This window comes from Equus caballus, chromosome 1 (assembly GCF_041296265.1).
Source record: "Equus caballus isolate H_3958 breed thoroughbred chromosome 1, TB-T2T, whole genome shotgun sequence".
Classification (NCBI taxonomy): Eukaryota; Metazoa; Chordata; class Mammalia; order Perissodactyla; family Equidae; genus Equus; species Equus caballus.
This window is the reverse complement of record NC_091684.1, coordinates 196,789,323-196,861,411: the sequence shown is the minus strand read 5'-3', so window position 1 is coordinate 196,861,411 and position 72,089 is coordinate 196,789,323. Positions and strand designations below refer to the sequence as shown.

General features: G+C 40.7%; 1 long non-coding RNA gene across 1 annotated transcript; it reads left to right on the top strand.

Moving 5' to 3' along the window:
• Nucleotides 1-24,731: 24,731 nt before the first annotated feature.
• Nucleotides 24,732-70,309, top strand: LOC138925278 (uncharacterized). The gene is made up of 3 exons (XR_011441205.1): nucleotides 24,732-24,881; nucleotides 51,788-51,939; nucleotides 69,942-70,309. It is a non-coding gene; the product is annotated as an uncharacterized lncRNA (long non-coding RNA).
• Nucleotides 70,310-72,089: the final 1,780 nt, after the last annotated feature.

The window sequence follows — 72,089 nt, the reverse complement described above, 5'->3', positions numbered from 1 at the left end:
TGAAATCTACTACAGCTTACTCTATATAAAAGATGCATTCTCATTTTCAGTTTCTTTATGCTATTTAAGCTTTAAAGTTTCTAAAATCCACTTTAGGATGCAAAAGTCTACATGGACATCTTTATTTCTTTAAATTTTATTTCTAAATTAATTTTTTAATTATTTTTATCCTTGTGATTTCTAGAGAGTCATTAATTTTAAAGTGATGAAAAGCACCATATTTATTAGGATTATCCATTCTTGAAATAAACATTATTTAGAAAATTCTCTCATTTTTCAGTCGTAAGTCCTATTTGACATCATCCCCCTAGTCGGTTCGTGCAGCACACAAAAGTTGTCAGAGAAGATTGTGGAAAACTCCCTCGCTGAAAGGTAATCTTTGATTCCCCCCCACCAGCCTTCCCTTGTTCTCTGAAGCCATTCTTCATGTGGAGGGCTTTCATTTATAGATACTAAAGCCGCTCTTCAGGCTAATGACAATGGATCCTAAAGACTTAGAGTTGGACAACCTGATAAATCCACTGGCTCTTCCGAATGGGCACTCTTGCTGGTGTCGTCGGTACAGCAGTCACGTTCAGAGAACCACTGAAGTCACTCTTCCTGCGAGCATGTTGAAAATGGATGACATGGAGCCCTTTCTGAGGGCACTCGCTGTAACAAAATCTCAGAAGTTGTGTCATCTTTACAGCACAGTGCCAAAATCATGATGGCTGATCTCCATCACTGCAGAAAGAGTAACGCTCATGGGATATTCCTGAGTGCCGCCGTTTTGATCATATAAATGTGTTAAGCCCTCCTGTCTTTAAGTGATAAAGGACTGGGGGGTTGCATTTTCAAAGAAAAGTGCCCCCATGAAAATATGAGTGAGCATTCCAAATCCTCAAGAATTACAGAGCTAACAATTATGCTTGGAACACTCTCTGGGGGAGAGGGGATGGTTCGCTTTGTTCTGAGGTTCTCGTGTTCCTGTAGTGGAGCTGTGATCTGCCGTGTTTGAAAGTCTGTTGAAAGGCCTGACCTTCTCTTTCCTGTGATCCTTTGGTTAAAAGAAATAAAAGGACCTTTTCTTCCTAGTACGATTGTCTAACAGGCATTGGCAAGCTTTTTAATTCCTCTGTTGATCTAGGTGGGGCATGCTGGAGTAAGATATGTCCCTGCTGAGTAACCTTTACCTGTGACCTGACATTTTAAGCATCTCTTGTTCTATCCTCTGGGGCCCATCCCTATTTTCAGAGTAGAGGTGGAATCTGATAGAAGAAAATGGAGAACAGACGTGGATGGGAAGAGATACTAAGCCTGGATGGGTCAAGTGGCAGCTGGTGCCAGACCAGGGAGCCTTCCTATTACCTGCTAAGATACTTCCCCTGGATTGGACAAACCTGGGTGGAGAATCTGAGGTTCCTGCTTATTATTTGTATTTTTTAATTTATTTTTCTTAATCTGTTCTTCTGTGGCATATAAATCTCCTAGTTTATTTCCTTGATAATGGCATTCTGTGGTACGAAGAAAGTGGTGGTAATTCATCACCACCCCAAAGCTTTCTTATGTCATTTCATTGGTTAAAAACATTTGCTGTTTTCTATTTCCTGCCCTAGAGAGTAAGTTCAAGCTCTTTAGGTCCCTAACCCAAGACCTTTTACGATCAGGCCTTAACTTACCTTCTTAACTTCCTTCCTGCCCCATCTCTCCACCTACTCCGTGCTCCAGCCACAACGAGCCATAAGCAGACCTGGTTTAGAGTTAAGTTTTGTGCTAAATAAGTCAGAGCCAAAGTTCCTTTCCAGCATCACATGCTGGCAGTGGCTCATCATGCTCACGCTTATTTCAAATCTGCTTATCTCCTTGCCATAGCTCTGTCATCTCTTTCGCTGAGCGCTTTACAGTTGTTAGTGAATTGTTTCAGTTCTCAGTGTCGTCTGCTCCGACCTTCATATTCCTCATGACTTTTACCCTGTTTCCTTGGCCGTTTCCTTCAAGGTGCTTGGCTGCAGTCTCTGGCATTTCAAGGTCTGTGTCATCTTCCTTTGCTGTTCAGCTGCAAGTGTAGCAGTGTCATCTCTTGACAGTCAGGATGAGTCAAAGCGGTGTGTCAGAATACGTTAATGGAGACGCCACTGTAGCTGAAAGTAAACTATTGCCGTTGCAGATGCAGCCCAGGATTATCAACAGAGAGCTCCGTGGCCGAGTCGTCGCGTGGTGGTGAGCTGGCCCTCACTGGGAGTGTAAAGCAGATTGGTGGGTAGCTCTCGTTGGGAGAGGATATTGGAGGGGGCCCTGAAAGTGTGAAAAATTCATAAAGCAACAGCATGTAGCTGTCAATTTACGACCTTATGACCTGTATGACCTTCCCCTCATTTCAGGCAGAATGCCCAGGACAAACAGTTTTATGAAAAGTTAGTCCCGGGGGGACCATCACTAAACAGGATGTCTGTATTCTTGACACTCCCCCATATGCATTTTTGTTTCGGATCTTCGTGCTTTCTCCTGAGCTGTTTTCTTTATCTGGATACACCTTCTAATCGTCCTTTCGACTTGGTGAACTTGGTGACCACATTTCCATAGCTCTCTGAAACGTCATCTGTAAGCTTCTTGTTCTCCATGCCCCAGCCCCATTTCTCACACTTGCTTTTATGCTCCTATAACAGTGTGAAATAACTTTACTGTAAAAATTATCCTAATGGTTAGACTTCCAGTTTACCTGAGTGTAGTTATCAAGAGCATGCTTCTGTTCATAAGTTGCCATCATCTGATTGTCAGAAAGCCTGTCCAAGCCCAGTGAGAACTATTAAAACATCCACACACCCCTTCCAGGAGCTTTTCTTGAGCTGCTAACGACTAAGACTTGGTCAGTTTTTGGTTCAACTCCGACCTTGGTGAGTTTCCCTGTGCAGTTCGAGGGTCTTCGGTTGGGTGGGTGAGACAGCTTCCAATGTGCGTGGAATCTGGGAGGTTGCCCTGAGCCTAGGGGGAAGGGGAAAAGGGCGCATTTCAAAGGGACCCAGAATCTTCAGGAGTTTTAGGCTTGACTTCCATGGATTTTGGCAGATATCCAGCTTTGGAATCAAACTAAATAGAGTTAAACCACGAGGGAAAGAGCAGGGTGGTGAAGGCTTCTCACGACCCTCGGGATATGGTGACGGAGGCTTCCCGCTGTTCTTCCCTGGATGGATTCGCACTTAGAGTGTTATTCTATGTGTTGATCTCTCTCTCTGGGCCACAAAAACCCAGCAAGTTTCTAACTTTGGGAGGCGCTCGTATTGGGACATTCCAAGTATATTAACTTATAGTTTGATCCTGCAGGAAGACAGCTATAGTAGAGGAAGTTTTATTAGATAATTCGTTATCACAGGAGTGTTTTTGTTGGATTGCAGTCAAATGGGGAGAAAAATGAATGTCTACGAAGGAAGGATAACTAAAGTCACAAATTGGTGCTTCTAAGACTGGAAAATGTTCATTTGTTAGTGGGTGTGGATGAAACATGTTACCTAATCCCAAAACTTCCCACTTCAAGTTTGCTTGTTTATTTGTTTTGGTGAGGAAGATTGGCCCTGAGCTATCATCTGTTGCCAGTCTTCCTCTTTTTGCTTCAGGAAGATCGTCACTGAACTAACATCTGTGCCAATCTTCCTCTATTTTGTATGTGGGACACCTCCACAGCATGGCTTGATGAGTGGTGTGTAGGTCCATGCCTGGGATCTGAACCTGCCAAGCCAGGCTTGCTGAAGCAGAGCATGCAAACTTAACCACTATACCACCGTGCCAGCCCCATCAAGTTGGGTTTTACGAAGGGAACTAGTTTCTGATAAGTGCCTCCATGAGCCAGACATGCTTCCAAAAGCTATCCATACCATATTTCACGTAATTCTCCTGACAACACTCTTTGGCAGGTGAGGAAGTTGAGGCTCAGAGATATTAGGTAATTTATTGGGGTGACACAGCAAGGAAGGGGTGGCCCAACATTTGGCACCAAAGTTCTCAGGTTCCAAAATGCTATTTCATACCATCTTTCAATAAAAATGACAGCAACAACAAAAAGATTTTTAAATAATATTTACTTTTGATGGTGCCTTACTTCGGGCAATCTCAAAGACATATGTACTCGTAAATAATTATTACAAGTAATCATAAACATAAGTGGTTGTAACTAAAAAATATTAACAAAAAATTACGAGAGTCATTTAAAGAGTGTCCATCCTCTGTGTGGTTCTGGAGACGCAGAGGCATTGGTGACTTTGAAAGTGGTTAAGTTTTGGATGCTCACCTAAAGCAAACCTACAAACTTCTAAGCGAGATTTCCCATCACATGAGGTGACTGTGCCCAGGGCATCCTGCATTTGTGCCTATGGTGATTTTTAAGTACTTTTCTTCATCAGAAAGTATGTTTCAGAAGAAGCGTTGTTCTGAATGCTATATTTCAATGCAGCCTCTTGAAATAGGCAAAATTCAATATTTTAGGAGTTGATAGGCCTGAGTTTGGACATTAAAGTTTACCAGGGTATGATGAAAATTTTTTTACATTTGGTGGAATTTAAACTTTAATGGAATGATATGCCAGCTATAAATTGTCTAAAAGCCCTGACACTCAGACGTATACTAAAATACCAGTTTTCGTCTTAATCTTTAAAAAAATTATTGAGGTGGATGAAACAAATGCTGAAGGAAGGAAATGTATCCGGCACCATACGTTCGACCTTAGAATAATAAGGTTTCTATGGAGTTTTGACGTTTAACGAGGGATCTGGAGATGTCTCTGCCTCAAGGACAATTCTTCTACCAAAAAAAAAAATAAAAGCCCTAAAGGATAATATGATTATACCTTTCTGAAGGGGCAATATTTTAGTCACATCTTCAAATGCAAACCTAGGATCATGGTCCCTCTGAAATGAATGTGCGTTGCTTTTTGTCAATCCTAGTGTATATCGTAGTTATTTAAAATACATATAGTCATTTGTCCACATTTCTGTGAAGCTTCTCTGTAGAAAATTAAAAGTGAATGTAACTTTGTTTTAGGTGCCAAGGATTTCAAGGTTGGTAAGAGGGTTTATGGTTCTTAGAGGTTGTTTATTTTTCTTTCTTGAAAATGTTATATTTATTGAATGTTTTCTGTGGAGCTACCTACTGTTCTTAAAGGTTTGCAGAAATAAACTCTTTAATCGTCTCTACAACCTATGAGATAGGTACTGCTATTGCCTTCATTTTGCAATTGGGAAAATATGGAGGTCTCATAATCTGCCCAGTGTTCCCTAACTTGCACTTGGGGAGCTGCGATTTGAACCCCTCTGGTCTCCCAGGCACTGCTACCTCCCACTGAGGACGACTAATGCCCTATTTTTCTGACTCTGCTCTGTGATGTGCTGCTGAGATGATCATGGCTGCAGGCGACGTGAGGGGTCACTCCAAACTAGACATTTGTTGCTTGTTCTGCCGAGTTATTTGGTGGAATCTTCTATAAAATTGGATGGGACAGTGTGGGGGAAGGAGGGAGAGACAAAGAAAAGGAAGCTAATCTGTAAGACATCAGGAATCTAGAAACTACTGAGGACACACCCAAAGTGAAAAGCCTGCCCTGGCAGTAAGCAAAGAGAATCAGCTAAGAGGGAACCTTCATCTGGAGACAGCCGGATAAAGGGTAGAAAGAGAGGGCACACGTTTCTTTAAGGTGATGGAAGAGCTGATAGACACTTTCTTTAAAAGTTTGAGATCACTTTGCACATCAAACCAAACTGAAACAGATTCAGTGATTAAACGTTGAACAACTTCAAACAGTAAAACTGTAATGCTGTTCTTACTATTAGTACTGCTAGCCCCCATGTTAGACAGAAGAAAGAATGGTCTCCTGACCGGCTGAACTGGATGTGCTCCTGCCTTTATTTTTTTTAATTTGCGTTCATAACAGTTTACATCATTGTGAGATTTCACTTGTACATTATTGCTTGTCTGTCACCACCTAAGTGCTTCCCTTCACCCCCTGTGCCCACCCCCCAGCCCCCTTCCCCTGGTAACCACTGAACCGTTTTCTTTGTCCATGTGCTTGTTTATATTCCACATATGAGTGAAATCATATGGTGTTTGTCTTTTACAGTCTGGCTTATTTCACTTAGCATAATTCCCTCCAGGTCCTTCCATGTTATTGCAAGTAGGATGAATTTGGCTTTTTTTCTGGCTGAGTAGTATTCCATTGTATATATACTACATCTTCTTTATCCAATCATCAGTCGATGGGCACTTGGATTGTTTCCATGTCTTGGCCATTGTGAATAGTGCTGCAATGAACATAGGGGTACATATGTTACTTTGGATTGTTGATTTCAAGCAGTTTGGGTAGATACTCGGTAGTGGGGTAGCTGGGTCATATGGTAGTTCTGTTTTTAGTTTTTTAGGAATCCCCATACTGTTTTCCATAGTGGCTGCACCAGTTTGCATTCCTACCAGCAGTGTATGAGGGTTCCCTTCTCTCCACACCCTCTCTGACATTTGCTATTTTTAGTCTTAGTGATTATAGCCATTTTAACAGGCGTAAGGTGGTATCTTAGTGTAGTTTTGATTTGCATTTCCCTGATGATTAGTGATGTTGAACATCTTTTCATGTGTTTATTGGCCATCTGTGTATCTTCTTTGGAAAAATGTTCATATCCTCTGCCCATTTTTTGATCAGGCTGTTTGTCTTTTTTGTTGTTCAGTTGTGTGAGTTCCTTATATATTATGGAGATTAACCTCTTATCAGATATATGACTTGCAGAAATTTTCTCCCAATTGGAGGTTTGTCTTTTGGTTTTGGTCCTAGTTTCCCTTGCCTTGCAGAAGCTCTTTAGTCTGATGAACTCCCACTTGTTTATTTTTTCTTTTGTTCCCCTTGTCTGAGAAGACATGGTATTCAAAAAGATCCTTTTTAGTTTGATGTCAAAGATTGTACTACCTATATTATCCTCCAGGAGTTTTATGGTTTCAGGACTTCAAGTCTTTGATCCATTTTGAGTTTCTTTTTGTACATGGTGTAAGATAATGGTCTACTTTCATTCTTTTGCATGTGGCTGTCCAGTTTCCCCAACCCCTTTTATTGAAGAGATTGTCTTTTTCTCCGTTGTACATTCTTGGCACCTTTGTCAAAGATTAGCTGTCCATAGATGTGCGGTTTTCTTTCTGGGCTTTCAGTTCTGTTCCATTGATCTGTGTGCCTGTTTTTGTACCAGTACCATGGCGTTTTGATCACTATGGCTTTGCAGTACATTTTGAAGCCAGGGATTACGATGTTCTTTGTTTTCTTTTTTCTCAGGATTGCTTCAGCAATTTGGGGTCTTTGGTTGCCCCATGTGAATTTTAGGATTCTTTTCTCTATTTCTGTGAAGAATATCATTGGGATTCTGATTGGGATTACATCGAATCCGTAGATTGCTTTGGGTAGTGTGGACATTTTAGCTATGTTTATTCTTCTAATCTATGTGCATGGAATCTCTTTCCATCTCTTTATGTCATTATCTATTGCTTTCAATAGTCCTATAGTTTTCATTGTATAAGTCCTTCGCCTCATTGGTTAAATTTATTCCTAGGTGCTTTATTCTTCTTTTTGCGATTGTAATTGGAATTATATTCTTGAGTTTTCTTTCTGTAAGTTGGTTATTAGAGTACAGAAATGAGACTGATTTTTGTAAGTTGATTTTGTATGCTGCAACTTTGCTGTAGTTGTTAATTATTTCTGATAGTTTTCCGATGGATTCTTTAGGGTTTTCTATATACAAGATCATATTGTCTGCAAACAGTGAGAGTTTCACTTCTTCACTCCCTATTTGGACTCCTTTTATTCCTTTCTCTTGCCTAATTGCTCTGGCCAAAACCTCCAGTACTATGTTGAATAAGAGTGGTGAGAGTGGGCATCTTTGTCTTGTTCCTGTGCTCAGAGGAATGGTGCTTAGTTTTTGCCCATTGAGTATGACGTTGGCTGTGGGTTTGTTATATATGGCGTTCATTATGTTGAGGTAATTTCCTTCTATCCCCATTTTGTTAAGAGTTTTTATCATAAATGGCTGCCAGATCTCGTCAAATACTTTCTCTGCATCTTTTGAGATAATCATGTGGCTTTTATTCCTCATTTTGTTTATGTGGTGTATCACATTGATTTTCGGATGTTGAACCATCCCTGTGTCCCTGGAATCAATCCCACTTGATCATGATGTATGATCTTTTTGACATATTGCTGTATTCGGGGTGCCAATATTTTGTTGAGGATTTTTGCATCTATGTTTATCAGTGATATTGGCCTGTAATTTTCCTTTTTTGTGTTGTCTTGCCAGGCTTTGCTATCAGAGTGATGTTGGCCTCATAGAATGTGTTAGGAAGCATTCTATCTTCCCTAATTTTCTGGAATAGCTTGAGAAGGATAGGTATTAAATCCTCTCTGAAAGTTTCGTAGAATTCCCCAGGGAAGCCGTTGGGTCCTGTGCTTTTATTCTTTGAGATGATTTTGATTACTGTTTCAATCTGTTTACTTGTGATTGGTCTATTCAGATTCTCTATTTCTTCTTGATTCAGCTTTGGGAGGTTGTAAGAGTCTAAGAATTTATCCATTTCCTCTAGATTTTCCATTTGCTTGGCTTATAGTTTTTCATAGTATTCTCTTATAATCCCTTGTATTTCTGTTATCCATTGTTATTTCTTCTCTTTTATTTCTAATTTTATTTATCTGAGCTTTCTCTCTTTTTTTCTTTGTAAGTCTGGCTAGGAGTTTGTCAGTTTTATTTATCTTCTCAAGGAATCAGCTCTTTGTTTCGTTGATCCTTTCTACTGCTTTTTTTTTGTTTGTTTCAGTAGTATTTATTTCTGCTCTGATTTTTATTTTTTTTCTCCTCACTTTGGGCTTTGCTTGTTCTTCTTTTTCTAATTCAATTAGGTGTAGTTTGAGATTGCTTATTTGGGTTTTTGCTTGTTTGTTAAAGTGAGCCTGTATTGTAATGAATTTCCCTCTTAATACGGCTTTTGCTGCATCCCATATGAGTTGGTATGGTATGTTTTCATTTTCGTTTGTCTCCCGATATTTTTTGATTTCTCCTTTAATTTCTTCAATGATCCATTGCTTGTTCAATAGCTTGTTGTTTAGTCTCCACATCTTTGTCCTTTTCTCAGCTTTTTTCTTGTAATTAATTTCTAGCTTCATATCATTGTGATTGGAAAAGATGCTTGTTACTATTTAAATCTTCTTAAATTTATTGAGACTTGCCTTGTTTCCCAACATATGGTTTATTCTTGAGAACGTTCTGTGTGCACTTGAGGAGAATGTGTATTCTGCTGTTTTTGGATGGAGTGTTTATATATGTCTATTAAGTCCATCTGATCTAGCTTTTCATTTAATTCCACTGTTTCCTTGTTGATTTTCTGTCTGGATGATCTGTCCATTGATGTGAGTGGAGTGTTGAGGTCCCCTACTATTATTGTGTTATTATTAATGTCTTCCTTTAGGTTTGTTAATAGTTGCTTTATGTACTTTGGTGCTCCTGTGTTTGTGCATAGATATTTATAAGTGTTATTTCTTCTTGATGGAATGTCCCTTTGATCATTATATATTGCTCCTCTTCATCTCTCTTTTCCTATCTTATCTTGAAGTCTGATATAAGTATTGCAACACTTGCTTTCTTTTATTTGCCATTAGCTTTCAGTATCACCTTCCATCCCTTCTCTTTGAGCCTGTGTTTGTCTTTGGGGCTGAGATGTGTTTCCTGGAGGCAGCATATTGTTGGGTGTTGTTTTTTAATCCATCTCGCCACTCTGTGTCTTTTTATTGGAGAATTCAATCCATTTACATTTAGGGTGATTGTCGATATATGATGGCTTAATGCTGCCATTTTATACTCATTTTCCAGTTCTCTTGCATTTCCTCTGTTTCTCATCCTGTGTATTTTGGTCTACCAATTGAGTTACATAGTTTTTTATGTTGTGTTTCTTTGTTTTCTCCTCATTTATTATTATATCATTATTATTTGTGTCTCTGTTCTGCTTTTTTTGTGTAGTGGTTACCCTGAGCTTATTCAAGATTTTGTGGATAAGATAGTCTCTTTTCTGATGGCCTTTAATTTCCTTAAACTAAACTGATTCAGTATCTTTCCTCTTCCTCTCCTAAGTTGTTTTTCTCACATCTTATTCCATCTTGTGTTATGAGTTTGTGGTTGAAATGACAAGATTATCTTTGTTTCTGGTATTTGCCTTCTCTTTGTCTTTAATGCTATACTTGAGTATTTGCTCTCCTGCTCTGATTCTGTGTACCTTTTTAACTCCTTACTCCATGCTTTGTAACCTTTTTCTTTCTTTTCTTCTTTTTCAGGTATGAGGGCCTTCTTGAGGATTTATTGTAGGGGACTTGGTTCTTGTGGCTACAAACTCCTTTAGCTTATGTTTGTCTGGGAAAGCTTTTATTTCTCCATCATATCTGAAGGATATTTTTGCTGGATAGAGTATTCTTGGCTGAAAGTTTTTGTCCTTCAATGACTTGAAAATGTCATTCCAGTCACTCCTAGCCTGTAAGGTTTCTTCAGAGAAATCTGCTGAAAGCCTGATGGGGGCTCCTTTGTAGGTTATTTTCTTCTGCCTTGTTGCCCTTAGTAGTCTTTCTTTGTTGTTCAGTTTTGCTAGTTTGCAGTAGGTCTTTTTACATTGACATATTTAGGAGATCTGGCCGCTCTTCCACATGGATTTCCTTCCCTAGGTTTGGGAAGTTCTCTGCTATTATTTCTGTGAGCAATCTTTCTACTCCATTCTCTTTCTCAAATACCTATAATTCTTACGTTGCATTTCTTAATTGAGTCAGATATTTCCTGGAGAGTTTCTTCACTTCTTTTTAGTTTTAGTTCTCTCTCCACCTCTATTTGGAGCATTTCAACATGTCTATCTTCGATTATGCTTATATGCTCCTCTATGGTATCTGCTCAAGTGTTGAGGGAATCCATATTTTGTTTTATTTCTTCCCTTGTGTCTTTCATCTCTAATATTTTTGATTGATTCTTCTTTATAGTTTCAATCTCTTCTGTGAAGTAGGTCCTGAACTCATTGAATTGTTTCTCTACATTCTCTTTTACCTCATTGAGTTTTTTGATGATAACTGTTTTGAGTTCTTTGTTATTTAGATTATATATTTCTGTGTCCTCAGGACTGATTTCTGGATACTTATCATTTTCTCTCTGGTCTGGAGATCTAATATAATGTTTGATATTGCTAGAGGAAGTGGCTCTGCTCTTTTGCATCCTGGCATTATTTGGTCCCAGTTACTGCCTATCACCACTGGGTAGGAGTAAAGAGCCATGTATTCTGAGCCCTCTGCCTTCAGCTGAAATCCCAGGGGCTGGAGCCATGCTGAACAGTTGAGGGGAGGGGAGCTTTCTCCTGTGTACTCTTGGAGTTTTCTCCCTCTGTTCTCCTGGGGTGTTGGCTTGATGAGGTGACCCCCTGCAAAAGCTTTCATCCAGTAGAGGGCTTCTCTCTAGGCTGTAAGGGCCTTTGGGAGTCCTTGATGTTCCTACGAATGAAGGTCCCCTCCCCCATTCATTCCTTCTCAAGGCCACTCGTGGCCCAGGATTGCAGTCTTTAGGGGAGGGAGCGAAGTTCTCTCTTACCCCATTCCACTTCCTCTGAGGGGGGACTCCAGCCTCTCTTCCCTCCTTCATATGGTTGCATGGGTCTTTCCAATGTTTTTTGAGTTGTTTGGATATCCTGTGTTGGAGTACGGACTTTTTTGGTTGTATATTGGAGCGGAAAGTTTTCTGAGAGACCTCACTCTGCCATGATGCTGATGCCACCCATGCTCCTGCTTTTTTTATTATCTGTTGAAAAATACACAGAGTTGTTTGCATTAATATGGATGATTAACTTTCATGTTACTGTGTAAAACCATGTAAATATAATGCCATCATAATAAGTCCTACACAGTCAATTGCTGGGTTTTCTTGTGATAATAAACTTGATGAGATTGGCTTATCAGTTTGGGTTGACTTAGGGAAGCAGAAACTATGTAGACATTTCAACTACAGGGAATTTAATACTGGGTGGTTTAGACCTGATAAAGAAGAGTGGAGTAACTCAGAGGTTAGCAACAGCAGGAAGCTGCTAATTCCCCTAGGGCTGGAAGGACACTTGGTCATCTGGAGGGAGCTGAGACTGAGGCAGGCACTGACAAGCAGAGCTGTTTCTGTAGGATCTGAGGTTATGGAGATATGGCCAATGCAGGTGATGCTTTGAAGGCAGAAACAGAGAAATACCTGTCTTTCCCTTTCTTCTCACTTTCCAATCTAGCCCAAAGTCAATGACAAGAGGGCCTGAGAATGGAATTAGTAGGAGAAAGGCTGGAAACATATCTGAGAGCAAACAGACAATGATATTTGCACAGTTGTCAAAAATGTATTTCAGAGAATAAGGGAATCTTTTGACAGGAAATAGCAAGTAAGCATTTGTGAGATTAAGTTCCCATGTTTCTCCAGCCCAGCCTTGACTGGGGATAAAGCTATCGTAACACATAATGGTCTCTCTAGCACAACCCCATGTATGAGCATTGTGGGAATCCAAGTCCTAATTCTAGTTCCTCCAAGAAAGTGGGGTGTTTTAGATGCTTTAAACATAGTCCTCTTGCCTAAAAGTTTTCCTCCTTTCCCTCTGCTGCTCCTGTCACTGATTGAGTGGCACTAAGCTCAAGTGATTGGGGCACTTCATGCCTCTAACAATGACCTCTATTCTCAGCTTCTACTGAGACTGATTGTATAGTGAATTTCTCTTTATTGTGTTAGTGATACATGCTCCTTGAAAATAAATTGGAAAATGAAGGGAAACCAAATTAATAACCCTTACCGAGTCCTCTAATGCTGCCATTGTTGATATATTGACATACAGCGTCATGTCGCTAGATATACTTATGCCATTTCTTCTTCTTATTTTTTTTTGGTGAGGAAGATTATCCCTGAGCTAACATCTGTGCCAATCTTCCCCTATTTTTTGTATATGAGATGCTGCCACAGCATGGCTTGATGAGAAGTGTGTAGGACTGCACTTGGGATTTTGACTGGTAAACCCTGGGCTGCGAAAGTGGAGCATGCTGAACTTAACCACTATGCCACTGGGCTGGCCCCATGCCATATCTTTTTAATGACCATACACTAACTTGTTGCAATACCCCAATATTTTAATCTGATATTGTTGTATAGATAGATGTTCACTATTGCTATATGTATATGTTGTTTTCAATCCTTTTCTTTATAGCTAATGTCATTATGGACACCTATGGAGATACTGATTATGTAAAAATAATCTCTCACCTGTTCTGTCATTGTTATATTGAGGGTTTGGGTGTAAAAGTGTAGTCTGAGAGCGTTGAAGGCAAAGAGCCATCAACATGGATTAAATGATAATGTATCCCATAAAACCTCCATTCTGACAAGGACTCCCTTCTGGAAAAACTGTATGATGCCTTCTTTCAATAAATTGCTCCCAGGAAGATTAGGAAGGCTTCCTTTTAGGGTTAGTCCAGGTCCTCTGATAAGCTGATGACAAGACAGGATTAAACCTGTAATGAATTTATTAGAGAAACGCCTGTAAGAGAAATGGGGAGCAAGCTGGTTGAGATTAAGAGAGCTGCCAGACGGCAATGCGGGTCTGACCCTAAAATGAAGGAGAGAAGGAGGGAAGGAAGGCGGACTAGGGGTCAGCACATTAGACTGCAGAGCAGTCCTAAGAAGAGTCAGTAAGGCCATTGGGGCTCATCAAGCCAGTTGTCTTTCGGAGGAGCCTCACATCTCCTGAGAGCAGGCCAGCTTATTCAGATCACTGCCACGCTCCGTCATTGGCTGGGAGAAACCCCTGGCAAGAGTGGCCTTAGCGCAAACATGGTCATGGATTTCAGAGCTCAGCAGCTGGGCCCTTGCGCAGTTACGCTCCGGCACTTGGAATTTAAGAGGCTCCTTGTCATGGCTGCCAACACCGCCCACTGCCCCTGCTGTAACTCTGAGTCTGGGTCAGGTAGCTCTTCTCTGAACTCCTTCCCTGAACCACATTTAGCGTGGTATTAGGTCCACCCCTAAAGTTTGAGGCATCTGGGGCAAGAATACAGATGGTGGCCCATGTGGCATATTGGTAGCTGACAAAAGCATGTTCATAATAACCTGATAAGCCTGGTTCAAAGTTAGAATTCTCAGACCTCTCTGAGTTTCCAGCTGGAACATGGTAGCACAGGGAGAGAGCTGTCGGTTGTCCTGCCCCACTTCTCTTGCCATCCCCTCGCCACATCCCTCACCTCAAGGGGCCCCCTAGGAGTGCATGTGAACACTGCAGTCCACATCACTAAGCCTGTTCCTATCATCCTCCCCTCTGCCGGGTCTAAAGGTGAAGGTGATGCTCCCCACAACATGCCATAACCGAATGTCTCTGACTGCATCCCTCATGAGATCTTAGAGCCAATGAGGCCAGTGCTTGGACCCATGACCCACAGAAACTGTGAGATGATAAATGTGTGTTATTTTAAGCATCTAAGTTTGTGGTAGTATTTTTATGCAGCAACATGATAACTAATACACAAAGGGACTGTTAATTTGCTCATCTAGCACTTCGTTTGCAAATCAGTATTTCCTAAACCATAAGAATGAGTTCATCAAATGTTTTTTATGTCCCACTAAGTATAACAAATTCTTTTAACAGTGTCCAACATGAGCAAAGGCAAGAGACAAAAATCCTATTATACCAAGAAGTATAGGAGGTCCCCTGCGAAGCTGCTGTGGGGCATATGCAGCAAAGTATGGAGGCTGTGTTCCCAGGAGGGTAACACATTTCTCCTATTGGCAAGTGAGAGCTGGAGAAACAGAGAAAAGAAAACCCGACTAGACAGAGGTTCCAGGTCCAGTGAGCTGGCACCGAGGGTCTTCAGTTGTCAGAACAAGGAGGGGAAAGCTTCTCCTATTTTCCTGGGGTTTCGTCGGGGTTGTGGAACTGCTTTCGTGTGGCTCATCCTTGGTACCTATTTGCCAGGAGCATCCCTGCTAACAATACTTGAGAAAAATTGAGCCACAGAAAGCTGAAAGACCTCAGTTTTGAAGTTGGGGAGTTGTTCCCTCCAAAGGTCAGAAGGCTGGGTGAGGGTAATTGCTATACAGTGTATTTATTTAGTTGGCTAAGAATTTCCTAAGGATTAATCTGAGTGCCTTATATTGATATCTTTGACTTCATTTCTAGTCAGAGATATTTTTAAGCAATTATAAGGAATGTCTTGGTTTTACAGGCCAATTTGTGTGCTGATCTTTCACAATTTAAGATGTTGGGTTGAAGCCTTTGCAGCTGCAGCTGGGTCAGAAATATGAACTCTGAATGACTGAAGTCAGTGTTCTAACAGGAAGAGAAATAGAAATGCACTGTAGTCAATGAAAAGAGAGAGGAAGAAAGACCCATTGCTTCCTAACGGTGAGCTTGCTTTTTGTGGGGACGTCTGAAAATAACCTACTGGGCTCTGACTCCCATTTTAAGTTCAAACATGATGCTCGTGGTATAAATTACAAGGCTTTTATTGTGTCATTTTTATGAAGGAGAATGATACATATGATGCTTTAAATTATAGTAATGACCCACTTATTCAGAGGTGGAATTTCTGACAAGGCTACCCTTGGGAACTCAGCCCAAACTTAAGAAGGAAGAGAAAACAGCCTTGAGGGCTGACATAGTGGTTGCAAAGGGCTACACTTAGCTCCCGGGGTCAGGGCTTTATTGATTTCCCTTTAGCACGTAATTTTTAACAAGCTAGGTTATCTGGTTTCCCAGACAAGAAACCACAGACTGAAAAAGAGGCAGAGAAGAAACTGTTGGAGGCGCCATCACAACAGCAGTGACGGCTCACAGTCGGGCAGGAGCGGCAGAAACAGTGAAACTAAAAGGCAGACACCGGAGAAAACTACCCCCCACCCCCTGCCCCCCAACCTCCACCCCCCCGCCAATAAGGATCCTACATTATCCAGAAAATGCACCGTTAAGTCAGCATCTCTGTTTAAGAAGGGAAGGAGTCATGTGTAGTGGTGTAATACTTTGAAATTAGATGGTGTGTTTCTCAATTCCTTCTACCTCTTCACTTCTCCTTATCACGGAAACATGGCCAACGTTATCTCCATTGCTATGCTGGGCAGGATGGAGACCGCACAGACAGAGGAGAGTCAATGTCTTGGCTTTTGGGCTCCTGTGCCTACTTTTATACCTCTATGGCAGGGATGAAAGTCAGTGCCCCCTGCTGCCTAGGTGAACCTTGGGGAAGGGGGTACTGATTAAAGTCTCACATAGATTTGGGGTCTGAGAGCAGTGTCTTCTGCCTGAGGCCATAGAACAGGGAACAGTGAGAAACCATGGCTCGTGGGGTAAGGTCCACTCAGTTATTGAGAAGTAAAGAACATTACAATTTTTGCACATCCAAGTATGCAGGCTAAAAAATTTTAAAAGCTTTTCCTTTAAGATGGTTAAAATGAAAAACAAAAAGTCTTGGCATTTAAGGGACTAAACTTCATTTATAAGGACTCACTTTTATAGAACATCTTATCTCCTCAAAATACCGCTAAAAAAGCCCCCAAACAAACAAATCCTCCAAGTATAAAATAATAACAGCATTTTTATACAGCTCAGCCCTTTTTTTCTGTGGCAAAGTCCAAAGTACATTGCCCTTGTAGATGCTGTTTTTAGAAGAGAGAAAAGCTTCCAGGCCACGAGAGGTGGAAAGCGCCTGTGGCTCCATAATTTATGTGATGTGAGTAGTAAGAACACGGATTGTGTCCTAGAAGGGAGGCAAGTTGTCCTCATTTTCATGTGGAGCTGCAAGGACATGCATCTCAGCCGATCTGCCCTGACACATGCCTCTGACGGCAAGGGAGGGCGTGTTCTGCCTTCCTCGGGGCATCTCCGTCCTCCTGCTCAGCCGCAGTTTTTCATACATGATCAGCACTCAGATAGGATTTTCCACATTAACCTTGTGATGTCTGATAGGGAGGACGGAGACCGATGCTGCCTCCTGAAACGTGTACACATAATCTATAACAAGTAACTGTGGCTCCTCAGTGACCACGACAGGGCATCACATGTCAGGTGAGCTCCAGGTTGAGGATGGTGCTGAGTCCAAAGGAGCGATATTTCACTATTTGGCTAAACATGCAATTTAAAACACCAGCAAAGTTCCTTCCTGCTTGGTCCAGCACAGGCCTCTCCTTCTGTCCCCATGGAGACCCAGCCACAGTGGTCCTTAAGTTCTCTTTACTTGGGGCATTGGTTTAGGTTACACGACGAGGTGTCCCCAGAGAGAGCCTCTGCCCAGCTGCGCTGTGATCTGGCATATGGCGCCTGCTCAGGTGTCTGTGACTTTCTATCCTCCACGTGTTCCAGCAGAGCTGTGCAGGCAGCGAGGCTGGGGACCAAGGTTCTACAACACCTGTAGGGGTCTAAGTCAATGAGCTCAAGAGGCTTGCAAAACTGCTGGGGTCTCCCAGGGCCTGGAAGGTTAATCATCAATGAAAACTTAATCCTGAATGGACACATCTTTATTTTCTGTTTTCCTGAAAGACTAAAATTAATTTCTTGAATTAGTTTGACTTTTTCCTTATCTGTGCGTTGATGGACTGAGCCTCAGGCTTTGCTGTATTTGTACTTGACTGTGGGCAGTGGTGTTTTCCTGGTGTGGAATTTAAGGCTTCTGAGTAAGTGACACAGCATTGCTGTCACTGACTCATGCCTTCTCTTTCATGCATTTTGAACGCTAACGTGGGGATCTTCACGTGTTACTGTGTGTTGAGAGTTGAAGACGTCCCTGAGGAACTGTTTTGTGGATGAGCAAACAAGATGCCCTGCGTTTCCGGTTCTCTGCTATGTTCATAACGGAGTTAAATGTAAATCAAAGTGGGAATCAAGGATTCTGTTACGGTGTTAGTGCTGATACGTTCAGATAGCATTGTTCTGTTTCAGTATTTCATCAAGGATGGTCCAATCCTACATCTTACCCATTTTTCATTACTGGTGCACTGTGATAGCTGATAGAAGATGGAGGAAGGTGTGTCTCAGACTTTACTGCATGAATCACACATGAATCTTGTTACAGTGTAGACTGACTCATTAGGTCTTGGGTAAGGGCCGAGGTTCGACATTTCTAGCAAGTCCCCAGGTGATGCTGATCTGGAGGACCCGGGGACTACACTTTAGTAGCAAAGCCATAGAGGCATTGTGCTGGAGAAGGACTGAGGAGCCTGTTAAGTGTTCCCACTGTTTCTTTCCAGTAGTCCTGCCTTACCTGTGGTAGAGTGTGGTCCTTATGACCCTGGCTTCTCCCTGTGAAGTTGCTATAATCCCTGATGCGTGGTACATATCTGCAGTATCTGATGGAAATGGCCCCAATTTCAGTCCTCACTAACGCTGGAATAGTGTGGCGGGGTCCACAGAAACTCTTTAGCTCTGTATACAAATCTGCCTAGGCAGAGTCCTCCCGGCTTGGAATCTCTTTGTTCTAATTTTTCATTCTTCAGCTGATATGCACATCGACACTCAGGCTATTAAAATTTTAACCTAGATTAATATAGAATTGTGAGTGAAACTTTTAATTCCTCAAAAACATAACAGAGGAAAGAGTTTGAGCACATTCAGTCCATCAAGCACTTATTGACTACCTTCTTACCGAACTCCATAAGTGCTAGGGCAGAAAAGACAAATGAAATACGGAAGATATGGCTAAACTCATATAACCTTATAAATACGTATTTTTATATTGATAAATGATGCGTACATTTACCCAATTCACTAGAATTTATATCTGGCAATAATGTTTATCTGATATTCTATGTAGCAATAACTGTGGAAATATAATTTCTAAATAAAAAAATGTTCATCCTCACCCTCATGATGTGTGTTTCCTCCATCAATCGCTCATTGGCTGTTGGAATTCAGGCTGAAGAATTTGCACATGTTAACTCAGATTCTTTCCTCTTCAGGTACAATGAATCTGCTCCCCTTCTGTAAAACTAGACTTAGTAAGTTTCTTGCCACTTAATGATCTAGTGTGTGCATGTGTGTTTGCATATATGTTGATGTGCATTTTTGGGAAATAGTATAAAACCACAGACATAAATGGGGCAAATAAACCATTATGTGTGAGGGAGGTGAAGAGTTGAACAATGTTTGAAATGACCTCATTTGTTTTCTACAAATTAATCCTTTGTGAGATATTTGGTAATCTCACCAGTATTTTCTGATGATGTCTACAATGTTGATGACTACTTTGAAGAAAAATATATTCAAATTGGTGTAATAATTCACATTTTGTTTTCAAAAAAGTCTTTCTGAATTGAATTTAATTTCAGTAATTAAAAAAAAAATAACTTCCATAGGCAAATCTCAGCTAGATGCTCCTTTAAAGAAGAGAAGGCGTGGATTTTCTTGCCTGAAACTGCAAAATTCAGTGACAAAATGATTCTAACGCAAAATGGAACAAATAATAAAATTTAGCAATGTGCTTGGGATTCTACAGATATGGAGACAGACAGCACCGGGATTGAAATGGTTGATCTCATAAGTCGTCTAGAATTCTAACGAGGAGGTTGGGAAAAGGGGACAAGAATGCCAAGATCTTGAATTGTGTTGTGAGAGAGAAAAAGAAAGGTGAGAAAAGTGAAAGAAATTTCAGAGGAAGGATCTACGAGGCTTGAGAATTTACTGGATATGAGGACGGGACAGGACATCATTGCAAGATTTTATGCAAGAATGCTTGGATGGATGTTGTCATTAACAGACCAGGGAAATCAGGAGGAAGACTTAGTTACTGAAGAGTGTAGAAAGTGCATTTATTTCATGTATTTGGAATTTAAGCTTTTTAGGACAGCATATAGTAGAGTTTGGAGCTCAAGAGAGCAGCCCCTGCAGAGCCACATCGGTACACTTGAGTGTCGTCTGCATTTAAGGCATAGCTGAACCTGTGGTAGTGTGTGAAGTCCCCAAGGGAAAAAAGCTAGAGAATTCTGAGCAAACATTTGGAGGAAAACTATTAAAGGAGAGAAGTTTTGATCAAAGATACGGATGAATTTTAAGAAGGAAGTGATAGGTGGTGTCAAACTTCAGGACCGAACACATTTGGCTCGCTGTGCTGATTGTGTCCTTGGGGTAAAATGCTGAACTCTGCCTTAGTGGAAGACTAGGTGTTTGTTTTCTGTTACATGAAAAGAAACCCTCCTGGTACAAAGGCTAAATAAAATTATGCTTGATTTAAGTTGTTTCATCTGAGATCATTTGTCTTTCTCCCCTTGCTTTTTTTGCCTTTCTGGGTTTGGATCTCTAATTCTAGTTTGGAGCCTCTGAGTCTGTAGGGCTGGCTGTAGTCTGTCTCTCACTCCCTTTTCTACTTCTGCAACAATAATAATCCAAATATTCTCGAGGCTCCACTGCCACCTGTATCAGTAAGAAACCTCCGTTCGGAATATAGTGCAGTGAGTTGCTTTCTTCCTTATTTTCTTTTATTCTGATAAAACACACATTACATAAAAATACCATCTTAACCATTTGTAAGTGTACATTACTGTAAACTGTTTTGCACACTTTTGTGTAACAGATCTCTAGAATTTTTTTGTCTCGGAAAACTCAAACTTTCTACCCGTTGAATAACAACGCCCCTCCTCTCCCGCTAGTACTCGGCAGCCACAATTCTTCTTTCTGTTTCTAAGAGTTTGACTACTTTAGATACCTCATGTGTAGAATCATGCAGTATTTTCTTTTTCTGACTGGCTTATTTCATTCAGCATAATGTCCTCAAAGTTCGTCCTTGTTGTCACACATAACACAATTAACTTCTTTTTAAAGGCTGAATAACATTCCATTGTATGTATATACCACATTTTGTTTATCCATACACCTGTCAATTGATATCTAGGTTGCTTCTATTTGTTTGCTATTGTGAATAATGCTTCAGTGAACATGGATATGCAAATATCTCTTTGGGACCCTGCTTTCAGTTCTTTTGCACGTATACCCAGAAGTGGGATTGCTAGACCATATGCTAATTGTTTTTAATTTTTTGAGGACCCTCCATACTGCTTTTCATAGTGGTTACACCATTTTACATTCTCATTAACAGTGCACAAGGGTTCAAACTTCTCCACATTCTTACCAACACTTGTTCTTTTCTGTTTTTTGATAGTGGCATCCTAATGGGTCTGAGATGATATCTCACTGTGGTTTTGATTTGCATTTCCTTGATGATTGGTGAGGTTAAGCATTTTTTTCATAGGCTTGTTGGCCATTTGTATATCTTCTTTGGAGAAATGTCTATTCAGGTCTTTGACCTATTTTTTAATTGAGCTATTTGGCTTATTTTTTGTTCTTGTTGCATTGTAAGAGTTCCTTATATATTCTGAACATTAACTCCTTATCAGATATATAGTTCATAGGTATTTTTTCCATTCTGTAGGTTGCTTTTCACTCTGTTGATGGTTCCTTGCTGAGCACAAGTTTTTAAGTCTGATGTCAGCCCATTTGTCTATTTTTGCTTTTGTTGCCTGTGGCTTTCTTCCTTTGTATAAGATGAGAAAGTGGTGTTACTACTCTAAGGCAATATTTAGACATTGATTGAGAAAGACAGACACTGATGTTGAACTTCCCGGACCCACAAGGCCTGATATTTCTCACCACTTGGTATTACATATTTAATTTTCCTTAATGAAAGTTAATTCATCAGGAGTGAATTCTTCTGTAAGATCCTTGGAAGGTCATTCTTCTGCTCATTTATCAAGATGGGATATAGATTTCTGCTGAGGGTATCGTTGTCTGTGGGGTCAGGACTGTCAGAAGGCTGTAGCTAATGTTTCTCTGGGCTGTAACATCTTCTTGTTACTTTCGACGTTCAGCAACAAAATTCACCGAGAAGAAGAACTTCTTCCCAAGTCAATTAATTGGGAAAGGCAAACAGTCCAGAAATCACAGAGGAGTTGCCTGTTGTCCCTCTATTGACAAGAGCTGGAAACAAAGCTGCTTACAAGGTTTAAGAAGTTGTCGTTGCAGGCAAGGTTTTGCTCAGTTTACTAAATGTATTGACTGTAGGATATAAATAAATCCCTTGCAAGTAGATTTAAATGCATTGCAGTGACAAAAACAGCTATCCATTTTCCTCTCTAATCTCAGGAGAGAGGGACTAACAGCTGGTGCTGCCATTTTCCTCAAGGAAAAAGCACACACAGCACCACCTCTGGTTCCCCCTTTATCATCTGCCTTTTAGCAGTGTCCTTTCCATTCATCACTTGATTGATGTGAAGAACAGGGATTATTGTCTCCTGTCAGTCACCGTTTCCCTATGAGAAGGATTAAAAGTTCTGAGGGTAAAATAAAACCCTCTAGTTAACCTTGCACATGATTAAGGCATGTCCCACAGCTTGGTCAGTCATCCTGCTATGTGACAAGTACACAGCAAGATGAGCGTATACAAGCAGATCGTACCCAAGCATCAACAAGGGGGCCTGATAAAGGCTTGGAGGTTCCAGCTAAAGGAATGACATTGCCACAGTCAACTGTATATCGAGACCATGGGCTTCACTTTTTTTGTTTAAGGTGGCCACTGAAAATACTGGTCCTATACCTCTTGACATTCTTTTACAAAGTATATCTTTAATTGAGCTCTGCCCTTTCACATCTAAAACATTCTCGTTCTGGCATCAGCCACAAAGATCTTGTTGCCTCCATAACTCATCCTTCTACTTCTTCTGTTGTCTTAGTCCATTTGGGCTGCTATAATGAAGTACCATAGACTGGGTGGCTTATAAACAACAGAAATTTATTTCTCATGGTTCCAGAGGCTGGGAAGTCCAAGATCAAGGTTCTGTAGATTCAGTCTCTGATGAGAGCCCACTCTCTGGTTCATACAAGGCTGTCTTTTTGCTATGTCCTCACGTGGCAGAACATGCAGGAGAGCTCTCTGGAGTCTCCTTTATAAGGGTGCTAATCCTATTCGCGAGGGCTCCATCCTCATGACCTAATCACCTCTCAAGGGTCTCACTTCCCAATGCCATCACTTTGAGAGTTAGAATTTAACCTACACGTTTTGGGGTGACACAAACATTCAGTATATAGGACTTGTCACCTGGCTGCTTTCATCTATTCGATGTTGACTGGCAAACGAAAGACATGGGTGCTCTTAGGTTCCCACCATCTGCAGGATGCTGGATAGTAATGTCCAGAGCATTTTAAATTGTTTAGGTGAGTAGTCATGCTCCAGCATATTCACAGATCTTACCCTAAAATGCCCCTATTCAGTAAGAAGAGTAAATAATGATTTCATGAGAAAAACTACCTGAAAATTTGAAGATACCATGTAAAGACAAAGAGATGACATTTTTCCATTCTTCCATTAGAGCATATTAGATTGGCTGCTGTGATACAAAAGAAAATTAATATTTGACCAAAAAGATAAATGTGATCAAGAAAATATGATTTGAGGAAATATTTAGTACCTGCTATAAAATCACTTCTCTGATGATGAAAACACTTTATGAAGAACAGAGGAAAGAAAATGAGTGCCGTAGTGAAATAGGAACACACGCGAATCTGCATTGAAACTCTATTAACAAGATGAAGTGCAGTCCAGGTGTCTTACAGCTGCCAACAGTGCAATTTTTCTCAGCTCTTGGAATGCTCTTTGAACACTCGTCAAACTGAAAACCCTCTGAAAGCAAGTTAGTAGGACTGTGAGGAAATTAACCTCTGGAGGTGACCTAATTCACGGCCCTTAGACCAGGGCTTGGCCCCTTGGTTTATAACTTAACCCCCATTGTTAATTTCAGTTAGGAGAAGTGTACCTTGGAGATTTTTTTTAACTTTTTATTTTGAAATAGTGACTCTTAGGAGTTTGCAAATAAAAATATAGGGAAGTCCCATGCATCCCGCCGCCAGCTTCCCCATTTGTTAACATCTTGCACGGGTATAGGGCAACATCAAAGCTGAGAAACTGGCATTGGTACAACCTACAGAGCTTATTCAGATCTCACCAGTTATACGTGTGTGGAGATTTTCCTAGAAAATTTTTACTATATTATTGTAATTCTTTAGAGGGTCGAGATCTAGAGCTTTAAACCTTAAAACCAAATCTTGTCTAAAATGGCAAAAAGCACAAACTGATATTTGTTGTCCTGAAAGAGGGACATATGTCCTGCACATGTTGTGCGTGATAACCTCGAAGAGTCCACTGCCAGGTCATCACTCAGAAGGTGCTGCCAGCGAGGCGTCCCTGGTTTGAGCCTGAGCAGCAGCCAAAATTGTGATAGCATCCTTTTCTTCCTTGGACTAAGTTTACTTCACTTACGAAGGAGAAAGGACAAGGAGTCTTTGCTAGCTTTTGGGGACTGATTTGTATGCTATAGTATTAGTTAGCCAGTTAAAATATTTTGGTTTTCATTTTTTAAAGATGTGTTCAAATTATTTTTACAGAGTGGTATGATGTGATGTATTTTTATTTGTTTGTGATTTGGTTTGGACGTCTGTTGTGACTGGAGGCTTCAGATGACCTCACCCATCCTTTGTTCTCTGTGTTCCTATTAGCGTTGTCAGATGTGTTCAGCCTGGCCCACATAGAAAGGCAGTAAATATTGCTGGAAATGAGTCACTCTTTTGACTTCCCTGTTGGCACCGGAGGCTTCATTTTGTTCTTTCCTAACTTTGCCGCAGCCACTAAGGTTTCTCCAGCTGCTGCCCTCAAGCACTGCGGGGCCCAGACGCACGAGAGGTTCCTTTGTGGTAACAAATGCGAGTGCCTGTGCGAACAGCAGCGTATCGTCACGGACTTTCTAGCTGTTCGTTGGTTAACTTATTTGAGGGACTTCTTTTGTCTTCACTGATTCATTAATTCCTTCTAGCTCTAACGCTAAACGTCTATGAGACTTTGGGTAAGTCACTTTGCCCTGTTAGGGTGATTTTCTCTTCTAAAAAGGGAGATTGGACCAGATAATCTTAACTTTACATTCTATAATTTGGTGATTATCTTATTACTTGCAACTCCTAAGAACAAAGATAAGTTCTAAAAATTTTCATCATTAATCAGAAATTGTCTTTATTGAATGGTTATTATATTTTAGAATAAATCTGTATACATACATATCAATAATATATACTTATTGAAAAAAATTTAAATACAAATCTTTTTATGCGGAAAGTGAAGTTCTTTCTCCATCCCCTCATTCCATCCTATTATCCACCTTCCATAAATGAACGAAGATAACGCTATTGAGTAATTTTCCCCCATTTATCTAGAAATATCTGCATATATGCAATATATCGTGTGCAATCCATTTGTTTACAAAAAGCTGAATTCTGCACTATATATTTTTTTTTTGTAGCTTCTTTTTCCGTTAACAATATATATGTTTTTCCATGTCAATACTCTTTTTATCATCTGCATTATATTCTGTTGTGTGGTTATTCTACAATTTATTTAAGCACTTTTGTATGGGTGCACTTTTGGGTTGTTTCCAGTCTTTTTATCCATTATAAGCCCCATGTGCTTCATAATTTTCAAATATATGAGTCTGGTAGCTTTAGTGTCAGTGCAGCTGAGGGAAGAGAATTAAAATATTGCTACTTAGGTAAGAGAAGTTGAATAAATCACTTCCTCCAGCCCTCTCTCTCCATCAGTTAACTGCTTTTATTTCTCTTTGTGCTCTTTGTAACTTATATATTATTCCGGCTTCCTTTTTCTCCCTATCTTTCTAATCTCACCTGCTGCTGCTTATTTAGACAGAGCAAGAGCCAGGCATCCCTAAATTCCCAAAGTCTTAGTTCAGTAAAAGGCAGTTATGTTATTTAGTTCAGGTTTGTTTATATTTATTAATGTTTGTAGTTCCCTCCGTGAAGCCCCTTTCAACATTTCTAAAACTGAGAACGTGACTTGAGTTTTCTCTGCCGTTTCCTCCCAACGTGAAGAATCTTGGTAACAATGGTCTGGGAAAGTTACAGGATACAGTAAACCAGGGAAAGTCTGAGAGTTGAACAAGCAACAGTCTTACCTGTTGCTGTCTTCTTAGTGAACTTGAGCTTCTCCCTATTGTTAAAAAAAAGTATCCGAGGCTGGAAACAGATAATAAAAGAAGCACAAGCGTTGGCGGAGGGCTCTGGGAGATTGTGGTTCCACTAAGCGTTGGCGGAGGGCTCTGGGAGATTGTGTTTCCACTACCAGCTTCATCTCACATGCTTTGTCCCATTCCTTCTCCGCTCTCCTCTCCCCAAAATTTCTGGGAGGAAGTTCAACATGATGGTTTAGAATGGTAGCTGGTGTCTTAGGCAAGTAAAGGGAACTTTAAGGTTCAATTTCTTCCCTGTAAATGGGTATGATGCAGTTTCCCTCTTGGTATTCTTAGGATTAAACATAAAGTGCAGAGCACAGTGACCAAAACATTGTAAGTGCTAAAAGAAACACTGTAAACGCTAAATTACTAGAGGCATATTAAAAAATGAATGACATATGCAATGTCCTTAAGGGGCTCAAAAGCTAGTGAAGGGAATAGCTATCTGTCTTTATATCCATTCATCTATCTACATTGTTCTAAAAAGAATTTGGATATATTAGAAAATGGATGAAGTGTTACAGAGACAGAGGAAAAAGTGATTGATAGAGCAGACTGAATAACAGAAGTGACATTTGCACCAGACTGAAAGATAATTCAATTTTTTCATAGAGAAATATAGTGGTAAGAGAGGCCATTGTGTATCCAGAGAACAGTATGATGTATAATATTGGGCGAAGATATTGGTACACTTGTAGACTGAGAGCAAGGATTCAATATAGAGGCAGAAACTGAGTGGGAAGGCAGAAAAAACAGAATTACATCCACAGGAGTGAGGAGAGTATGACATTAAGAAGGATGGGAAAAGGGTTGGCCCAGGCAAAAAGGAAAGGTCTTTCTCTGAGTTGCTAGGAAAGGAGGTAATTAAAGGAATAGCTAAATTTAGAGGTGGAAGAGAGGGAAATTGGGTGTCCATGGTCACATAAAGTATTTGTTACTGTTTTGCTGTCCTATGAGATGAAGGCTGTGGGGTGGTCCTCAGAGGGCTTGAAGAAAGTGTTGAATATTTAGAAAAGCCATACAGGAAGTCAACCCAGAATGAGTGAAAAGAGAAGAGCAGTGACAATTTACTTGAGGTTATAAATTTCTTCCAGGTAAGGATCATTTCTTAATCCCATAGATTTCTCCAGTTAGTTTTGACATCCCTTGCAAAGGCCACTGCTTGAATCAGCTATCCTTTTAACAAATACTTATTCAGGACTTACTGTATGCTAGGCACTAAAATAACAATAGCTGACATTTATTGTGTCCTTACTATGTGCTAAGCACTTTGTAGCTGTTATTTAATCCTCCTAAAATCCTTTGAGATAAGGACTACTTGCTTGTCAGATTTTAGTTCATCAGAAGTCACTGAAGCCAGAAGTCAAGGTCAAAAAGTTATGAATGAGCAAAGCATGACCTGAACCCAGGCCATCCAGCTCCAGAACCTAGGCCCTGAACTTTCATGCTCGGCGTCCCTGCCCAATTCACGGTGAACAAAACTGATGGGGCCCCTGCCCTTCTGGGCTTATAGTATGGGGCGGGGGGGGGGGGGGGGGGGGACACACACGTATATAAGTAAAATAACTACAAATTATGGTAAATCTCAAAAGGAAATGAGCGGAGTGGTAAGCTAGCTGGAAACAAGGGTGCAGGATGGGAGAGAGGTGGGGACAGCGAATCGGCTTTAGAGAGGGCTGTCAGGAAGCCTCTCCAAAGAGGGATAATTTAAGGTGAAATCTGAGAGTTGAGAGGAAGCCAGCCAAGAGAAAAGCTGGGGACAGAATATTCTAGGCAGAGGAAAGAAAATACCTGAAGGTCTTAGGATGGGTAAGAGCTTGGTGTTTCTGAAGACCTGAAAGAAGGCAAGCATAATGAGAAGGAGAGATGGAGAGATAGGTAGACATCATATCAACTGAGCCCTTGAGGGGCATGATAAGAAGTTAATATTCTAAGTGACCATGAGAAGTCACCGAAGGACTTTAAGCAGGGAAGTGACACAATCTGATTGACATTTTAAGTCAATCTCTCTGGCTGACTTCTGGAAAGAATGGATAGGCATGAGCTAAGGAGGCAGCTGGGAGACTGGTAGGTGGCTGCCAGAGCAGAACAGGAGAAAATGATGGTGTCCTTGACTGGGGAAATGGCCGAGGAGACTGGAAGAAGTGCAATGGTCCCATATATATCGTGAAGGAAGAATCAGTAGTCTTCCCGAGACGAGAGAGAGGAAACGAGAGGTGTTGAGGATGACTTCTGGGGTCTTGGCTTGAGCAATCGAGTGAAGAGAGGTGTAATTTCCTAATGTGAGGAGGCTGGAGGTACGAAAAGCTTTAGAGATATAAATCAAGAGCTGATTTGGGATATGTTAAATTTGGGAACTCTGTGAAACGTTCAAGTGGAGATGTTACATAGTCATTGGATATGCAAGCCTAGAACTTAGAGGGAATTCATACAACTGCTGGGTTCTGCGTTCTGCTGGGAAGTGGACAGCTGAAAAATGGTTTCGGAATCATAAATCAAATTTAGGAAGATTTGGTTTGTGGCTTTAAAGCAATTCAGTAAAATACATTTTTTGTTTTAATGATTAGTTCAGGGAGGACTTTGATTTCTTAATATTTTTCCATGAATCAAGTGAAATTCATCAACTTTACTTCAGCAGTGATGACTTACTAACTAGAGATGTGGAGCAGGTCTACCCAGTGCATATAAACGAGACCAAGTCACTGGCTGGCTACTTCTTAGCAGGAGTTTGAGGGCATGACCAACTCTGTTCCAGAGTTTCATACGCATCAACTCTGATCATGAGAAAAGATTCTCCACATATCATCCTGGCAAATATATAGTATTTACTGAGCCTGCATGCATGTACATTGTCTCTGACATTCTCAAACTACAAAACAGACCACTGATATTTTCTGTTTTGTTACTTTCTTTCAAAAAGAAAAATTACCAAACTGGAACAGTATAATATTATTCTGGCACGTGTATAAAGCCAGTATGAACCACTGGGGTGGAAAGGACCTGCCCTGTCACCTGGCATGACTATCTTCTATTTCTTGATCCTCTCTGCAACCCTCTTGCCAAGGGGCACCCAGACAATTCTCAAATACTTCTGGTGTTGTAGAATTCTCCACCTACAGAAGGAGTCCATTGTTTTACTGGGAAGTCGAAACTATTAGAAAGTTCCTTAAGTCAAGATTTGTCTCCTTATTACTTTTATACAACCATCCTTTTTCTATCTCCTGGGGACAAGCAGCAAAAGTTTACTTTGTTCTTATGTGAAATGCCTTCATATGTCCCCTCTGGTTCTTCTCGATTCTCAGCCAAACATCCTCATTTCCTCAACATTCTTCACATGATGTGTTTGTTGTCCCTTGACCACCTTGGTTGACGTCCAAGGGGTAGCGTATCTATAACCAATACATAATTAAACATAATAATCCATATGTGGTTTCATCAGTACAAAATAAATTGAAATTATTACTCCCCATATTGTAGATATTCCATTTCTGTTCATTCATCCTAAAACTGCATTAGTTTATTTGACAGATACATTATGCATTTACTTAAACTTTTAAAACGATAAAAATTACAACAATAATGACAACAAAAATACCATTGATTCAGTGTTTGTTATATGTCAGTCAATACACTAAGCACATTATATGCAGTATCATAGGAATTTGAATTTATAGCTGACCAAAACCCAATGTCTTTTTTACATGCTGCCACAAACCACATCTCCCCATCTATCTTTAAAGACATAGATTTTGGAATAAAGAGAGGACTTTGCACTTTTCCTTTTGAATTTAATTTTATTTGGCACATACTTTCAATCTAAATTTCAACTTAAGTTCATTTATATATTTGACAAGTATTCCTTCTCTACTTTGAACATTCTATTGATAAAAGAATTGAGCAAGACAAGGTCAAAGGTATTGTCATTTACCACATCACGAGAAACTTTCTAATAGGGTGGTACTAATCCCTAATAAGAAGCATTTAAGTACAAAGTCATTTAACTCTAGTTTTGTGCCATCTGCACCATCACAGCACTAAACTTGTTCCTTCCCCAGTCTTCTCTTATCTCTGTAAATAGGTTTATCATCCTGCCTCAAAGCTCAAGACAACAACCTAGAAGTCATCTTTAATTCAACTTAGAAGTCATCTTTAATTTCTTCTTTTCTTTTCCATATTCAATCTAAAAACAAATCCTCCCAAACGTGCTGTGAACAGATTCACTTCTCTCTGGTCTCCATAACCATCGCCCTTGTCTAGGCTGCCAACATTGCTGCCTCTCCAGCTTGGCTCCTCCCACCCAGCAGCATCTATTTGTCATGCTGCAACCAGTTATCAGGCTATATCTCTGCCGTGCTTAAAATCCACAAATACTTTCCCTTCTCACCTAGAATGAAATCAAGGTCCTTACCGCGTCTTATGGCACTGTATCATTTGGACTTTGTGTATCTCCTTTTCCTTAAGTCTACCATTTCCTTCACTTTCTTTCTCTTCCTTGAGTAAACCAAGCTTGTTCCATCTCAGGCCTTCACTCTTTCTTTTCTTTCCGTCTGGGATGTTCTCTTTCTTGTTCTTCACGCGGCTGTCTGTTCCCCAGATTTAGGTTCTAGACCTGGCATTGCCTCCTCAGAGAGACTTCCCCAGATTATCTAAAACGCCCCCTTTCTACATGTACCTCACTCTTTATCTCGCCACTTTGCTGAATTTCCTCATACCACTTATCACTCTCTGAAATTATTTTGTTTGTTTGTCATCTGAATTCTTCACTGGGCTACAAGGTCTTCAAATATTGAGAGCAACCTTATCTATTTCATGTATCACTTTTTCCCCAGTGCCTAGAATAACTGATACGTAATAGGTCCTTAGTAAATATTTGTTAAAGAAATAACCAACTACTTTTACTAACAGCCAACTTCCGTCTTTTTGTCATTTGTCCACAGGAATATAATGAGTTTATTAAAATGTCTTGTTTAAATCAATATATGTATTACTGGCCCTTGTTACAGATCTACTAGTTAGAAACCTTCCTAAGGAAGAAATGATTTTAATTGGACATGATCTTTCTGAATGGGCTTGTTAGTCATGTCATGAATAAAATTAAGGGGGTTTATAAACTTGCTGAAACCGTATGCAAAACTTTGTTTGTGTTCATGTACATATTTTGGGAGGGTAGATATCCATCCTATACTGGATTTATCCATCTCATATTTGGGGGTGAACATATACATAACTTGAATTAGATTTCTTAAAGGGTCTTTTATCATTCATGAGATGTTACCAACCTCTGAGCTCGTGGTGCTCACACACTTTCCTTTCATAGTTGGGTCTTGCCTGGAATTGAAGATTGTACTAAGTATATTTTCCCCTTTTGAAAATTAGGATCACATTTACTGTCTCCAGTGTTATTGCAACTTTCACTTTTTCCACAGTTCTCTAAAGATTACCTACAGTAATTTGTCAACCTCAAGTGAAAGTTTGTTCAGTAACCTGAAATATAATTCTCAGGTCAAGAGATTCAAACTTATTTACAGCCTATGGATGCTCCCTTACAAACTCTTCTCTCATTTTGAGCTTCAATTCCCAGGTAATCAATGTTTGTTCTATTCCCTCTAGTCTAAATATCTTTTCCCTTGACAGTGAATACAAAAGCAAAATAAGAGTTGAGAAGTTCAGTTTCCTTTTTGTCATCTATTAACGATACACCATCAGCTTCAAACAGCAGGTGTGTGCCTCCTTTCTGGATGGATTTCTTTCTTTGGAGAAACTTATATTTGTAGGTAGCACACTGAGAGGTATATAAATGAGGCTGAGAAGGAGAGGGTGACAGAAGCAGTACTGCTGCGGGCATATCTGAAAGACATCCTGGGGTAAATGATGGAGGGATGTGTTGACGTACTCTTGACACAGGTCACAGACTGGGACAGAAACAAGACATCTCAGTGCCGGGGTCTTCAGCCATTAGGACACAAGCCTGTTCACACGGCTGTGACCAGTAATCACTGTCAATTATCACTATCTTTCAGACTGAAAACTAGGAAGAAAATCTCCAAGGGTTTGAGAGAACTGTTCATCCTTCTCCATTCTAACTTTTTCTGCTTCTTGGGGGACACATTCTGTGCTTTCTAGGTGGTATATTTGTTTTGAATGACATAATCTTGCATCGGTGGACAAATATATACATTTGATTAACTGACTCTAATCGTTTCTTTTCTGTTCTCTACTTTTTCTTCAAGACCCTAGAGGAGAAATTAGCTCTGGGGTGAAGGGTAAGGTCTGGTGAGAAGGGTGGGAGATTTTAATATTGGGAAGGTAGCAACAGGAGGGATCTCAACCAAAAATGTGAGCTCATGATTGGTGAGAATGGAAAAAATGTTGACTTGAGAAATTTAAGTATATATGGCAGCCTTTGTGTTTACTCTTCCATCTTGTTTTAGGGCAATTAGCAATCTCAGCCACGAGTAGCAATGACAAACCTCTGATACCCATGAGGAAAACATGAGTCCACATATGTCCCCATGTTCCTCCAGAGCGGGGGCCTAACGTGTCGGGAGCATATGGCACAGTTCAGAAAAGGTCCTCCAGCCTCTACTCCTGAGATGGACCCAGGGAACTTTGCCATCTGGTTCTCTGTAGCTATGTTTGCCTGACAGTTTATTTGCATAGGTGGGATGTGGAAAATGGCTTAAGTATCCTGCAGCATTGGGCTTGAGTAAAGACCTGGACTATAATCGCCCCACCTCATTTTTAGGTTTCAGAAGGACATTTTCAATGTTCTGTGATGTACTCACGGTGTGACACATCCTTCCATATGTCAATGACGTACTGTCAAATAAGTGGTCAAATCAATGAGTTGCTGCAATCAGTAAGTTGTAGTGACACAGTTTAGACAGACCAGCCACTCCACAGAGGGTTTTCTCTTTTCATTGGGGTGGGTGGCACACTGTGACTCCAGGATTATAGTGCACACTGTGTACCTCACAGCCATCCCTGCCCTGCGGGCCTTTCCCATCGCAGTTCACCCTCCCTATTGTGATGGCAGTCTAGCAAAATGAATCTGACTTCGGCGTGTCCTTCCCAGCACTGAAGGACTCTGCTAAGTTAGTGCAGAGTCCGTTCCTGTAACTAAGGAGACAGGTGTGCTACCGTGAGGAGTATTTCTTAAATTATGCTATCTGTGGTTAGGGTTAATGGCTTTAAACAATTTAAAATATAGCACTTTAAATTAAGTCATGATAATAAATGCCCTGAGTGGCCATAAACAAGCAAACAACCATCCAGCCACCTAACCAACCAAACAAACCAATTAACAAACAGAAGAAAGTGGAAAAGAGTGAAAGGAATTAGAGAAAGAACTGAAAGAAAATTCATTTCACCCATAATCCTTTTCTGTTCAGAGTGGTTCTGTGGTGGAGGGTTTGTATATTTAAGGGGGTATTTGGGATACCGTTAATTAAGAAGAGGCTTGTTTGGTAGTTTGGTTACTTTGGGAGCAGATAAGACCAAGGCAATAGCATGCAAAAAGTAGAAAGACTAATGCTACAGTAGTTTGTTGAAGGTTTGTTGAATGCATTGGCTGTATGGCCCTTTGGAAGGCGAGGAACACAGAGCTATTTTAGATTTTTCAGTTTATCTTGTTTGATAATACAGTAATTCACACATGCATGCACACCACACACACACACACACACACACACACACACACACACACATACTCACTTTTCTACTTTGGAGGCTCTCTGATTTTCATAAACACATTTTTCCCCAAAGATCTTGAAATGAATTTTATAGGACTCTGCAGTGGAAAACATTATCACGCTTCAGAATACGACTGACTTTGGCACCTGTAATAAATTTCCAGTGTCATTCTCTGAACCTGATAGACCTTGCTAGAATTCTAATAGCTTCCCCACATACCTGGAAATACAGCTGAAGTGTCTGTCACCTTTGGAAAATAATCATTCTGACATGCTTTATTCACTTACAACTCATTTGGCGCATTTTCACTTACGTTTAAATGTGAGCTTCATTTAGTCCCTTCTTTCACATAGCAAAGGTTAGGCGTTCATTACATAAGTTGTTTTCAGAGATAGAAAGACCCAGATCAACAGAATTAGAATGTAACATGAAAATGATATTCTTGTCAAATCTTCTGTGTTCAAAATATATTTGCAATTAATAACAAATGTCTCTAATGGGATTTCAGGCTAATGGAAATATCAATATTGACGGTATCACAACTCACCTGCATTCTTTTTCCAGAAAAACAGTCATTCTTTTGCTTATGAGGGAATATTTTATACTTGAAAACTTGTACTTTTCTGAAGGAAGGAGAGAACTGAGTCGTTATTCAGATCTTGCATTTGAAATCTTCAATTTGGAGTATTTTTCTTTCTATTTCAATTTAAGAAGGCACAGAAAGATTTCACATTTTGGAGGCATTGGGTAATTCATTTCAAAGCTAGAATGATTTACAATCTATTGAGGACACAGGCGGACAGGAACTCAACTTTCCCCTTTTTATTGAAAGGGAGTTTAGGGCCAAGGGTAACTCAGAAAGCAGCCAGAAGCTCAAGAATCGGCAGCTTTTTACTTTGTGGGAGTTGATTACTGCAAACCCTCGTCTCACGCTGCTTGCTGTGCCAGCCCTCTGGAGGCACATCTTGGAAGATGACTTGGGTGCTGCAGAGCTGACAGCTACTTGGTGGGTAGCTCTGTGGCTGGGGATTGTGGCTGACACTCAATTTACAACCTGTGAGTGTAGGCAGAGGTGATTTTGGCTTCCTCCAGATAGAGCACGGTGTGGTGAAGAGGACTCAGGATGGGATCTTGTCCGCTCTCCACCGCAGGCAGCCAGCTGTTTGCTAAACAGACATGCAAGTTGTTAAATTAATGAAACAAAGAGGCCATGAGACTGAGGATTCTAATACCTAGCACTCTATGTAAGCAAACCAAAACCCAAGCCCATAAATGCCTCAAGGTTAAGAAATCAAAACCTGGGAGCAAGCAATAATCTAGAACCAAGCAGATAGTTTCCTGGCTTTGTTGGCGTTTTCTCTATAAAGATCTTTCCCCAGCTCCTGTAGGTGGGGCGCTCCCAACTACTTCCGGTTTGGCACTGCCCTTTTCCAATTGATTTTTGCAAAAATAAACTCAACATTTTTAATACGCCTCAGTTTATCTTTGAACAAAGTGTATCATTTCCCTACAGTTCGCATAGCCCATTTCGGAGAAGGAAGGGGAGGAGGGGGTGGGGACGCCATGGGTCCGGAGACGCTTGGTCTTCTCCAGTTGCTGCAGGGAACGCCCATCAGAGCACATCTGGCCTCAGCTGGCCGTGGAAATGCTCTCTCCGTTCAAGGTTTATGTGGTGCAAAGTTCTCCAGTGAGTGTGGGAAGGGTTCCCCCCTCCCAGGCCCAGGGTGGGAAGCGAGCTTAGAGCAAGATGGTTCATTATGAAGCGGTGCTTGCTTAATTCCGTTTGTACTGGCCTTTGGATTTTTCAAAGTGGCTTCATCTTTCACAATCTCTTTTGTCCTCTGAAGGAGCCCTGCGAAGGAGTTCAGGCAGGCGTTTTTCTCGGAGGCAGTTGAGGACTCTGAGACACCAAAGTCGGCCTTCTGAAGCTTGTTTACTCGTCGACACTGCTTCCCTGGAGGGGCTGTAAAGAGGAGAAACTGTCCTCTAGTGCACACAGGAGGGGCACATCATTTATCTGTTTAATGCAGAGCTGGCTTTAGTTTCTCATTTCTACCGCCGCTCTCCCCACCACCTCGCTCTTCCGCTCCAGTGCGCACACTTAAAACGGCATGGAGAATGGAACAACTGGGCATCCATACACAAAAACAAAACAAAAAACACCCCAAGCCCCCAAAACCTAGCCACACAAAATTTAACCAAAATGGATGGTAAATCTAAATATAAAATGCAAAACGATGAAACTTATAGAAAAAAATTCAGAAGAAAAATCTATGTGACCTTGGGTTTGGAAATGAGTTTTTAGATATAACGAAAAGCTTGCTCCATGAAAAGAAAATTGATAAATTAGACAGTATTGAAAGTAAAACTTTACTCTGTGAAACACACAGTTAAGAGAATCAAAGGACAAGTCACTGACTAGGAGAAAATATTTATCAATCACTACCTGATAAAAGGCTTGTACCCAAAGCATACAAAACTCTTAAAATTCAACAATAAGAAAACAAAACAATAATTAAAAAATTGGCCAAAGATCTGAACAGACACCTCACCAAAGAAGATATACAGAAGACAAATAAACACATGGAAAGATGTTCAAGATGGCAAATAAACACATGGAAAGATGCTCAAAATTATTTGTGTGTTAAAAGAACAATGAGATACCACTACATATATATTAGAATGGCTAAAGTCCAAAAAACTGACAATATCAATTGCTGGCAAAGATGAGGGAAATTTCATTGATTGCTGGTGGGAATACAAAATGGTACAGCCATTTTGGAATATGGTTTGGCAGTTTCTTACAAAACCAAACATAGTCTTGCCATACAATCCAGCAATTGTGCTCCCAGGTATTTATCCAATTGATTTGAAAATTTATGTCCACATAAAAACTTGCATTTGAGTGTTTGTGGAAGCTTTATTCATAATCGCTAAAAGCCAGAAGCAACCAGAATGTTTTTCAAAAGATGAATGGACAAACTGTGATGCATTCATACTGTGGAATAGTATTCAGCAGTAAAAGGGAAAGAACCATTAAGCTATGTAAAAACAAGGATGAATCTTAAATGCATCTTGCAAGGTGAAAGAAGCCAGTCTGAAAAGGCTTTATATTGCATGATTTCATTTATATGACCTTCTGGGAAAAGCAAATTCTGAAGTCAGTAGACAGATCAATGGTTGACAAGAATTTGGGAAGGGGAGGAGGATTAAGCAGGTGAAGTACAGGGAAGACTTTAGAGTGATGAAGCTATTCTATAAGATGCTGTGACGGTGGATATGTGACCCGATGTATTTCTGAAGACCCATAGAACTTTATAGCATATGGAGCAAACTTTATGCAAATTAAAAAAAATATTGAAGAGGTTATGGAATCCCAGGATGGAATGCAGAGTGTGATGAAAGAATCGAATTGCATTGAAAATGCCTGAAAGACTGTCAGACTAACAGCAAATGGAAACATGCGTAAGCACTGTACTCTAGTTGATAAGGTTGTTTCCTACTGGGGTATAGGTGAGAAATTCTGAAACCACTGTGCATGGATAGTGGAGTCAAACAATGGCAGATATTGGGAGCAAGCCTTTTGACTGTTGGAGCAAGAGGTTACAGACAAGCAAGAGGAGGAAGCCAGAATAATCCACGAACTTTTGAATCAGATGAGCTTAGATATCTGTGGTCTTGTCATGCTAGAAGGTAAGGCAGTACTAAAAGAAAAAACAAAACACCTACAACGATGGGAGTATGTTAAAGTGAGACAGGCCTCAACTGAAAGAGTTCCCAATGGCCAAAGCTGTAACGATTTGAGCAATGCAATAAATAAAGTAGTGTTAGATTATAGCTCAAAGTATAAAATAACTGTCCATGAGTGTATAGGGATATAAATAGATTATTGAATAACATATTGGGGTGAACAGGGAAATCTGTACAGAAGAATTCCAAATAATTTATGTAGATACTCTGTCCTCAGGGAGGAGGGTCATGATCACAATCCAGCACTCCTTCAGTGCGGTGTGCAGAATGACTTTCTCCCAAAGAGAACCTGTGTATGTTGAGGGGGGAGAAGAATAACTTTACAGTGGAGAAACCCGACACGCCCTCCTTCAGTGAGCAAGGTCAACATCAACAGTCATAAATCACGTTGATTGTGAGTATCCTTGATATGACGTGATGAGAATGGCACTTTATCTCTGTGGTTTTCTTTCTAAAACTCCGTACACCAATCAATCTTGACGAAAACATCAGACAAATCCCAAGTGAGGGACATTCTACTAAATGCCTGACCAGTACTCCTCAAAACTGTCAAGATCATCAAAAACAAGGAAAATCTGGGAAAATGTTACAGTCAAGAGGTGCCTAAGGAGACATGACAGTTAAATGTAATGTGGGATCATGGATGAGCTCCTGGGAACAGAAAAAGGACATTAGGTAAAAATTAAGAAAATATGCATAATTTAATTACTAAATATATTTAGTAAATGCATAAATTATTTAGTAAATAATGTATCTGTATTGGTTCATGAGTCATGACAAAGGTGCCATACTAATAGAAGACGTTAACAATCGGAGAAACTGGGTGTGGGATACATGGGAACTCACTGTACAAGTTTTGCAAGTCTTCTGTAAGTCTAAAATCAAAAAAAGAAAAATAGAAAAAACTTGAGAACTCCTAAAAGGAAAAAAAACCAGAGTTGAATAAATCTTATAGGAAGGGAAGAATATTTTGAAGTTCTCTACCCATCTCCCATTGGCTGCCAAGCATGGGAGTCGTCATAGCAGCAGAAAAGTTCAAATAATCACAAGTCTGCATGGATTTTTTTTTCACTCCTTCCATTATTCCAGCTAATTCATTCTCAAAATCTCATATGCATGAAAATTACTATTCAGACGTTGATCAAAATCATGCCTGCTGTACTTTATGATTGAGATAAGGAAACTTCGGTAATCAGATCTATGTGGTTTGGTCTTGTATGCTGACTTTGTAATCTAACCTCGGAATAAGATTCTATTCTGCTGTAACTCATCTCGCTCAAGGGACTTTGGATCCTTTGATGTGGACCAGTGACAATGGTGTGTTATGGGCAAAAGATTATAATTAATCTAGTTCTTTGCACTTATTTTTTTTTAAAAAAAGGAAGCAAAAAGAAAGAAAAGGAGGAAAAAAACCCCAGCTCTTCTGTTCTTCTTTCAAGGACAAATTTAACTGTGTCCTCTGAACTTCTCTTGATTTCCATAGTGGAATAAACCATTCTGTGCCTGCGAAGGTGGCAGTTCTGACAACATGACAGACATCAGCATCTGCTTCACATGCTGAAGTGTGACACCTAGTCTGAGACTCTACCTGGACTCTCCCGGGCAGTGGGACCTTGTAGCTGAAGGGAATGCCACAGTGAAGCTGGAAGAAAGCCAAGGAGAGAGTGCGTTATCTATGCCTCATTTTCTTGATCTATTCTTTGGGAGGCCTGGAGGTGAGACTGAGGTTTTCAATAGCAAATATTAGGTAATGCCCCCTTTCATTTCATTAAACAAGATTATGGATAATAAAAGCTACATATACTTAACTTAAAAATAGAAACTAAGTTGTAATTTAAGGGAAATATAAAAGGAAAGTAAGTTATAATAAAAGTAATATGCATTTCAGTATGTAATCTTCACTAGAAGATCAAAAAATTAAAAAAAAAAAACCAGAAATTTCCAGAATACTCTGAAGGTGGGACAGCAGTGCCTCAGTGGGGACACTGAAGAACCCTGTGACCCAGGGGTACTGCAAATACAGATGTTTTTAAAATACGTCTTCGAGATTTGATGCCCCTCCTGCTCTGCCTGGAGTGTGTATGAGACCCTTTAGAAATCTTGACTGATGTCAGGTCCTTTTGCTTGTTTATTCCATGAAGTCCGAGCATGGTCACACTGCACTCACTCTACAAGCTCCAAGTTATCCTGGGCAAGATCAGTAGGTGGAACGTTCTTTTGTCCTTTCCTTTTATTTATTGGGGCTCATCCCAGGCCTGTCCTGTGGAGCCAAGTGGGTCTTTCTCTCTGTACCTTCTGCAGTCTTCCTGCCTCCAGCAGAGTGAGCTGCCCCTTGCCTCATTTGTGAAGGATGTGCTGGGCGTCTGACCAGCCGTTTCCACCTTGCTGGGTGTCAGAGCTGGAAAGAACATCTGTTTATTCATTCAATACACAATTTTTTTTCAAGTCCTACTGTCAGGGGTTGTGCTAGATGTTGGGGTTACAAAGATGAGTGAGAGATGGTTTCTCACGTGAAGGGTATTTGCAGCCACGGATTGCAGCACAGCATGAGGAATGCTTGGCATAGGTGAGCAAGAAAGGCTTCTTCTAGAAGACAATGCTTGAGCTAAACTTTGAAAGATAGGTAGGATTAGAAAATTGAAAAAAAAAAAAAAAAGAAGCCAAAATGTCAATATGTGTATTCACTCCAGTCCCCTGTCCCTAGGGAGCATGGTTTCGGATGGGAGCACCTTCGGTACCACAACATTCACACTGTGTCTTGCACTGTCTCCTTAAGACGTTTGCCTGAGTGGAGCAATTTCAGAGAGAATTCCGTGCTCGGTCAGGATTCTCCTGGAAGATTCTGACTGGTTACTGAACTGGTCCTGCTCCTCTGCGCTGTGGCGTGTGAGCCCAGCCGGCAGCCCTGGGCAGACTCCATCCCACAGGCTAAAAATAGTCCTAATGAGGATGCCTGCAGCATTTCCTCACAGCTGCTCCTGCGCTCCTCTGGTACAGGGGTGCACCGTGAAGACTGGTGATGTTTTAGGATAAATCCTTTGAAAGCCTTGAATGTGCCAGTTCACTGAGGTTAATTAGAATTCCTGGGGAGCATTTGTGTGGGTTTTCTGGGCTGCTGTGAGTAGCCAGAATCCTGAGTCTTCCTTCTCATTTTTGAAACGGGAATATTCTGTCCTGTCTATAGTGCCAATGCTTTCACCGGGTTACCCAGGTCGGATGCTGAAATGGAGTTTCATGGGGTTTCTGATTAATGCTGTTCGTTTATTTAATATTGTGGCCGGAGACCACACACAGAGTTGAGTAACCAGAGGGAAGTTAGCAAACTCTGTATTTTAAAAGCAAAAACAGCATATTGCCTAAGCTCTATAGTCCTTCTGATCCGAAATGAGAACGTGATAGGTAAAAGTATTGTCATCTTTTGAGTAAGAGAAAGTATTTGGAGGAGAGTCAGGAAATGGCCATTAGCTGAAAGGACTGAAAAAAGATTGTCAAGTTTCTGAAAATATGTGAAAACTGCATTTTTGGGGGATGATTTAGGGTTGTTTCTGTTTCACATACGTTGCAGTTTTTGAATGCTTGTGGGGTAAAATGACTTGATCAATTATTATGATAATGACACAGGAGTCAAATTATGAGTTTAATTATAATTACCATCTTTATACAAAGTTAATTAATCATAAAAGAGTACATTTTAAAATCTTTCTGTTTAATGAAATTCGTTATAGAGGCTCCCAAAGGCCTAAATATAGTTTTAAAGAAATTAAACTCGTGACTGAGGTTAAGGCTATTAATGCAAATGTGGTCTGGATTACTCACTAGAAAGCACTGAATGAGACGCAAGGCCCCCAGCGTGTTAAGGCATCAGACCTTGATGACATATCCTTTTCCTCCGGCAAACAGAACACATAATTTAGTGACTTTCTGAGCAGTCTTGAAATTTAGCGATAAAGCTGAGACTGTGTAATTTAACCAGCGTAGATGATACAAATGGCGGTCTTCAACACCTTGGTGTGGACAGAGCCACTTTTTAAAGAGTTGGACACATTTACACGTCTTGAAGAGGAATCTATCGAGGATGTGAGCTTTGCACCGCTGACTGTCAAACCCTCACAATCAGAGCAACAATAAATGAGAGTAACGTACGTAGTGCAATACAGGTATTGAGACAGAAAATGTTTGGAGAAGAAAAGAAAGAGAAGATACAGGCCTGTGTTCCGGGCAGAACTAAAGCCTGCTGCTCTGTGCGCAGAGGACTTTCTGCATTGTCAGAGGCTCCTAATCGGGATTTGTGCCATTCTGTTCCTTTACGGAGCTGAACAAATTAGCCTAGGCCCGGGATTGAAGCAGGATGAGTCACAGCGGAAAGGAATCAGGCCGTGGACCATGCAGGAGCTCATGGGCAGACCTGCGAGAGGCCGTGGGACCCGACTGTTCAGAGACAGGCTTGGAAGCTGTGCAGCTGCCCCCAGCGTGCCCAGCCCTTCTGCCCGCGTCCCACTGCGCTCTCTTTCCCTGGCTGGGGCCTTGCTTAGCCTTGTGTTTTGGGACAGTTCCATTAGTAGGTTTGCTTATGTGTCTGCTTATCGCTCTTCAGATATTTTTGTTTTGCATTTTTTAAATAAATATTTTATGATTTGGATAGGAATTCTTTATTTTGTGGTGACTTTATGGGCCTTCTGTTGTTAAAAATTTCATAGTAACCTTTATTTTGATTATAAAAAGAATTCATTCTGGAAAAAATAGAAAATAAAGATTAACAAAACAAAGGATAGTAATAACTAACACCAATATATTGCTTACGATGGTGCCAGCTGCTATTTCTAAGGGCTCCACATATTCTATCCCGTTTATCCCATGAGGTTCAAAATGGTTTTTAAAGATCAGTTACTCGTTTTTCGGGAGGCACAAAAGAGGTGCTGAATAAATATTTAGGAATGCTGGTCAAATAAGATCAACATTTTAAAAGTTGATATATATGCTTCCAGACTTTTTTTTACAAAAATAGGATCACAATAGCAGAGGGAGGAATAGGAAGTTATTATTTAACGGGTACAAAGTTTATGTTTGGGGTGGCGAAAAATTTCTGAAAATGCATGGTGGTGATGTCTGAATAACAGTGTGAATGTGCATAACGCCAGTGAATTGAACACTTAAAAATGGCTAAAATGGTAAATTTTATATTGTGTATACTTTACCACAATAAAAAATGCTGGAAAAGTTGGACCATACGATGCATATTATTTGGTAACCTATCTAAAAAGCTTACATGTTTTTAACCTATTGTGAGGTCAATAAATGAGTACAATGGATGAGTATCTACAGCGGGCACTCTCGTTTCTTTGCTCCTCCAACAACAAAATTTAAGATTTGAGGCACTCCTGTGAGAATGCTTCCTGTAGGTCGTGCTTTTCACAGTCAGCAGAAGGTGGGTTGTTAGAGCCACGTCAGTGACTCTGACCTGCTGAGACAGGGCACCTTCTTAACCCACTGACTTGAGACATTACGCTTAACGCAGGCCGCACATTATTTTGGTGATGGCCATGTTTCAGTTTTTGGACTTTTCCCAGCTTTGGGGGAAACCATAAGATTTTAAGTGACCATTGATATTCTGGTGCTGAGGGTCCACCGTCCTGTGTAGAAGATGTTTGGTGCTGGTGCTGGTGCTGTGACATGCCAGAAAAGTGCGGGAGTCACCACCTGGTGGGACTTTGAAAGGCTTTCTCATGGAAGACGTACAAAGGTCAAGGGGAAAGAAGTCAGGATTCTCTTTCTGTCTACTCTGATAATGTCCCCTGCCCCTTAGTTTGGCTGGTCCCCTCCTATGGCCTGAATGTTGGTGTCCTCTGCAAATTCATATGCTGAAATCCTACCCCAAGGTGATGGTATTGGGAGGACGGGCCCGGGGAGGTGATTAGGGCATGAGGATGAAGCCCTCATGAGTGGGATTAATGCTTTTATAAAAGAGGCTCTAGAGAGCTCCCTAACCCCTTTCACCATGTGAGGACACAGCAAAAAGACACCATATGTGAACCTGGAAGCGAGCTCCTACCAGACTCTGAGTCTGCTGACACCCTGATCTTGGACTTCCTTGAGAAATAAATGCTGTTTACAAGCCACCCAGTCTGTGGTGTTGTGTTACAGCAGTGTGAAGGAACTAGGACATCTACATACCCGGAGTGTAAGTTACTGAGCCTCCCTGATTGTTGCAAACACACATCGAAGAGGCGTAGGCTGTCACGGTGATGGGGTGGATAATGGGAAAGGATTGGAAAATTAGGCAGGGTTTTGAGCTATGTAAGTTTCTGTAAAAGCTAGACATGATACATGACTCTGCCTAAATTGGTAATACTGGTGAGAGACAGGTTAATAAAACATCCTAAAGCTTCAGCCAGACAGAATTAAGGAGTAAAGGTGTAAGTTTTAATAAGATTCTGCAATCCTGGTATTTGAGAATTTACTGAGTGGGTCACCTACTGTATTAGTTTCTTAGGGCCACTATAACAAATTGCCACACACTGAGTGGCTTACAGCAATGGGCATTTATTGTCTCGTGGTTCTGGAGCTCAGAAGTCCAAAGTTAAGGAGTTGGCAGGGCCAGGCTCCCTCTGAGCCTATACAGAGAATCCCTCTTTGCCTCTCCCAGCCTCTGGTGTTTGCTGGCAATCCCCAATTCTTTGGCTTTAGGGGCACGGCTCCAATCTCTGCCTCCATCACATGCTGGCTTCTTCCTGTGTGTCTGTTTCCCTATATCGTCTTTTCTTTTTTTGTTTTTTGGTGAGGTAGATTCACCCTGAGCTAACATCTGTTGCTAATCCTCCTCTTTTTTTGCTTGAGGAAAATTAGCCCTGAGCTAACATCTGTGCCCATCCTTCTCTACTTTGTGTGTGGGATGCCTCCTCAGCACATCTTGATCAGTGGAGTAGGTCCACACCCAGGATCTGACCAGCGAACCCCAGGCCACAGAAGCAGAGCTCGTGGAACTTTAACCATTTGGCTGCAGGGCCAGCTCCTATCTTCTCTTTTTATAGAGACACCAGTTGTATTGAGCTAAGGGCTCAGCCTACTCAGTGTGACCTCATCTTAACAGAGTGTGACATCTGGTCACACTCTGAGGTATTGGGGGTTAGGATTTCATATCTTTTGAGGGGACACAATTCAACCCATGACACATACAAAGTTGGCTCCCAAATACAAGGTTACAGATTTTCAGTGGAGACAATGAAACTAGTAGAGGGGATCTAACTTTTATGAGGGATGAGCTGAGACCCAGAGAACTAAAGTGAACAGCCAAGGTCACGTAACTCCTTGTAGGCGGATAAGCTGCTCAGAGGGACTTGTGCTCTTTCTTGGACACATTGTATGTTGATAGCCACTCAATTCTGGGAAATGGGGAGGCTCTGACTGTAAACGCCTGTGCACAAGTTTGTGTGTGTAAGCTTCCACGTATGTATGTGAGTGTGAGGGCATGAGTTTGCACGAGTGTGTGTTTAGGGAGAATGTGTTTACCTATTCAATCTATCTGATGAGATTCTCACAGGTGGCAATGTTCCCTGGCCTCTCATATCAAACAGTGGCAGAGGGAGTCAATGGGAAGCAGTGAGTGGGCGTAAGGAACTGTGAATTTGAGACTTTGCTGTGCTACCGATTTGCTGAATGATGCAGATAGAGTGACCATAAAATTCATCAAACAAACTGGGGCATTTCTCAACGTGAAAGAGGGTGCCGTTAATAATTATGCCGCCAGGACAGCAGGCGTAAACCAGGCCTGTCCAGGCAAACTAGGGTGTGTGGTCACTCTCGATAAAAGAAAAGTTAATTGACCTCCCTGGGGCTTAGTTTCCTCACTTACAAAATAACACTTTCATCTCTAAAATTATCATGAATTCCAGACTTCAATTAAGATTTATATCTTGATGATAGGTTTCAGCGAGCCAAAGTTTCAACTGAGTTTGGGTCTTTGATGAAAATTGAATTAAAGTCGTTTTTGGATGTTGCCGTCTCAATAATCAGCTTTATAATTTAAATATAATAAAACTAAACAATTTTCAATGTTTTAACAGATGTATACAGTTGTCCAACCACCAAAATGATTTAGAACATTTCTGCCACTCTGTAGTTTCTCTGTGCCCCTTTGTAGTCAAGCCACAAACCTACTCCTGCCTGTGCACCCTCTAATTTGCTTTCTGTAACTGTGATTTTGCCTTTGTTGAATTTAATTTGAAAAGAATAAAAAAGAATTGGGATGTCTGGGTTGCATGTAAGTGAATGTTAAACATTATAAGATGCTGCCAAATGGCTTTCCAAGGTGCTCTTATCATTTTGCATTCCCACCAGAAATCCGTGAGCATTACAGTTACTTCATAATTTTGCAACACTTGATTATTGTCAGTCTTTTTAATTTTAAAGAGATATTTACTGGAACCTTAATATGGTTTTAATTTGCATTTCCCTAATGACTATAGACATTGAGTTTCTTTTTCTATATTTGTTAATCATTTGTGATCTTCTATGGTAAAGAGTCCATCAAAATTTTTGTTTGTTTTTTAAAAACCTGGATTGTTTTTCTTATTCGTGTTCTGGTTACAAATATTTTATCTAATATTTATTTTATGAATATATTCTTACAGGCATGGTGTGCACTTTTTTTTCTTTTTTTTTTTGCTGAGGAAGATTCATACTGAGCTAACATCTGTGACAGTCTTCCTCTAGTTTTTAGTATGTGGGCCACCAGCACAGCATGGCTGCTAACAGACTGGTGTATGTCCATGCCTGGGAACTGAGTCCAGGCCGCTGAAGCAGAGTGCACTGAACTTCACCACTAGGCCAGTGCCAGAACTTAAATGCTGACCTGAGAAATGTCTTTTGAAAGGCAAAAGTTTCAAATTTTGATGAAGTGCAATACATCATTTTTTTTCTTTGGCAATTCATGCTTTTAGTGTCCTGAAATTTAGTTTGTCTGATATTAATATTACTGTTTACATGGAATATTCTTTTCCGTCCTTTCATTTTTAACTTACCTGTGTCTTTATGTTTAAAGTAAATTTCTTGTTGAGAGCATATATTAGGGTCTTGCTTTTTATCGAATCTTTGAATTTTCCTTTTAATTGGAGCATGTAGATCATTTAGATTTAATACAATATCCATAAATGTGGGTTTGATTGACTATCTTGACGTTTGTGTTTTCATTTGTTTCAATTTCTTTTGTTTTTTTCTTTACCTTGACATTTTTGGATTAACTTTTCATTATTCCATTTTCACTTCTACTCTTGGCTTAAAATCTATACCATTTTATTTTATTTTCTACATTTTACAATATATGTCTCTAGCTTATTACAGTCTATCTTCAAATATTATGCCACTTCACTAGAATGTAAGAACCTTAAAACTATACAGCTCCATTTCTTTTCCTGTCCTTTGTGCTATGGCTGGCATGCATCTTACTTCTATATATGAAATGGATCCCAAATATATTGTTATTATTGCTGATGGGAATAGTCAATTATCATTTAAAGAGTTTTAAAATGAGAAATGTGTGCCTTTTATTCTTACTGACATGTTCACCATTTCTGTCACTCTTCAAATTTCCATCTGATGTCATTTTCCTTCTGCCTTAAGAATTTATTTTAATATTTATTGTAGTATGGGTCTGCTGGTAGTCAAATATTTATTAAGTTTAGCTTTTGTTTAAGTAAAAGGGTCTTTAGTTTGCATTTGTTTCTGAAAGTTATTTGGCTTGATGATAAATTCAAAGTTGAGTCTTTTTCTTCCTACTTTAAATCAACTGTGTTTTTATCTTCTTGCTTGTGTTGCTTCTGAGGAGAAGTCTGAGACCATTCGTGTGTGTGTTTTTCTGTACACAGTGATGTGTGAGGTCCAGCCTTTGCCAGCTCATAAGAGCCGATTGTGCACGTCATTCTGAACTCAGCGTTCAGGGACATCAGAGTGGTAACTGGAACAGGTCGAGTGGGAGTATTTATAGGGTAATCAGCAAATCTTGCAAGTTGTGTTTTTTTCCCCAGAAAGCATGTTGTTAAACATGTGGCAGCATCCCTTTATCTTTCGTAATCTGTCTCTTTCTTAGGCTGCTTTGAAGGTTTTTCCCTTATCTCTGATACTCAGCAATTTTATTATGATGTGGGCTTCCGTATTTTTTTTTTAAATTTCTTTTAATTTCAGGTTTGCTGATATTCTTAGATCTGAGGTTTTATACTTTTCATTAGATTTGTAGTTTTTATAGACATTATTTCTTCAAATATTTTTTTCTGATCTTTCCTGTCCTTCTTGGACTCTAATTACAAGTATGTTAGATTATTTGACATTATCCCACAAATTATTGATGCTCTGTTCACTCTTTCCTCAATGCTTTTTCTCTCTATGCTCTATTTTGAATAGTTTCTGTTGCTGTCTTCAAGTTCACTCATCTTTTTTTCCTGAAGTATTTATTCTGAAGTCATTTCCTGAAAACAATGCCAGATGAGATTGTTTTTTTCTCTCTGGAAGTTCACTATGCATTTTTTATATCATCCATTTCTCTCCTCATGTTCAGATTTTTCTCTACCTTATTGAACTATGGAGAGTATTTATAACAGCCATTTCAATGTGCTTTAATGCCAATTGCATCATCTCTGTTATTTCTGTGTCTGGTTCTATTGATATTTCTCTTAGTCATGAGTCACATGTTCCTTTTTCTCCACATTCCTGTTATTATTTTAATTGGAAGCTGGTCATTGTAAATGATATGTTCTTGGTTGCTGTATTCTGTTGTTTTCTTTTAAATTGTGTTGGGCTTTATTCTAGCATCAAGTTATGTTACTTGAAATAAGTTGGATTATTTGAAGCTTTATTTTTTTTTATTTTTATTTTTTCTGCTTTATCTTCCCAAATCCCCCTGTACATAGTTGTATATCTTAGCTGCAGGTCCTTCTAGTTGTGGGATGTGGGATGCTGCCTCAACTTAGCCTGACAAGCGGTGCCATGTCCTTGCCCAGGATGTGAACCCTCGGCCGCCGCAGTGGAGCGCACGAACTTAACCACTCGGCCACGGAGCCGGCCCCTGAAGCTTTATTTTAAATGTTGTTAGGGTGGGTCCAGAGCGATATTTAATCTAGGGCTAATTTAGCCCCACTACTAAGGCGATATCTTCCTCAGAACTTTATCTAACACCCTTCGTATTATGAGGTGTTGCCACTCTGTCCATTAAGAATATGAACAGTTTCCAGCCCTGTGTCAACTCTGCCTACCACTTCTCAGTGGTTCTTTCCCTGGTGGTGAGTAGTTTCCTCTCATACAAAGATTCTGCAGAGTTCTCTCTGTGCATTTCCCTCCTCTCCAGTATCACAGATGGAAAATTCGAGCTTCCTTGGCCTCCCCAAACTCCAATCTGTCTTCTTAAACTGAATGGGACTCAGATCTGGCTGAGTTCTCCTTCCTTACATCGTGGCCTGGAAACTGGCCCCAGGCCGTAGATGGTACAAGCATAGGACTCCTGTTGCTTTCCCTCTTTCTTTCAAGGGATCAGAGCCTGGTACTGCTTATTGCCCAGTTTTATAGTTGTAAATCCCATCCCTTTTATATCATCCCAATTGGCGTCAGAAGCTAAAGATTGTTTTTAATTTAGTCATAAATACTATGCAGAAAATTCTTTATTGTATATTTATTCTTGATTGTGGGCTGTAAGCAGTCTCATAATTGTTGGTCCCTGTTGAAAACACTAACCAATGTGGTGTTTAGTCCTTCCTTACTTGTTCTTCAGGGCCCCCTTCCTCCTTTAATCATTTAATAAACACTTATTCAGTGCCTGGAGTATGCCCAGGGCAATTTGGAATGGGTTTAAGCAGCGCAGTATTTATTCATAATATGTTATCTAAAGAATATTGTGAACACTTTTTGTAAAGCATCCCTGAAGCTGAGATTTTTTTTCTGTATAAATTCCAAACTTTCATCTTACCACCTTACTCATTCTTCTTTCATATATAAGAACTATCACTTCTGCCCTTTGAAGGGGAAAAAAGCAGAGGTGGTCTCTGGGAGTGAATTTCCACTATCTTAGAAAAAGGGGTATAAACTATGGAGAAATCTATTTCCACTTAAGACTGTAAAGCCTGGAAGGCAATGGAAAAGATATATTGTCAAACAGACACATTCTGATTTCTTACCTTGGAAAATGCACGGAAAGCATCATGAGCCCCGTAAGGGAAGGAGCGAGCCTGGCATGACTGGCCATGGCAGGAAAATCTATCAAATCCTTGGAGATAATAATTTCTTTTTGTAGGTAGTAAGTCAAGCTTTCTGTCCTTGGGCACTGTGTAGCAAGTGGAAGTAGGTAATGTAAAATATAGCTCTTTCTTCCATAATATACCTTCATACTTCTCTTTATTAGCCTAACCAGTCTGCTCTGTCTCTTGGTCCTTTTGCCTTTCATCCACGTCACTGTTTTCCCTTCTTGGAAATTCTTTTTTCTGCCTCTCTGATGAGTTTTATCTACTTCACTTCAAAATTAGCATTAAGACCATATCTTCTCTGGAAGACTTCCTAGGGCATATCCTCTTGGCTCTATTTCCCTCGACTTAAGGTCTCTTGTTGAGAATGACTGATTAAATAAATAGTATACACAGTTGAAACAACTGAAGTAATCATGGCTGACTATACACGCAGGCAAGGAACCTCGAAACGTGTGCTTCTGGGATACAGTATTTCTTTGATAAAATAAATAACAGTGAAGAGCATATAAGGTTGAGTTGTATCCTGGGAGTGAAGAATAAAGAAAAACCACTAAATTACTTAGGCTGATGTTGGTGCTTCCCCAGAACTTGATGTCAGCACTTTCCAGGCTTCCCTCTAACCGCCTTCTTGCACGGCAGCAGCAGCTGCATTTCCCCGCGGGTTTCCCCAGCTCCGGGCCTCTGCTCCTCTTCCTTTGAGACTACTTCGCTTCTGTCTTCCAGGCAGCAGCTCCAGAACAATCTTGTTCTTAAAGCCTTCCTAGCACCTCTCCCATTAGTCAAAACTTCTCCAAATCATGGGCGGCGGATTCAAAATTACAACTGCAATATCTTTCCACATCCTGGGAGAGAATATTCTAAGCCTCAGACATTATCTTGATTTAAATCATGTAGGTTTTTCCAGCATTTTTCAGTGAATTTTACTTTATCCATTGAAGACAATTTTCCTTGGACAAGAGAGGAGCAAAATCAGAGTCTTTGTTTTGTTTTAAGCCTGAAGCCGAGGCTTGTAAATTCAACTTCTACCACCAACGTCAACCATGAGCTCCTACAGCACTAAGTTTTCCTTGTTAAAATTATATTTATAGATCCCAGTTTTATTTCTGCAAGATAAAATTGTAGAAGGCAAATAAAGACTTTACCAGATACTTCTTTTTTGCAGTTTTATTACGAACTGTGTGGATAGTCAGGTCTGGTATGTTTGTTACTGTTTTCTATATTTCACCAAGTGTCAATTAAAATGCCCATCTATTTCTTTCATACAACATACGTTTATTGAGTGAGTGCTCATTAAACGAGAAATAACGTACAAAAACGTTTTTAAAAGTTTCGTTTTTTGTGTGTACATTAACTCCGTCTTCTAGCTGAAGCTTTCATCTGCCCCCAAAAGGTTAAGATCAAGACAACAGGAATGAAAAGAGAATAAAAGGATTAATTGCCAGCTTCTGACAGTCAAAAAGGATTTTGTAGCCTGGTAATTGGCCGAAATCCAAACATTTTTGAGAGAAAGAGTTTCCTAAATTCTTTTCTCTCATTCTAAGGGTCATACACGGTTTGCACGCTGGATTGGGTGTGGGCTGTCTGCTATGGGTCTGCTCTACCCCGGGGAATAAGACACAGAGAGGGAGGAAACGCAGGCTGGAAGCGAGCTTCATGTGGCAGCGGTTCAGAGGGACCAGCTTGGGTGCCCAGAGTTTAGAAAAGCCCGGGGCGCTACAGGATCCTGACCAAGACCAGAGGGTTTGGGTTATGAGATTGAACAGCTGCTGACTTTAGGACCAGCATGCCACACGGCAATCTGAGCCAAGAACCGTGACCCAGACACACAAGGAGCCAGAGCACATTCCCACATCCTTTTTTTACCTCTAGACTCCATAAACCGCGCCTATCCCCATGGGCGGTACCCTGAAGCCATCTTAAAATGACCGGGAGATAGGGACAGAAATTTGAAACTAAGCAGTCTTAAAAAGTGTGAGCATTCCCTAAATGGGGCCATTTGAGTATTGTATTGGGTTCGTCAGAGTGGACGTTTAGTGTTTTTGTTTGTTTTTTTCTTGGTATGTCCGCCAGTGGGGAACGGTGAGGAAAAGAAGATCAGATTAACATGAAGAAGGTGGACTTTTTCTACGTTGACAAGAAGTATGGAGAATTTTGTGACTGTGTCCCACTTGCTGTGCCCCAGGTCTCTGCTGAACTCTTGGACCAGCGTAGGACAGAGCACGGTGAGTGCCCTCAGGGACTTACAGTCTGTAGGTCAGGGGGACAACCAGCAAGATGACAAACAAATGAATACATGACTGCAAATTGTGACGAATTTTCTCTGGAGATGATGGTGTGGGTGAGGGGTGGCTCGGGGAGAACTGTCCTGAGAGGGAACTGAAGGATGAATGGGCACCAGGCAGAAAAATGGGATTTCACTCCAGGGAGAAAGAGCAGCATGTGCCAAGACCCCCCAGGCTTCTGTTCAGAGACCAGGAGGCTGGAGTGTGTTCAGAGAGGGGTGGGATGTGACTGAGGGGTCCACAGACCTCAGATCAGGGCAGGTGGTGGGGGCCGCAGGGAGGAGTTCAGGTTTCCGTGTCAGTGCCCTGGGAAGGTTTGCGCGGATGAGTGAAGAGAGGAGATGGCTAACATTTTAAGAAGGTGACTGGGTGGATGAAGGGTTGGAGACAGAGAAAGAACGAGTGTCAAATTATTTGGGAGGTTTCAGCAGTCCTTGAGGCCAAGGAGGACAGTTGCTTGGACCAGGATGGTGACAGTGGGGAGAAGAGTGACAGACACATTCCGGAAATTCTTCTGCTCTGTGCTTGAAACCCTAATTGCTGTTTTATCTTCTCAGTCAACTTTGCTCCCTCCCCACAGCTTTGCCCTTTAAATGGATGCTTCTCATTTCTTTTTCTGGGGCATAAGAGGGGTGGGAAGGTAGAAGATTACTGTGATTTTCAGAAAACTGCCTGAAATTGACGATTAGCCATCGCAGGCTAATGGGAGGCCTTTGGTTATTGTCCTGAGGGCTCCTTTGCTGGTGCGCTTCTCCTGTGGCCCCGCTCGGCTGACATTCCCGGGGCTGTTCTTTGTCTTCACAGCTCCCATCCTAAGCTAGGCTCTGACGGCTGCTTCAGATGAATTCTAAAAATGACCCATTACTGAATTTTCTTAAACCAAATCTCTGTTTTCTCCAGAGACGAATGTCAGAGACTACCTAAAACACACAAACAAGCTTTTGCAGTAATTTAAAAGCATTTCCCCACGAATGTTCCATCAAGTGGGAGCAGGTGATACCTATCCAGCAGAATCGTTAGGATTAAAGGTTGCGTGAGTCTCAGCAGCTGGAGGAGGAGGATGGAAAGGGAAGCCGTGCCGCCACCTCCGCGCTAGTGATGGCCACAGGCTGTGATCGCGGGGCCGGGGGAGGCTCAGGGGTCCTGTACCATTGTCTCCATTCGATCGAGAAGCCTTTGTAGTTGCAAGAACCCACAAGTGACCATGGAGACTTGTGGTCTTGAACTGGAATGAAAAAACTTGTGGGTGGCTAGTTCTGCCATTTCTCCTAGGAATGACCCCCCCCCCCCCAACCAGTTTACCCATCAAGACAGGGCACTGTGACAGGATGCACAGCTCATTCGACTCTGATGCTTATGTGACAATACGTTATCTTGCTGTGAAACTACTGAACTATTTAGAAGACCCAGAAAATGTTATGCTTTTTCATTGCTTTTGGACTTTGTCTAGAATGCTCTTCCCGTGTATGAGACACCGACAGTTCTGCTCAGCTCGGCTCAGCCAAGCACTGCCTGCTCTTCTCTGCTGCACTCCTACTTCCCCCATATTCTGGACGTGTCTTATAATATTCCCATCATAGAACTTTTCACTTTATGCTGCAATTGTCTGCTTTGTCTGCTTTGTCCTCCTGCTAGATTATGAACTCTCCAAAGGCAGTCTTTCCATTTTTGATTCCCCAGTGCTTCACATGATGCTTGACACTTAGTGGGCACTCAAGAAATATTGAGTGGATAAAGGAAATAAACATGTAGTTGTAGCTGGGGTTCCTACTGTGTGCTCACAGGTGAAATTTGTGGGGTTTCTATTCACAAGGCCCAAGGTAACCTGGTGTCTCCCCTCTGCTCCCTCTTCCCTTTTCTGCCTGATCTCCTCTTGGCTCACTCTGCTCAGCGGCACTGTCTCTCTGCTGTTCCTCCAGCACGCCAGACGTGCTGTTGCCCCAGGGCCTTGGTGTGGCCGAGCTCTCTGCCAGGCATGCGCTTTCCCTGGACATCCAAATGGCTGCTCCTCACCTGCTCCACGTCTCTGGTCATGTCACCTTCTCCATCATCTCAGTCCTTTCCCTCCACGCATACTGAGGTCCTCACCCCACCTCCTCCTTGTTTCCATAGCAGGGATTGCCTTTGAACATACGGATACACTTCCATTGTTCAGTGTCCCTCTCTTCTTGCTGGGATGTAAGCTTCCAGGGGAGCCGTGACGGTTGTCTGCTCTCTTCTCTGACGTTTTCCACTGGTGCACCCCTGATGGCGTAGACTAGAACAGTGCAGAGCGCTGGAGACACTCAAGGGATATTTGTTGAATAATGAGTGTGTGAATATTCAAATATGTTTCTTAGGGGATTCCCTCTTGAGCCGTTATCTTATATTAATAGTGTCTTAGTCCATTTGAGCTGTCGTGACAAAATCCCATAGACTGGTGGCTTACAAACAACAGACATTTATTTCTCACAGTTCTGGAGGCTGGAAGTCCGAGATCACAGTGCTGGCAGATTCGGGGTTTGGTGGGGGCTCATTTCCTACATGGTGCCTTTTCACCATGTCCTCACATGGTGGAAGGGACCAGGGGGCTCTCAGGGGTCTCCTCTGTGAGAGCACTTGTACCATTCACGAGGGCTCTGCCCTTGGACCAATCACTCCCCAAACCCCACCTCCTAATTCCGTCACCTCAGATCAGGTTAGGAGGTTAGAATATCAACATGTGAATGCTGACGGGACACACGTTCAGACTATAACAAATAGCATAGTGCAAATTAGCCTATTTGCTCTCCTAATGGATGCCTAGAACCAGAAGGAATGAGATAAGGGCAGAGCATCTCACTGGAGTGAGAAAGGGGAAGGTTTGGATCCGGCCTCGTGTTGGGAATGGTAAGCCCAGGAAAGTTTCACTTGTGAGAATCCAGGAGGGGCCCGTGCAGAGCTGTAATCTATAGCCAGGGGGAAGCAGAACAGAGAGGTCATGCTAAGAGCAGGAGTTCTAGCATTTGTAAAACAAATCTAGGCTTTTGTCATAGGTTTGCTTAGGCGAATCCTACCTAAAATACTTGCTCTCATCATAATTTTCCTCTGAATAGATTAGCTGCATTTTTGGTCTTGGTATGTTGGACAAAGACCCGGGGTGGTCATTCTCACTCGTGACACTACCAAGTAGAAAAACCCTATTGACCAGCTTGATGAACTGACAAAGTATTATGAAAATTTTATTTCAGAGCAAGTGAACTCTGCATAGCAAAGAGGGCCCTAGGTAATGTGAAAACAGAGTTGGTGTTTTTGACCAAACTCTATGTAAGTATATAAAGTTGAGATAAAATAGTTAATTTATAATACGTAACACCTATTCTAAAAGAAGAAACATGATTAAAACGTATTTATTATGTTTATGTGTGTCTGTGTACTATTCACCACGGTATTGACATGGAAAATTAAAACTACCTCGATATATCAACATTTTTCCTTATTCTTGAGTCCATTTTTTGTCGTTTTTTACCTTTACAAGAATTGAGCAAAGATTTAGTATTTAACGTTCAGGAGTCTCTCCTTGTCACCTGTAGTATTTCAAGCATATGACACAGAAAACCATATTTGAGATGTGAAATTGACTAGTATTCATATCTAAGATAAACGGAAGGAAAATATATCAAAATGTATTTCAGTAAGCTGCAGCATGTGTTGATCTATGATGTTTTGACTCCCCAAAGAAAATTACATCTTTATCCTACAGGTTTGCGAACTGTATCAATGCTGCAGGTTTCAGATGCGTGAGATAGTCCCTCTCCCCTGGATTAACTTTGCTAATGTGTCTTATTCAAGACTACACAACAATCATGCCACTTGCTTTTTTTTTTTTACCACCATTGCAGAGGTAAAGATTAATATGATGATTTTAAAAAAGAAAGCCTTGTATCTTGGAATGCTGAAAGTTCTTATTTATTTTCTCTCTTGTTAATAAAAAGAAGCACTTTGGAGAAATTTATCTTTATACCTCAGGTCATAAACTGATGACATAATAAAGACATGAAGAAACATTTGCCTCTGAGGTGTGCTAAACAATCAGACAGGTACATCAAACACGTTTCCTTTCTCTCTTCTTAAATGTTGATTGTAGGGACATTTGTAAAGTGCATGCAGAATCGGGTAGAAAATGAATCTAGGATCAGAATTTTCTCAGTCTATGGAAGAGCTAAACCAGAGTTTGGAGTTCTTTTATTCCTAGTCAGAGTTTATATTCACGTTAGATGGTGGGTGCTAGGGTATCTGTAATCTACTTTACAATTCTGCTTCAGGAAACAGCGTGGCGTAAGTGTGCGTTCATTAGCTTTAATCTCCACTGGAGGAGCAGTCGGTGCCGTACTCCAGTATTCACACTCCAGGGGTGGGCAACTAGCATTTAATTAGTGAGGCCACACTCCGGAGCTCTGTGACAGGGGCTGTAGCTTTCTTTATCCCTAGCACCAAAGATTAGCTAATTAGCACATTAGCAATAGGTTTTCATTGGCAGAATTAATGGCTTGTTAATTAGCATAATGGATGATATAAATGAGTTATGGGGTGAAAGTAGTGGTTTAAAAATATCAGATTGGCTAAAATATTTTAGAGGCATTCCTCACCTTGCCTAAAGAGGATGTAAACTGTGGTGACCGTTCTGCCCTTCATCTTTGGGAACGCCCTCCATCCTACTGCCGGCGTGGTCTGGGGGCTGGCAGGCCTCTGGAAGATTCTGGTTGCCTGAAGCCCACTCTTAGGTTAACTGGATTCTGCCTCTGGAATATGTTCATACATGCTCCCTCCATCCGAGAGAAGTTTTTGTACAATGTATGGTGAAAGCACTTAGAAAGTCAGAGAGCTGGGACTTTACTAAACTTACGGCACAGGTTTGAAGATCGTTTTGTGCCTGCTTACTAATAAATATGTGCATCTCTATGGAAGTATTCACTTTCTTTATGATCTGGTTGTGAGTGTAAGAAAGACGTCTAAGTCACCCATCCTTCCATTTACAGATTTACCTGTCCACATATTTATTCATTTAATGACTATTTCATCAAACAATTATTACACATCTACTACGTACCAGGCATTGTGCTTTTTGCTGGGGATATAAAAATGGACATGATGAAGCCTTCATAACAAGTGCATGTTTAGTGAGAAATACACACACACACACTTATGGATAAGTGCAGAGTGTTGCCTATGAAGCATTAGAGAGGGCGCTTTACCCAATAAAAGGGAATCAGGGATTTCTGGGGGCAGTGACAATTAAGCTGATCATACTAGACAGGCTGGAGTTGGCTTGTTGAGGGAATGGGAATGAACTAGGTAGAGAAAAACATGAGCCAGGAATTGGAGATAAGAGGCAGCACAGTGTGCACAGGGTAAAATTTCCAGAGATGAGGCTGCAGCGATGGCCCAGGACCTGGTCACGGTGGGCTGCGTGCTGTTCCTGTTAGGGAGCCTGTGCTTTATCTTTGGACTCTATGGAGCATCTGAAGAGCTTTAAGCTACAGAGTCACATGTTAGATTTACATCTTAGATATTTGACGGCCGTGTGAAGGGAGACTCACAGAAGGGCACTGATTTAAGAAGCTGTTGTAATGACTGAGGCAAGAGATTACAGTAGGGATATCAGGAGGGGATGGACTTGAGTAATATTTATGAGATAAAATCTGTGATTTGGGGGTAGCGAAGGAACGAGAAAAGTTGTTGAGGATGTAGAGCAGGTGGTAACGGAAGCCATGAGGTGGTCACGGTTTCCCAGGAGGAGCTGTTGAGTAAAATGAGCTGTGGGTAAAAGAATAATGATCAAGGACCCCTGCATTGAAGACATGACAGAACAGGAGAGAGAAGAGGGGAAGCATAGCAGAGAGTGGCCGGTGCCCCTGACGGAACATTCCTGCTGGCTTGACTAGACTTTAAAGTTTCTTCCTGATGATAGGCTCAAGACCTTCCATTAACAACATCTGCAATTGTAAATGTTTTCTTTGTTCCTTTGAGATATAAATCTTCTCCCAGCTTCTTGCCACTTTTACAACCGAGGACTATCTTTCTCAAAGACCCGGGAGCCCTCCGTTTGAAATGTAACCATCAAGAAACACAGTGTTCTTGCTTCCCAGTCCCCATGGGAGGGTAGGAGCCTAACTTCCACAAGCACCACTTGGCAAAGATCACGTTGACCAACGTCCCAACTGAAGTCCTCCGGTACCTCAGCATTGAAAATCCCGCTGCCTTTGGTTTTGGTGGAGTGGAGCTCCATCTCTCTCCCCTGTTGCGTAGTCTTGAATAAAGTCTTCCTTGCCTTTTAACTCCATTCAGTGCAATTTGTCTTGGAGACAAAGTAGGAAGAAAACCAAAAAAACAGGATGATCACAGAGACACACTGGAGTGGAGATTGATGGAAGCGGTCAACACTGTCAAAAACAGCAGAGAAGGTCCAGAAAGCGACCTGCTGAGAAACGTGAATGGATTTGACAATTATGATTTCCTGGGTGGCTAGGGGTAGATTCACTGCCAGGCTCTTAGGAAGCACTTGATAACTTTGTTGAGTGAAGGCAGTACCGAACTAGTGAATGAGAGGTGATGGAGTGGACACACAATGTGCAGACTTCAGAAGGTTGGATAAGGCATGGAAAAGATTATCTGGGTAGTATCTAGAGAAGCATGAAAGGCTCAAGGAAGAGTGTTTTTCTGACAAAGAATTCAGTTTGTTTTCAGGAGAGGGGAAAAACATAACAGAGAGAGAAGAAAAGAAGTTGTGTATAAAGGAGTCTGAATGATGATGACGAGCAAAATCCTGAAGGAGGAGGAGAAAGAGACAAGATTTGGGTAGGGAGTTTGGCCTTGAATGGGAAGAGGACCATTTAATTTTCTGAGAATAGAATAAAAGAAGCAAGGGTGGCTATGGGGTAAATAAGGAGGGTTCCCAGGTGGAAGTGGTCTTGTGTGATGCCCTTGACTCTTTGATTAAATATGAGGATTGAATCTTCCTAGGATTATAATAAATATAGGGTGGAAAATTAGATTGTTGGATGTTAAATTTGGTTTAAATTTAATAATAAATGAGATTTCATGGAAGTTAAATTTTCCTGGGATTATAGTAAACATAGAGTGGAAAGAAGACTTTGAAAGAATCCGAAGACCTCAATAAATGAGGAGGATACAGCTGTACATAACAGATGGATAAATCTCAGAGCTGAATAGACTTTCTCATAACATCAGTGGCTAACATGAGAGCGTGCCTGATGGTGCTCTAAGTGCTGGATATCTGTTAACTCATCTAATCACTTACAACCCTAGGAAGCAGGCATATTATCATCTCCATCTTTCAGATGAGGAAACCGAGGCCTGGAGAGGTTATATTACTTGTTTAAGATTACATAGCTAGTATATGGTGGAGCTGGGATTTGAACCCACTTATGGAGTCCGGCTCCAAACTTTGGTCTCTTGTCGCTTTGCTATTTTGCCTTCAGAAGAATGGAAGGGAAATGGCCTATAACGTGGCAGTGGGAGACTCTACCGTCAGCACATGGAACTTTTATGGCTTTCCCTGAAGAGTTAAACAGGGCAGTGGAGACTATTCTTTGTAAAGACTGAGTACATAAGAAGGCTTGTGTATAACAGAAAAGGGATTCTTGAAAGGCCGGGGGAGAAGGGGTGGAGTTTCAACATAATACATTGGTTATAATCTAAATGTCTTCCAGCAAGGCATTGGTTAGATGAACGATGGTATAATCGCATGGTAGAAAATGATGCAGTCATGAAAATACAGAACATTTAAGGCTGTAGAAATGCTTGGGGTGTATTCACTGAAAAAGTTGGTCATAAAACAAACCATTATGGCACCATTTTATAACAAAAAAGTTTATATGCATAACTGGTTGTGCATATAACACAGTAACAATCATAGAAGAATAAAAACTCAGTGAAGGGGATGGGAATTATTGTAAAGATACAGTGAGCAGTTTTACGGACGCAAGGACTGGATTATTGCCACACCTCATGGAACCAGCACCAAGTAGCTACTAGGAAATGATGTCCTAGTCTCTGCCTCTCAGGGACTGTATGGTCTCTTGTTTCTGGTTTCTGTGCTTCTGTCTCCTCCACCCATCTGTATCTGCTTATATACCACGCAAATATCAGTGGTAACTACCGCTATCATCAGTCTTCCTGGATCTTAGCTCCGATTTTTGAGAGAGAGTGTGAAGAGAAGGAAATGGATTTTAGTTCAGTCCTGATCTAATCAGCTGTGAACAGGAGCGTGGGGTCAGGTGGTAAAGCCACACCCCTGATTCTGCCCCTGGCCTAGGGCTGTGCGCAGGGGAAGTTTATAAAGGATATGATTCTGGATGAAGCAGGCAACAAACGTCCCATATATGTAATCAGTGTGTATCTGAGTGTTGGCATTCCTATGGATGACTTTTATTTTATTCTTTCTGCTCTTAAAATATTTTCTCAGTTGTCTGCAATAAATACGTATTATTTCATAACAAAATTTTATCAAAAGAAAAACTGGGAGTATATAGGAGAGAGAAAGTGAAGAGAAATAGGAATGTTACCAAGAATGTTGAGGGTAAAGATGGATTAGAAGTAACTGTCTTCAAGTATGTTTGATAAAATTCGTCTGTGAAGAATAAACTAAGGATTCCAGTTGATGTCTGACTACATCTCAGGGGACTGGTATCTTGAAATTTCTAAAAAGTGACCAGAGCTCTACTTAGGGTGAGGATTGCAGGAATTTGGAGAAGGGCCCTCTCCTTATATGTCACCGGTGAAGATTATTTGTCTCATGGAGATGTTAAAGCTGTTGAAACTAGTACAAAAGCTCGCCTATGTAAACACATGCTCATATTCTCACTTTAAAGCATTTTATATCATTCCAAATCAAATTTTGGATTTTAAAAACAAAACATAGGCTTCTGCAAAATAAGAAAATAGACTTGAAGATCTGAGCATTTTTCATCAGGATCCCTGATGGTACACCATTTGGGACATAGGTGTTTCCATTTTTTCACTTATTTCTGCTGTGATGGTTATGCAGAATCAGCTGTGATGTTCCTGTGTGTGTGTGTGTGTGTGTGTGTGTGTGTGTGTGTGTGTGTAGGGGGGGGGGAAACGTCACACAGGAGAGCAACATTTGGGAGGAGTGAAGTGGGAACTATCTTAATTGAGCAGAATAATTGCAGGATCATACCTTAGTAAGAATTTGAGAAGGAATGCTAGAGTCTCGGTGTGACTGGGAAGAGATGCTTTTGTAACCATAACAAATTTATTTGACACGTTGTAAAGCATTTTTAAGCCAGGATTCTTTAAAATTTGTCTTTTATCTTTGTACATTGGCATTTAAAAGAAGAATGCAAAGTATTCTTTCATTGCAAAGAATAAATACAAAGATCAAATCCTGTGTAATATTTTTGGATAGGCGATGTCAAATACTTGTATATGCTATTCCTCTTCTTTGGGATGAATACCCACATAGAGTCCCCATGCAACATAATTTCATAGAGTTACCTGGGTGATCAGATCTCTATCTGATCTTTGTCCCATTTCTTGGATATTTACTTCTTCCACTTAAGTCTGTCAGTCCTCTGCTTCAATATTAATTTGCCATCAAAAAACAGTTATTAAATACCTTTGTGCTTGGTACTCAGGATGCAAAGATGCATCTTGGACTTCTTGACATGTGTAACTAGCGGGAGACATACATATGATAAGGATGCCTGCAATATGATGTGAGATTGCTAAGTAGAGGGGCATCCAAGTGCTATGGGAGCACCCAGGACAGGAGGAAGCAACTGATTTATCCTGGGAAAGCAGAGGAACTATTAAAGAATCTTCTGTGTTGGCTCTTAAATAAGGTAATCATGTTTCCTCTGTTGCCTCAACAGTCTGTTTAAGCTCATCGTCCCAGGGTAATTATTAATAGCTCCCTCTTTCACAATGGACAGTATCCTGGATGTGCCTCATACACATTAGGTCACCCCACTCTTAGAGGATGAAACGAAAAATGGTTGGATCCAGGTTACTAAAACACACATACACCTGAGTAAGTAGTTTGGCTTGTATCCCAAAGGTTTTGGGAGTGCTGGGTTTCAGTAGAAATGATGTTTTTGAAAGACGGCTCAGACGGCAGTATGGAGAAGGGACTGGAGGAGAATACTTGAAGAAAATCGTTTAGGTGGTTATTGCAATTGTCCATGTGTTGGCAAATGAGATACTGACTTCAGACAGTGATTGTGGGATAGAAAAAAGGAAATAACGAACTTGAGATAAACACTCCCTTGTTGGTTACAAGATTATACCACTATCTGTAGTTTATCGTGGTTTAGAATGAATACTTCCGCTTTCTAAATCATAGTTAATATCATATACAGCCATCACTTTTGAATTCCTGTCGTTGAGACAACTGTTGGAGTGTGGCTAGCTGACAGTAAACTGCAGTTTTGTTTTGTGGACTACCAACTTCAACTCTACACAACACTTTTTAAAAATTATACATAGAAGCTTTATGATTTTTAACTCTCAGGATAAACCAGTGGTTTATTAAGGAACAACCAAAAGCAAAATAATTCAAAAACGTTTAATCCTTATCTTAAAATTTAAAGATCTATCAATTAATTCATTTTCCCTCCCACGTACTTGTATGTGAAGTCTCCCCATTTACCACTCTCAGTCGTCTCCAATGGCAGTGAGTAGGCGTCTGTTTAACACATTGATAGGAGTCATAAATCCAGCTGTTTCCATTTCCCATTACCCAGTTCCTATGGTAACCAGTGACATTCAGTGCTGACTTAATGACTCCCACCGCACTAAAACTGCATTTGCATTTACTCAGATGAGTTTCAATTGCTTAACACCCTCTAATTTCCTACCTTTTACATCTTTTCATTCCATATCCATCCTGTTCCAATCCATCCCCAACATGTTTCTTAGCTTGAAAATGTAGCAATCACGGTTTTTCTCAATGTAATCACCTAATTCAGATAAAGTGTTGAAATTCACCAAGCAGAAGAGTGCAGTTTTAGACCCCCGATTCCAACAGGTTAACCAGAAGAAATTCTCATAGCATGACTGATGCCTTAGGGTTTTAATATATCTTTTTAACTTGAATCACAGAAAATTTAACTGAGCTCTGTTGTGAGCTCGATGATCATCTATCACATTTGAAAACTTCCTTATTTATTTTGGGTATAATTTGAACTTCCTTAGGCATGATCTCTTACTATTTCATAAAAATTCTGGAATAGCTTTTCCATTTGCAGAATTTGTGTCAAGGATGTGGTACAACGGTTATGTATATCAGTACAAAAATGGTCTTTCACTCCGCTCACCTTTTTAAAAGAATTTCAGCCCACCCTTCCTAACCTACTTCGCAGAGGTGATCCTCAATAAGGTGACAGACTCTTTTCCCCTTAATCTAGTGGAATGGGTTGAGTCAGACAGGCCTGGCTTGAATGTGGACTCTGCCACTTCCCACCTGTGTGAACAGAGCAAGGAATAACCTTACTTCCTTCTAAAGAGAGAAAACTAAAGCGTGGTCCATAAAGCCCAACATGACTGGCCTCTGGTGGTTGCTCAGACCTCTCCCGATGGCAGCCCTACAGCTCGGGACTCCCTTGCTCACCCCATGCCCCACCGAAGCATCCTGCCTGCTGCTGGAACGTGCCAAGCTCCCTCTGCAATCTGCTTTGGACCGTCCCTCTGGCCTCATCGGTCATGTCTTATCTCAAATGCCTTCTTTTAAGAGAGATCTTTCCTGGAATAGCCCCCTCACACCTTTATGTAGCCACTTTGATTAATATAGGCTTGTTATTTTTTTCCTTATAATACTTATCGCTAGCCAAAATTATCTTACTTATTTATCATCTGCCTCTTCCCATGAAATACGAAATTTCCCTGAGGGGGAGGACCTGGACTGCTTTCTTCGCAGCTGCATCTCCAGGGCTCAAACAACACCTGACAAACGGCAGGTGCCTGTTGGATACTTACTTCCTTACTTCCTTACTGAATTAATGAATGAATACCTATTTTTACAGAATTGTTGTAAGTGAAGCGCTTAAGTCAGTGTAGCTGCTGAAATGATGGCATTTGTTCCTATTAACTATGCAAGTCTTATTTGCTCTTAAAAGTTATCATGTGGTTACTGCAGTGCAGAAATTAGCTAAGTTATTCAGAAATGAATGATCTTTGCAAATAAACCCTTCACTTGGAGTGTGTGTGTGTAGTATGTGTAAATAAACTCCTTCCTTGGAGTATGCCATCTGTTTCTTTTTGGAATCCTGACCAATATCCTCTTTGTTCATCAGACAAAATTGTTGCCTATTGTTTTTAACACTTTGCATTGTTTTTCCTGGTATAACTTTTCAGAAGCCCTTCTCTCCACATCCAAGTAGATATAACTACTTTTTCCTTGTTGTGTCCGTGGTTCTTATCTTCATCCATCACAGCACTTGCCATACCTGTTACTTATTAGTGCTAAAGTACCAGTGATCTTTACTAGGCCACGTCCTTGAGGAGAGGGCTTGTGACTTATTTGTTTTGATGGCTATAATGCCAAGTACAATGGTGACCCCTTAGTGGCCCCTCAATAGTTACTTGTTGAATGAATGACTCTGAAAAGTGTCAAGTACCATATGCATTCCAGGAGTTTGTATTTTTACCATGATTGCCAAGATGTCAACTCCTGGCTCACCATACTGATAGGAATTGTGGTGGATAGTTGACATTGTTCAATGCTGCAGTCTAAGGAGGGCAAAGGAAGTAGGTCAGGTTAACTCTGTGGTTCCAAACTGTGGGATTCACTTCAGCAGGGCCATTATCAGCAAGGAGGGAGCAAGCAGGGAAATAATCCGGCAGAGTTTGAGCAGATAACAATATGAAACATTTCCATCCCAAATGAATTGTAAAAAAGAACTACATACAGTTCTTTTAAAAGAGTGAACAAAACTAATTTAGGATTAACAAAAAAAAATTTTGTGCTAAAATATTGGTCTTTCTGGTTCAGAGTTAGATTCCAGTGCTTTTCAGAAAGTGTAAGCTTTGTCCTTTTCCTGAAATTGGTCTCTGCTTTTTTTCCTTTTACAATAGAAGATCAAAGGGCAAACAACCATGATGGACTGTGTTTTATAAAGATAATATGTTGAGTAGTTACAAATTATGCCCCAGTTTTACATTAGGTACTGTTAGACATTTTAGACAGAATTATCTTTACCTAAGTAAACTAGCAACAATTTAAATACAGTCATATGTTGCTTAACGACGGGGACACTTTCTGAGAGATGTCTCGTTAGGTGATTTCGTCGTTGTGCTAACATCACAGAGTGTACTTACACAAACCTAGATATTATAGCATACTATGCACCCTAGGCTAAATTGTACCAATCTTATGGGCCATTGTCGTATATGTTGTCTATCGTTGACAGAAATGTCGTTATATGGCGCAGGACTGTATACTCTAGGTACGTAATTAATATCTTCATGTCCTTAACGTTAGTATTAGCAGGAATATACATTGTTCTTCATTGCTTTTGTAATGATATTAAAAGAGCAAATTAAAATTCACCTACGTGGCAGAGAAATAAGAAGAAAGCAGTTCAATTACTTGTTTAAATGTCTCATAAGACAAATTTACATAACATGTAATTCAAATACCCTCACTTAGTCATATCAAGTCTTCAGTGAAAGTCTTGTTACTGACTTCAAATCTCCCAGGCCTGGTGCACATTAATCTGTATAGGTTATTTTATTCTTTCTTCAAGGAATGATGACTACTCCAAAGTCTCGTAAGCATGTAATGACTTTCTTAGTCACTCACCGAAGGTTTTAGAGTCAGTGTTTTACAGAACTCTGAAAGTCAGATCTGTGTCTTTGAGACTTCAAAAGGCTAATACATGAGAATAAAGCTGGCCCCAGGCATGGAAAAGTAGAAAGCCACCTATGTGGTATGTTTTGAGGGAAAAAATAAAGGTCTACCAGCCAACACATATCTTCCCCATTAACCTAAACTGAAGTCTAAAATTTCTCATTAACATCACTTATTTTGAATTAAAACAACCTCTCCTAATAGACTGTGCTTTAATATAAACATTCAGTCCCTGAGAGTGAAACCCTATTAATGAACAAGCAGGAATGAGCTCATCAGCACAGGTTAGCTCACAAACGAGAGTGGCGCCCCTGGAATTCCATCCTTGGGCCTTCCCTCTTTCCACTCTAATTCTTACGCTTGAGCGTTCTTTTTCATTTCTGTATAAATATTAGTATTTTCTATGAGTTCTCTGCAGACCACCCACGTCACGATTACCCCCAGTGCTTGCTAAAATGCCAACCACCAGGACGCCCGCCAGGCCTGCCGTGTCGGAGACTCTGGGGCAAGATTGTGGCACATGCAGTGAAACGTTTTCAGGATTCCTAAGGAATCAATGGTCTACTTGTTGACGGTTCTTCGTCTATGTCTTGGGGTCCTAGCTCTTTCTCGTTTTTAAAGTTAAGATGTAATTCATGTACCATAAAATTCACCATTTAAAAAAGTGTGCAATTCAGTGGTTTTAAGTATATTCACAAGGTTGTATATCCATCATTATTTGGAAAAGGTTTGAGGCAAGTGCTGTGGAGAATTCAGTTATGTGGGAGAGTCAGCAAGAAATGAATTAAAATGATTAGACATATTGCTAAATGTTATGGATGCTCACGCTAGAATTGTATGATTTCTTCACTTTTAATAGTAACATTCAAGATCTCTCTGGGGAAATAGTACACAGTGGGGCTGGCAGTGGGTCAGAAGATAAGGACAGTTCAGAATTTACAAGAGTCCCCACTCAGTATAGTATCTTTGTTGTGTGGCATTTACACTGCACAACATATCGGAAAAGAATGAGGCATCCGAAACAGTACACTTCTAATGGTTGTCCCGGTGGCTCTCAGGACAAAGAGGCTTTTTGGACACTTTCCTTCCTGCAATCCTTAATACAAACTGTAGGGGGCTCCTCTCTGTGTTGTCAGGTGAAATTGGACCTTGTTCTGCTCAGTCTCTCCAGCGCTAACCACTTTCTCTGCGGACAGGAGTAAGACCTCAGCGAATGGCCTCCTCCCTCAATGGAGCTGAACGACTTTCTCAGTAAGAACTCTAAAAGCTCAGCGGCATGCTGTTTAAGTCCCAAGGGTTAAAAATGAAATTCTCACCCTCCACCCTCAATGATGCTGGTTTATATTTTTTAGAACTTTAAGAATATTGTTTACATATATATTTTAGTGGTTATCTGCTTCTTAGTATCTGCCAAATTTCTGTGGGTTTTCTTCTTAGTTATTTCCTTTTATGGAATTTCTCTTTTTAAAAGTTGGGATGACAAGTGGGTCAGGTGAATATAGTGACAGAGTTGCAGAGTGATACCTTTAAGCCACTAAAAGTTTGGGATTTTGAAAAATGCACTTGAAATTCTAATGGTTATTTTCAGGCCACAGATTAAAGTGAAGACTTTGGTATAGTCTGAGTTAGATTAATTCATGAATAAATAACTTGTATTTGATAAAAATTGGTTCTTAGGGACACAGATACTTGTTTTTTGTGCCATGTGTTGACAAACCAGTTAGAGACGTGTCAAATCTCCACTTCACGATCGAAAGCTACTATCTCAGGGATGCTCTACAAAAGTGCTCACTTTGAAAAAGTAAGGCTGATTTACTAAAACCAAATTCCAAATGTATGTTCATTTTTCAATCAATTACCAGACAAAATTAAACATTTATTTTTACCAAACTGATTTGTATACAAACGGAATTTAAATATTGAAAGCATCCCCAATCTCACTGGTGAATTACATATCTGCCCTTGGTATCTTGATAAAGGCTTGCCGAATTTTCCTCCCCCGTCTACTAGTAAATCATGTGTTTAGACTGAGATTGCAAATTCTAGGCTGAAGTGAACATTCTTTTTTTTCCACCCTCCCCAAGACTTATAAGTTTCTCAGGAGGCAGGATTTTAATGAAAGCACCTTCTCAGCCTTAGCTGTTGCATCCAGCCCGACCCCAGAATACTTGTTATTGGCAAGTTGAAAAATTTTAAATCATGAAAGATTTACATGAATGATGTAAGGTTTGAAATGCTTTATGGCATGTTCATTCACACTAAATCAGCCTTTGCCTTTTTAGACTTTTCTTTCAAGACACTTATGCAAATCCAAAATGACAAGAAAGGATTTAAAGTGATTTTCAGTATCTGAAGATTAGCAAAAAATGACAGACTCATAAAGTACTATACTTTTTCTGAGGGTGAAAACTTCCAGACATTGTAAGCTGGAGCAGACTGGAATGAGAATAGATAAAGAGGTTAAAGCTATTATTTCATCTTTGTTATTAAGCCAGCTCAATTCCTTACTCCCAGGATGCCTCACGTTCCTTCCATGGGCGTTGGGAAGTGATTCCATCCTTGGCACCCAGACTGCCCTGCTCAAAGCTTTGTCCTCTGTGTTCTCCTTACTGTGTGTGTTGAACTAAGCATGGAAGAGTTTTACATATTATGCCAAAGCTTTATGGCAAAGGGTAGAATAGTTATTTGATGAATTTGACACAATTCTCTGCAGAAGTTGAGTTTTCTCATAAAAGAGTAAAAAACAATTTTGCTATTTTCTTTTTAGTCATTTAATAAATAAGTGATTAATTGTATATATCAATCCTTAGAATTTGTTGTTCCCCCTTCATGGTTTCCAGACGGTGTTTTCGTTTTCTTATATTAAGTGCCTCTATCCATAGGATCAAGGGGAGTGAAAGGCACAATCGTTGGTGTTTAGTCATTTGGTTATTTGACACTCTGGTGGAGAATGTAGAAAAGTGAAGGCAGTTACAGTAACACGCTGTCTGCTGTGGAGAAGAGTACAGTTATGGTGGTTGTGGCAGATTGTGTGTGGTCTAGCCTACATGCTCGTCTGCAATGTGACCTTGACCTCCCCCACAAGGAGGTAGAGCCTACTTCTCCTGCCCTTGATTCTGGTCTGGCTGCTATGATACCCTTGCGTCCAATAAAATGAGACAGCGGTGATGCTGCAGGACTTCTGAGGCTCAGTCAGAAAAATGGGACATCTTCTTCCTTGGACTCCCTCTCCGGATGCTCCCTCTTAGGGTGTCTGCTCTCTGAATCCAGCATTCTGGACTTCCTTTTGACATGGGCAAGTGAGGCCGCTCTGAGCCCTGTGCCTCAGGGTGTGGTTGCATGTTGGGATGCCTTCCTTGGAATTCCCGCAGACTCTTCTGGTGCCTGGGACTTATTTGGGCTGGCAGTGCTATCTGGATAGGGTCCCTCAGGCTGGACTGGATCCTGTGTGGACCCCCATATCTGCTTTTCCCGTCCTCTGTTCTACATCTGGGTTAACCAGGTTCATGCCCATGGAGCTGTCCAGGAGCTCTGTGGCTGGGCCTCGTTTCTAAGGGGGCAGTTTGATGAGCAGTTCACTCCTGCTGGCCTGTGCTGTGTTTCTTTTATGAGATCATGTGAGATTGGGCTGTCAGAATGGTGCTGACATGCTGACTTGGGGTGACTCGAGCTCATGTTGGATACAAATGGGTCTAGGGCTCAGGGCTAATGACAGCCCATTACTGACTCCTGGACTTGAGTTGTCATGCACATTGTGACTGCAGTGCAGACTTCAGGCTATAGGCTATGAGTCTTAAGCTGGGCTGGATGAGTGACAGACGTTCCTGAGGCCAACGGAACTGCTCTTTTCACTCTGCCTATGGCACTTAGAAAATTATGAGAGAGATGCACATTCCACATGCATACATGCGCATGCACACACACACACAAGGAAAGGAAAAAACCCCAAACCATTGTCAAATGATAAACCAATCAGCAGAACAAGACTCAGAGGTCTCCACGAGGTTGAATGTTGAGTAAAGTATAAGTAACTGAGTGAGAGAGCTGGGAGAAGACATTGAACTTAGAAAAATGTTTGCATTTATTATTTCAGTGTCAAGGATGCCGCACTGTAGACTGAGGAACAGACATGGATGGCTGAAGCAGAGTGCAGTGGAAGTCACTAGAGTTTCTAAGGATGTGGAGGGACTCATAGTGGCTTTAAATGTAAGAAAGAACATTTAAAATAGAAACCAAAATTAATTATACATAACTAGATGTTTAAATATGTTCTTACAGCCAGATGAAGGATGTTTCTAGTGTGCCGATCATAAAAGAAATTTAAGGGAAATGCAACTAATAGCAAGAAACCTGAAATTCAGCAGGAAAAAGTGTTTTAAAAGGATTTTATTTGAAGATCAATGTATATAAATATGTCAGCTATGATTTAATTTTTGATTTAAATAATAGTTCTGTATTTGGAAATAAAAATAATATTAAGAATAGTGTTTTATTTCCCAGTGTGATTTTTGCAGTTTATACCCTGAAGATATACTTTTTGCAACAACGACGCTCCTTTCTACAGACCTAGCTTCCACCGCAGGGTCAACGTAATATTTCAGTTCATAAGTAAACCACTCTGTGTCTTTAGAAACTTCTGATACCTTAATGAAACCTTAGCATTTTAAATCATATTTTGCAATGACTGTCCCATATTTTGTTGTAATACTATTTTTTATTAAGAAAAAACAAATAATAATTTCCAAGCATCAACTTCATTTGGTAGCTAATAAGAAATAATTAAGAACAATTTGGGAATGAATAAAAATTCTAATCCTTCTACCAATGTCCAATTCCTCGTTTTCCTCTTGTGTAATGTGGTGATAACAGTACCTACCTATATATGTTACACAATTGAGAGAAACAACAATAAAAATACCATAATTTGGTTCCTTCATCTAGAAAGTACTCAGATATGTACCTGACTCTGTCTAGGGAGGCTGTCTGTTATGCCCTAATGGCTGATAATTCTGTGACTAACAGCTCAAAGATGGAATAATTGAAAGTGATCTCTATACATTAGATAAATGATCCATTGAAACCAAGACACGTTATGGCAGGAAAACTTCTGAGGCAGAACAACTCCAAAGTAAGGAAAGACTTTCTAAACCCAAGTCTGACATAAAAATACTTAATACTTGTAATGAGAAATAAATTATAAATGAACCAGCAACAGGAGGTTGTATGCAGAAAAGCAAAGAGGATATAATTAATTATGAAGAGAATGATAATCCTTTAGCCTTACAAATGAACAGTTTCTTGCTGATTATTAAAAAGTCTAGATTTGGTTTCTACATTCTAAACGGGATTTAAAAAAAACTGATGGGCTGGTCAAAAGTTCGAGGAAAAGGACTTATAAAATTTGTGGGGATTTATATTTAAGGAGAGTATACAACCCACTTTACACCTGTGGTTCCGGCCTAAGTATTTTTGATGGTAAATTATGCAGTCTCCGTATTTCATAACCGTTTTCCCGTGGATGGAAATGGTTATGAAGAAGATATTGAGCAACTTCTTTCCATCTCCCCCGTATCTTACAGTAAAGAAGACGGGAAAGAGATAAAATTATTTTTCTCTGGCTCTAGTCTTACCATATGGCACTTATCTTAGTAGAACCCCTGAGTGGCTTCATATTTACTGTTAGAACAAAGCTCAAAATGTGAAGCATGGATCACAAGGCCATTTGTGAACCTGTCCCTGCTTATCTTCCCAGGCTCATCTCTTTATCCATCTTCCCTCAACCTGAGCTCCCCAGTCAGAGTAAACTTCTTGGAATTTTATTCAAACAACACTCTCTTATCTCCAGACTTGGACCAACAAACGTCCTGCTGGAATATTCTCTCGGCCCATGCTTCTCACCCTGTACCTTGCTTTACTGACTCCTAGTTGTCCTAGTGGTTTCGGTTCAGGAGTGGCTTCCTCCAGAAAGCAGTTCCTGGACCACTAGCAGCATCCCTCCCAGGCGTCGTCCACCTTAGGTACTTCGGTAGCACTTTGCGCTTCCTGCAGTCATGACACTCATCGGAGCACGCTCTGTCTGTTTACTTTACTGTATGCCTAATTAAACCGGACATTCCTCACAGACAGGGCCCTGTCGAAACTCAGTGTGTAGCCTAGAGCTTGGTATGGAATAAGCGCTTAGTGAGTATATGCTGACTTGGTCTGTTGAGTTAAAAACACTCTCTAGTATTAAGATTTTCTG